Source organism: Macaca fascicularis, chromosome 10 (assembly GCF_037993035.2).
Source record: "Macaca fascicularis isolate 582-1 chromosome 10, T2T-MFA8v1.1".
NCBI classification, from domain to species: Eukaryota; Metazoa; Chordata; class Mammalia; order Primates; family Cercopithecidae; genus Macaca; species Macaca fascicularis.
Genome location: NC_088384.1, coordinates 76316057 through 76388145, shown reverse-complemented (window position 1 = coordinate 76388145; position 72089 = coordinate 76316057). Strand labels below are relative to the sequence as shown.

At 39.1% G+C, this 72089-nt stretch overlaps 1 long non-coding RNA gene across 1 annotated transcript; it reads left to right on the top strand.

Moving 5' to 3' along the window:
• The first annotated feature begins 33608 nt into the window (after window positions 1-33608).
• On the top strand, window positions 33609-62974 carry LOC102130967 (uncharacterized). Its single transcript, XR_001494049.4, has 3 exons — window positions 33609-33774; window positions 61797-61922; window positions 62829-62974. It is a non-coding gene; the product is annotated as an uncharacterized lncRNA (long non-coding RNA).
• The last annotated feature ends 9115 nt before the right edge of the window (window positions 62975-72089 follow it).

Below are 72089 nucleotides of genomic sequence, written 5' to 3'. Positions count from 1 at the left end.
GACTTCCCAGCTGGACTGCATAGCATGCTGCTCATGGCCTTGGGAAGCCATTTCGGGCATTTGAAGCCAATTGCTTTGCATTTCCTTCAATGCTGTTGTAAACGATTTTATTTTTGTAGCTATAACTGGTGGTGTAATGAGCATAGGCCTGAGTCATAGATGCTTGGATTTAGTATTCCTTTGGTGCATAAGGTAAGGTCTGTATCCTCTCTGACCCTGTTTCTCATCTTTAAAATTAGCATACTTGCTTTGCTTCCCTTGTAGGGTAGTTGGAGAAATCATCTATATTAATTGAATAAGAATTTATTTATTGAGTTCACCTATGTACTAGGTCTCCTATTAGAAATATAAAGACAGCATTCTTGTCTTTGACATGATTGCAACTTCTTAAAGAGAATCTATATGTGAAAGCAGCCTACACTTTGCAATGCTCTGTTGAGTTGAAAATTATTACTTAAAATACTGTAATAAAGTCAGATGGGCTTTTCCTAATGGCTACACTTGCAGTTGAGGTGGGTAGATATTAGTTTTCTACTTAGGGGATCTGAGGGACGATGCAGAATGTCAACATGTTTAACCCGAGGACCTCCAGAAGGCAGTCAACTACGCTAAGCTTGCTATTGGTAGGCAAAAGTCCTCACTAAGGAGAGGAAAAAGGAAAGAGTAAGTAAGAGGAAGAGGATTAAAAGATGTGAAAATGAAAAAGACTGGAATGAAATGTAATGAGAAGTAGTGTATAGCTACTAATGTCCACTGAAGTTACTGTTTAAGGCACCTCCTGCCAAATAATTTCGTCCCTGTAAAGGACTTTATGAAGTGTGTACAACCAGAAATTATAAAAATGTGAGTAAAAATCTGTTTTTAAAACACCTCCCAAACTTGCCTTTATTGTTCTGGAATTTGTTTCTTCTTACTTATAAATTATTGCTTACATGTATTATTTTTGTTTCGTTGTGTTTTTCTTCTGATGGAATGGTAAGCTCTCTTTTATTTTTTCGACTTGGGATGACATGTTGTACTATTTGTTAAGCGCTTCTAATGTTTTACCTGATGCTTTATTTATTTTGTCATAGTTATTTTCAAGTTTTAACTGCATCAGAATTACCTGGGCAGCTTGTTAAAACACATATGACTGAGCCCCACCTCCAGAGCTTCCGATTCTGTTTCTAGTCTGTGGGATGTGGTCCAATAACCTCCTATTTGAGCAAATGCTGATACTGCTGGTTCAGGAGGAACCACTTCTTTAACGTTTCAATAATATTGTTGAATATTTCCTCCCTTGGGCCTCTATTTTCCTGTGTTGGGTTGTCTCTCTTCTTACAGAATATAGTTATTACAGAACATTTTAATAGAATCTAATATGGTAAATCCGTGGGATTTTGTGCATTTCTTATGCAGGAAGTTTATATTCCAAAATATTTGTGGGACCCTTTCAATGAATGGTTCTGTTCTCATGTAGGCCGTGGCCTAGGTAAACAGAGAGGAAATGCTTCCATGTTCCCAACTTCTGAGTTCTAAAATAGAAACATGAGAGTGTGGCTTGGACAGGTACACTAAATTTATCACATCAGTATTGTAAAGATCTCTGGTGCTCAAGAGTAATCCCAACAGTGTGAATATGATTTCTGTTTTGGCTTATATGAGAAGCCCTGGCAAGAGAAGGAGAAGTGGATCATTGGTTGCTGGCTTTGCACTGAGTTATGCCACTCTTCAGCTTGTGACTTTTTGGCAAAACCTAGGATTTTGTTACCTCAATTGTGAAATGGGAAAAATGACCATTTCCCAGACACATGGAGTTGCTGGGAGGTTCAAGGCTGCTAAATATGTAAATTATGATGGATTCATTGGTTGCTTCTCATTAGGTTCAGGTTTGTCTTCTTTTTCTGCTGTGTTACTCTGGACTGAGATGCTGCTGTCTCCATTTTGGAGGCAGTGACAGATGCTGTGCAACGTAGAATGGAAAATCTCCTTCCCTGGGGATCTTTACAAGGTAAGGTATTATCATGTCATAGGGACATCTCCCTTTATCCTTTGAAGCTGTATTAAGGCTGTTGATTTCATCATGTTGGTTGACATGCATGACGGGTGAGCTATCAAAATCTCCATCAAGGGCAGAAGTCTTGATTTTGGTACAGAAGCAGATTTAGGTAAAAGAAGTATAATTACATTTTTTTCTATTTCTTTGTAGGATCTTTGTTAGTAGCTTACTAGATGAATTTGAAGTTAGCAAAGGAGAATTATAGCAGATTATACTGAATCAGATGCATTCTGGTAGTAATACACAATTTAAAAAATATAAAATTTGTATTAAAATGTAACTCAGAGAAAAGACACACACAACCTAAGTATATAGCTTGATGAATTTTCAAAACTCAATGCACTCATGCAACCAACACTCAGACCAAGAAACAATATCATCACCGGGACCCCACCCCTCAGTATGCTGTCCTCCAGTCACTACTACCCCTTTCCCCCATAGGTAACCACTGTTCTGACTTCTAGTACCATAAACTAATTTTGCCTATGTTTTTTAATCTGACATAAATTAAATGGCATAGAATGTTATCTTCAGTGTCTGGCTACATGCATTTAGCATGTTTGTAAAGTACATTCATGTCATTTTGTATTGGTTGCAATCCATTCATTGTAATAGCTTGATAGTAATTCATTGTATCAATAAACCACATTTATTTACCCATTAGAGTGTCATGGCCATTTTTGTTATACTTAGTTTTGGTTATTAGAAATAGTGCTGCTGTGAGCATTTCTGCACAAGTCTGTGGTGAATATATCCATACATTTTGTTGGAGTGTAACTGCTGCGTTTTAAGTTGTACATACATTTTTATCTTTACTGGATGCTGCCAAACGGCTTTCCAAAGTGGTCGTACCATTTACGTGCCAAGCAGCTGTAAATCAGAGTTTCAGTTTCCTCCACATTCTTGTCCAAACTTAATATTGACTGGGGTTTTATTGTAGCCATTTTGGTGGGTAAGGCAAACCAAAAATACCATTAAAATCAGCACAGAAGTCCCCTTGCCCCAGTACTGATGTTTCATTTTATATTAAGGAAACTGTTCTCTTATGGGAGTAATCACCACAGGATGGATAGTTTAGTCCATATCTATAAATGACTTAAAACAATTTAAAATGACTCACAGGGCAGCTGCATCAGGGTAAAGATTAAACATTTCACTACAGGAAGCAGTCTAGGTTTGTCATTGCTCCATATCATAAAGTTCTTTTTCAGGGCAGACTCAACCTGGAAATTCTTCTTCATCCACTGAGTTCAGAGAGTATCACTCTCTTCAACTGCCATAATGAAGAATGTGCACATGCATTTGAGAGAGAGAAAGATCCAGAGACTACAGAGGTCACAAAACAGAGTCTGTAACCTTGTAGTATCTGACATTTCCTCATACTTAGTGCTAGTAGATCAAAATTTACTGTGAGTACTGAAAAAGCAAAATCCCCAAATTACGGCATTGATTGTTTACAAGGAGCAGTAGCAAGAACCCTGGATGCTCAATCAGTGGTGTGTGTGTGTTTGTGTGAGTATATGTATATACATAAAGAATTTACTTTGAGAATTAAAAGTAGCTATTTCTCTGTAATTAGTATTAAGAACTGGATACAAGAAATTGATCACTCTAGTGGGACAGGTGTGGGAGAAACAGAACGAACAAATTAAAAAATAATGAAGAAAATGGTATTCAGGTTGTCCCAGGACAAGGATATTTGTCTTAGGTATGACTGACGAAAGCGTTCAAGAATTCTCCACTGACATAAGTTACAATTAATGCTATTTTTATCATGTTATATTACAATAAGTTTCCAATTTCCAGAATCCTCATGTGTCTTTTGGGTACTAAAGGAAAAACAACTGAATTTCACTGTCACTGTATCAGCTGTCTATTGCTACAACTATGCTGTGCAACATTCACAAAACCTCAGTCACATACAGAAATGAGCATTTACAGTTAGGTTATGAGTTTGTGGGGTTCGGCTGATCTCTGCTGGACTTGGCAGATTTTGGCTGGACTTACGTGTCTGTGGTCATATTTGGCTTAGGTAAGTCACTCTGATGCTCTTGGCTGGATTGCTCATATATCTGGAGGTTGGCTCATCTAGGATGGCCATAGCTGACATAATTGGGAGCAACTTGGCGCCACCCTAAAACTCAGTGGCATACAACAATAAGCATTTATTTACTTCATAAAGCTGTGGGTCAGCTGGGTGGTTCTTCTGATCTTGGCTGGTGTATTAATCATCTATTGCTGCATAGCAAATTACACAAACTTAGTGCCTTAAAACAATACACATTTATATCTCACACTTTCTGTGAGTTAGGAATCTGGGTAACAGCTGGGTTTTGTGCTTCTGTGTCTTAGCAGGCTCCAATCAGTACTGACTAAGCTGTGCTTTTACCTGGAGTTTCAACTGGGGAAAGGTCTGCTTCAAACTCACTCTGGTTGTTGGCAGAATTCAGTTTCCTACAGCTGTAGACCTGAGGCTCTAAGTTCCTAAAACCTTCCACATTGTTTTTCCTTCTGCCACATGGGCCTCTCCACATTTCATATGTGGCTTCTTCTTTCTTTGAGGCTAGCTGGAGCATAAGAACCACTCTAGTGAGATGGTCTTGTATAAATAATCTAACCACTTGAGTGACATCCTGTCACCTTTGCCATATTCTGGTGATTAGAAACAAGTCACAGGTCTCACCAACATTCAAGAGGAGAAAATTGCACAAACTGATGAACACCAGGAAGTAGGAATCACTGGGAGTCACCTTTGGGTCTATCTGCTTCAGCTGGGCTTGCTTACACGTCTTGAGATCAGTGAACTGACTGCATGTGTAGGAAAGCATGTTCACATGCAAACATAGAGATGGCAAGAGTGAGAGGAGAAAGGGAGAGGTGATTTTTCAGCTCTCTGCTTGCATCCCATCTGATAACATCCCATTTGCCAAACTACCTCACATGGTTCAGAGACAGAGTGGGCAAACACTGCAAGGTTACACAGTAAAGATTGTGGATAGAGGAAAGGTGAGGAATTCAGGCCATGAACACTTCAACTGCCTAATCCAAAAATTCAGCCTACCTAAATCTCATCCCCCTCTTCCTCTGGCAAGCATTTCTGGAAGAACCAAGGGTTCCATTTGGTGTCTCACACGTGCTCACAATCCTGGGTGTTTCCCCTGCTGTGGCATCCCTTCCAGGCTCTCTGCTGCCTGCAAACTCTCATATAGATAGGAACTTTCCTGAGCTCCCTCTGCTACCTTTCCTGAAAACATTAATGTCTGGCAGATGTGCTTTTGCCAGGACTTTAGAAGCTAAATACCCTTTCTGTTTCCTACTGGAAGAGGGGAGAATATTGATCTTACTCCCACTGTGTCCTACTCCTCATCTCATAGAATAATGTATGAATCATTATCTGCTCATCAACTCCTCTCTTTTCATGGGTGAGGCCAAACTCATAGTATCCTCCCCACTCACCCACCGTGTATTCCAATACCTATAGAACTAACCAAACCTGCGTTCTCTCCTGATTTAAAGAATGCTCCAGCACTTACTACAGGTCAGTGCATCTCAGTGCCAAATGCACATTAGAGTCACCCAGGGAGCTTTAAAAAATTCCTATGCCTGAGATGAATCCAAGAACAATCTCTGGGAATCAATTCCAGATACTGACATTTTAAAAACTTCCCCAGACAGTTCTGATGCACAGCCAAGATTGAGAACTCCTGTGATACACAGACATGTAGACCAGGGTGTCTTAAGTAACAATTGCACTTAGGATTTTGGAACTTAAAGCGGGTAGAAAAATTCATTTGTATTTGACTATAGTAAAAGCATTGTCCTCTTCAAGAAATTTTTCAGTGAGAAGCCTTTAGATATAGATGAGGCACATTTGCTTTGAGATATCTTCTTATCCAACACCATGGCACCACACAGAGAGAACTCAAATCCTATAGGGACTTATTCACTTGCCCAAGATCATACAACTAATTAAGGCACAACTAGGACTGGGTTCCAAATCTGTCATCATTTTCCATCTTTAACATCAATCTATTTTCAAATCATGGATTCAAAATAAAAATTTTGGTCATAAAAAGTTAAGTTCTATAATTTTCCCAATATACATGAAACAGCAGTTCTTGTTGTTGACCAAGCTTAGAAGCAGGTCCTTCAGAAATTAATGGAAAATTCCAGAAAAACAAATGGAATGAAGTTTTCTGAGGTCAAACTCCAAAAAGGCTATCTAGTGCCCTTGGCCCCAAAGCTTTCTGATCATTCTGACAACTAAGCATTAAGTTTTTAAAAATAATTTTTTTAAATAGACTTTTTAAAAAAGTTTTAGAATTACAGGAAAATTTAAAATATAGTACAAAGAGTTCCCATATACCTCTTCACCCAGTTTCCTCCTCTATTGCGATATTACATTAGTGTGGTATATTTGTTACAATTAGTGAACTATATTGATACATTCTTATTAATTAAAATGCATAGCTTCTTCATATTGCCTTAGGTTTTACGTGATGTTATTTTCCTCTTTTTGAAAAAAATAATTTCAACTCTTATTTTGGATTCAGGAGTACATGTACAGGTTTGTTACCTGGATATATTGTGTGATGCTGAGATTTGGGATACGATTGATTTTTACCCAGGCACTCAGCGTGATACTCAGGAGTTAGTTTTTCAACCCTTTCTTCCTGCCTGCCTCCCTTCTTTAGTAGTCCCTAGTGTCTACTGTTGCCATCTTTATGTCCACGAGTACGCCATATTTAACTCCCCCTTATAAGTGAGAATATATGGTATTTGGTTTTCTGTTTCTGTGTTTATTTGCTTAGGATAATAGCCTCCAGCTGCATACATATTGCTGCAAAGGACATGATTTTCTTTTTTATGGCTGTGTAGTATTCCATGGTGTACATGTACCACATTTTCATTAACCAGTGCACTCTTGATGGGTCCCTGGATTGATTCCATGTCTTTGCTATTGTGAATAGTGCTAAGCATCAGGTTTTGAAGGGTATACTGGAATGTCTCTGTGTACTATTTATTATTGAAAAAGTTGGCTGTTTTAATTCTCATTTAGATACACAGCAGTCTGGGGGACATAAAGAAATACATAGTATTATTCGAAGTCTTCATGTGTATTTAATGTCTTTAAAGAAAGCTTCTTTAAAGTTGTTAATTCTTGAGGAAAGGAAAAATTCAGGTATGTACAAAATACATGTAGCTCCTTGTGCTATGTTACATGTGGGAAAGTAAATTTTAAAACTGTGGATCACAAGCTGTAATTAGCAATCTAGAGTGATGTACTAGCCGCATCTTTTATTTTTGGGGTTCTGATGCTTTGACATTTGGGGCCTTGCTGATCCTGGGGTCATTACCCTTCCAAGGGTTTGTCAATTCCAAGGGACAGTGAACAACTTACCTGTTGCACGCCTTTCAAATGCAAACCAATTAATTCAGAGCCCCCATCCCGCCTACTTCCTTTGTCTGGTTCTCACGCTCCAGGCCACTATCCCAGGGTCAGGGTCCAAACAATTAGGGATAACTCTTCTACCCTAAATTCTGCGGGAATTATTCAATCCTAAGCCTGCGTACCCTTCCTGGCAGTTCCTTCCCATGGGAACCACAGAGAAGGCTCTCGTCCACATTTCTCCCATTTCCCTCTGCCTTCTGAGTCACTCAGATCTTTCCCATGTGGCCCTGCCCATGGTGTGGAGTGGCCCCTTCTCTTGGAAACTGTGCAGAATATACTGTCTTTTCAGTGGCAGTGGTCTCCTGATCTGTTGGCCCCACCTTACCAAAACAACAATAAAACCTGTATTAAAACAAGTGAGATATAAGAGTTTGCATTTCTAACATGTTCCTAGGTGATGCTGATGCTGCTCATCTTGGGGACACACTTTGAGTACCACTTTCCTAAAACACTTGAAAACAGCCGTGTCCATGTCTGTTAGTGGGGAAGGAGGATGAGGGACAGAATCTGATGGAGGTGTCCTCTGGGAACCTACAGAAAATAGAGATTTTTGTCAAAGCTCTTTCATCCACTTAATCGTTACACTGTTGTGCTTATTAAATAATGTTACCACCTGTTTGAGTCCTCCTCTGAAAGCCTTGTTATTCTTCCATCCTCATACTAGAGTCTTTGTTGAATTACTTGTGAGAGAATTCAACAATACAGAAAGGTGGTTAAGAATATTGGTTTTAAGTTTGGCGGTGGTTCTGTCAATGAGTTGCATGACCTTGGGAAATTGTCAATGAGTTGCATGACCTTGGGAAATTCATCTCATATCTCTAGGCCTCAGTTTCCTCTTTTGTAACTTGGCAATAACAGGAATACCTATCTTAATCTATTTATGCTGCTCTAACCAAAATATCTTAAATGGGGTGGTTTACAAACACAAATTTATTTCTCACAGTTTTGGAGGCTGGGAAGTCCAAGATCAAGGTGCCAGCAGATTCTGTGTGTGGCAAGGGTCCACTTTCTCATAGCCAGCACCTGCTTGCTGTGTCTTCACATGGTGGAAGGGATGAGTTAGTTCTCTCAGGTTTCTTTTATAACGCCACTGATCTCATTCATGAGGACTCAGCCCTCATGACCTCATCACCTCCCAAAGGTTCTACCTTGGGAGCTGGAATTTCAGCATATGAATTTTGAGGAGGATGCAAAACATTCAGTCCATTGCACTACCTCATAGGGTTAATGTTAGGATTAATTGAGCTAAATGCCAAGAAAATACTTAGGAAGGCCCATGGCACATAATTCGATTTTGAAATGTTAGCTATTGTTATTGAAGTTATTTTGGGTATAAAATGCAGGATTACAATCAATTTCATTGTCTTGCCATTTATATGATATAATTTTATGCCTGGAGTTTTTAATTGAGAACAATGGTATACAATTAAAAGAATCTAAAAATAAGATCCAACTACATTTGTTATTCTACAAAACAGAAAACCAGAATCCATGGATGAAAGTCTCTGACATTGTTCTCTAAGTGATGAAACTGCAAGACCCTGGGATATGATCTTATTTCAGGATTTTATGTCAGAAGAAAGTTGTTGTTTTCCAGGATACGCCTCAGTTTCAGTCCTGCTGTTGGCAAGCCCGATGATGCAATGTTGCATGGTGTTATTTCTCCCAGGGTGGCTACATGATCAGAGTATGGCTGCACAAAAATGGCTCATCCAGCTCAATGTGTCTTTTGTGTACCTCACTTTTGAGGCATACCGATTTCCATGTTGGACAAGTTTTACTTGTACGCACTTGGAGGTAGTCCATCAGAAGGAAGGAAAAATCACTATTTCTTCTTTTGTGCCCATCACCGACATCAGTGACAGATATGCTTGGTTACAGTATCCTATTTATTTGTGAGGACCAAAGCAGTAGGAAAAAGGTATTTAAATTTCCAGATACCCAGCTTTGTCAAGATTAAATTTAGTCAATTTTGCATTTACGTTGCATTTTTCACAATAAAATATAAGGGACATCTGATTTTCTCATGAGCTAAAAGAATTGACACTATTTAGCTCTGGGGAGAAAGATAATACATTTCAGTGGTAAAGAAAGGAAGCTGAAGAGCGTCCGAATAAAGGGGATTGAGTGTGCTGAACAAGCCATGATAGGATAACTGAGAATGGTGTCAAGGGATTTTTACACTGAATGGGGGTTAGGGATGTGAGTATAACCAATGTCTCTCAAGGTTGAAGGCAGTGTTTTAAAAACTGTGGCTGATAACACTAATATGGGTAACAACTAGTGTTTTTTAGAAAAACAAATAGGATAGAACAAGAAATATCAGAGTGCATTACAATTTGTAAAGTGTGTGTGTGTGTGTGTAATCTGTAAAATAAAATCCATTTTTTTCAGTGGGTCATGGCTAAAAAAGAGTTTGAAAAGTATAGCCTTAGTTATTTCTTGAAATGATTTATTTGGGATGCTGACCCAGAGCAGAGCTAAATAACATTGACTCCCAGTTGTGAGATGCCTTTTTGATCCTTTTCCACCTCTTTCCTTTCTTCTGGTTAGACAGACAATCTCCATTTGCTGCTAATGCGTCTCCATTGCCTCCCTAACTCCTGTGAGTCTCCGTTTTAAAGGGAGAGAGCAGGCCTCAGCCTTGGAGTCTAGGGCAGGAAGAGTTTCTGATTATTTTCTGTTATGTTCTATTGGAGCTTCTCATATACTTCAGTTTCCAAATTTCGATTTCCACTTTGACCTACGAAGATTTATTGTTCTCTTTTTTGTTGACTTGATTTAAGCAAAAAGAAATTGATGTGAAGGAATATTAAAGAGTACAGCTATGGCAAACAATCCTGGAGGTGGTCTGGAACTGGCAGGGGAGGGGAGGCTGTTGGGGCAGGAGTGGGCTCAAGTGTCTTTGGGTGCATCACCTTCCTATAATTCTGGGCAGTCTGATGGCCTTGCCCTTGACAAGCACAACTGGAAGCCTCTTCTTGGAGTAGATCAGACTGATTGCCAAGGGCCTTTTCAGACTTCCCAGGTGTCGCAGGTGACAACTGCATTTTCTCTACAAAAATTAAGAAGACACAGGTGAATATATCCCAGGAAGTCCCCAGTGCTGGCCTCTTAATGCTGATATCCAGCTAATGCACTGACATTTTTTACCAGAGACAATGATTGGGCCTTGGAACTATTCATTTTTTCTTAGATTGGCCACACCATGCTGATTATATATATATATATGTTTTCTTACGGTTAAGTATTGCTTCAGCAGGAATAGACCACCAACTGGATGGGAAAATCAAATGGGGTAATAATACAGATCCTGCTGGGGATAGATAACTGAGCTCACATGCCCAGGTTCAGTGGCCACCCTGAGATCTGGCTACACGGCCTTGCCAGGTCTCTACGGAAAGTTATTTAGGGCCTTTGTGTGCAGGGGAACCTGAGAAAACTGAGTGCAGTCTGAAGCCTGAAGTGTGACAGGCCCTGCTCTCCTTTGTCTGATGGAAGACCCTAAAAATAATACAGAGGCAACAAGTGTTAACTCAGGCATTAGTTGTCTTTCCTGGAACAGATAACATCCCTTTTAACGCCAAGAGTAAGTAGCCCAGAAGGGTAAATTGAGCGTTGCTTTTCTCCTGTCTGAGACTTTTCTGTGTCAAGCCAGGACTAATTTTCTCTTTCCTCCAATTGACTTGGCATAATCATTGCTGTGATTCCCTCCCTTGACCTCCAGAGTGAGACCAGGAGAGGTGCCAACATGCCCATCTGTGTGCTTAATGAACTTGCTACTTCATGACTGGAGCCACAGTGGCTACTCGGTCCCTTCCCCTGTGGTCATGGGTAGAGTAGGAGCTGTGTTGGTCTCTTGTGTTTGAAGACTTAGCTTCCACCCCAAGCTGTGGTGTTTTCTTTCCCCAACATCCCTCCTTGAGCAACATAATTTGGGATGCAATGCTTTGATCCTGATGGAAGACAACTTTGTGAAAGCAGGTTGCAGATTTTGAGGGAAAGGCTCAAATTGCCCTGTGCATGGCTTTGCATGCACTTGCTTGCCAATTTGAGTAGGGAGGAAGTGCAGCCAGAATGAATTGCCTGGGCGATTTATGCCTTTGGCAAGTTGTTCAAGGGCTTGAGAGAAAGAGGAGAGGGGACCAAAGGCTCCCATTACAACTTAAAAATAGCCAGCCTTGGGCTCCTCCTCTTCCTGCTCCAGCCTCCTCTGCTCACAGGGAGAGCTTTGAAAGTGATTCCCCTCCCCCTGCCCCGTCTCCCCTCTCACCTCCCTCCCTTCTTCCACTCCATCCATGACGCCAGTTCATTTGAATGGCAAGATTTTTCTGAGCTGGGATAAGCGAGATACAGGAAATCACTATTGAAAGACTCCTTTATTCTTGGTGTCATCATCACCTTAGTATGAGGGACAACCAGAGGGCCCAGTGACGAAAGAGGAGGCCTGGACCAGCGAGGATGTCCAAGGACCCAGAGGTAATAGAGATGAAACTGATTATCCACGGAGGTCAGCGGTCACAGCCGAGGTGATGAACCTCACTTTCCAGGGCCACATCAATGGGACTTCACATCAACCCGGAAACTTCAGAGAGTTTTAGGCCCTTTGTCATGTTGCTAATGACAGTCTTGATGGGTGGGTGTGTGTGGGGTGTGAAAACTACAGCACTCTTCCCCATTCTCCCCATAAATTCTTGATGCTTTGTTCACCTATGTAAACCAGAATTACCTGATGACCAAATAAGATTTTTTAGACTGAATATTAAGCAAGATCTCCCCTAATTTTGAGTTGATTGCACTCTGCGATTGCTGAGCTCAAACCTGAAGTGATTCTCTTTATACCAAGGCTTGTTCAAGATTTGACTTCCAAAATGGGTAGGGAAGGCTCCTTTCCTACCTACTGGGCTGCTCCAAATGTTTATATTGCTGTGGATGGAGTAATTGTCCTTTTCTGTTACTGAAACATCTATTCCACATATATTTAGATGAGTGGTTCTTAAGGTGTGCTATCCAGACCAGCAACATCAGTATCAGTGTTCACCTGGAAACCCATTTGAAATACAATGTCTAAGGTTCCAACCCACAACTTTTATTTATTCATTTATTTTTTGAGATGGAGTCACTCTGTCACCCAGGCTAGAGTGCAGTGGCTCTATCTCAGCTTACTGCAACCTCCACCTCCTGGGTTCAAGCGATTCTCATGCCTCAGCCTCCCAAATAGCTGGGATTACAGAAGTGCGCCACCACACGTGGCTAATTTTTGTATTTTTAGTAGAGATGGGGTTTCGTCACGTTGACCAGGCTGGTCTCTAACTCCTGACCTCAGGTGATCTGCCCACCTTAGCCTCCCAAAGCACTGGGATTACAGGCGTGAGCCACCACATCTGGCTCAACCCACAACTTTTGAATCAGAAACTCTGGAGGGGGGCACCAGGAATCTGTATTTTTATTTTTAAATTTTTTTTATGGAATCTGTATTTTAACAAATCCTCCAGGTGATTCTGATGCAGGCTCAAGACTGAGAACTTCTGACTTAGATAACTCAGAAAACAGACTGTGTTTCCTTATTGTAGACTTGACGGTAAAACTATAGAGACTCAAGAAATAGCTTCTATCAGGCGGCAGAAAATACTTATTCTGGAGCTTGAAACTTTTATGAAATGTCGCTAATACAGAACTGAGATGGACTTGAATACAATTATGACCAACCACATGGAACTGTGCTCATTGTCACAGGGTTACTTTAGAATGAATGCATGTGTGTATACTGCATCTTACTACCTTCAGTAACATTCATTTACAAATTGGAGAAACATTTCTAACTAGGTAAAAGAACTGGTCTCAGGAGATTAGAAAGTAGCAATTTAGAATTTAGCAATTAAGAAAAATTTCTTAAGAACCTTCTAAGAAGAAAAGTGATCATTTTCTGGGACCAGAAAATACTTGCTGTAAGTCACATTATAGACGGCATCATTTTGTGTTTTTATGTTCTGCAATACATGACAGTTAAGGTACTAGAGCACACTGAGATGGGAAAAATTCTCTTTCCGCCTTGCAAGGTTTCTCATAACCTTGAAATAACAAGCATTTTTCCCCCTTGCTCGGGCACCATTCCCCAGTGTTGCATGGCTGCTCTTAGAAAGAAATAGGGTGGATCTGAATGAAAAAAGACGGACCAGATTCTAAGTGAAGAGGTAAATTTAAGAGACATGTATTTTTGGAAATATGAGATCTAGGGCACTTATGAATTGTTTTACATAAATCTTTTTGTAACATAATCAATGTTTTGTGTGTTTTCTTAAAAAATTTGCCTAATGAACTCTCCCCAGGGGACAGTCCCAGTGTCTCTGAACAGCGATGGTAGTCCTGCATGCTTGGTCAAGTGTGGCTTATTAACCTCAAATTTCAAACCCAGAGCCAGAAGTGGCAAACTATGGAAGGCACCACGTGACAGAAAGCAAGACCCCAGAATAAAATGGGCCATAGCTTTGTATACCAAATGCTGCTCCCACGTGGGGCATCTTTGTGAAAGTAGTCATGTATTTCCAGAGCCAACATCTGCTAACATTTTCAGAGACTAATAGAAAATGATTTGGTTGGTCTTGGAAATCTCATTCTTCCCTCCCATCTCTCCTATCTCAAACAGTTTAATATCACTAGAAGTACATGTTTTCATGTGGTTTTCAATCACTGGGAAGGAAATAAAAATTATTTTTGAACTTTTTGGAAACATAAATAATGACCATTTATATCCATTATTCTCAGTGTTAGAAAGGCACAAAATATTTTAGTTGGCAATATATTTTTTTTTCTTAATAGAATTATGCTGAGGCTAGGATCTCTTTTGAAACCTGTTTATTTTCCATATTATTTATTTTGCCAGCCAAACTTTCTTAAGAGCAAAGGTCGTTACACTTGGGTTTCCTGTGTTGAGAATTCAATAGGGCTGAATAAATTTGCTGTCTCCTGATTTGCCAGTTCATATCTAGAACTTGACCTTTTTTATCTTCCATGTTACTGAAGCAGATTTACTAATATAATCTGGAATTTGTACTTTCAGGCCTGAAAGAAATCTTAGCTCTAACGTTGTAGAAACTTGTGATTTTACAGCTGTGGAAACTAAAGTGTAAAGATGTTCACGGAAGTCAGACAGCGACTCATGGGAAAAATTACAGAAGCAGACATGGGACCCCAAATCTCTATCTTGTGCTATTCCCATTACAACCAATGCTGTAATCAGCATTTGACAATCTAGTAGCAAATAAAGTAATGTGCCATTTCCACTTTCTGGTTCATTTATTGAAGTTTTTCTGCCTACGACTATCAATGCATAAATCATGGAAGGGAGTCCTTAAGACTCCAAAATCCAAGAACACAAGTTCATCATTTTTTGAATTTGTGGATTATTTATTTGACAGTGGCTGGCCTTGAGAAAAATCCTTAGCTGAAAAGGCATTTTTACATTCCTGAGAAAATAACTTTTCCTTTGGTCTAGCATTATTTATCTTTCCTTTTTTATAATAAATTTTATTGTGTTTATTTTGAAACCTACTTTTACAAGGAGAGAGAATATTCTTTTAATCCCCCACAATCCACTTCAGATTCAACAATTACTGAGGGCTTGCAACGCTTGCTTAATCTATTCCTTTTCCTCTCTATTTTTTTCTGAATTATTTAAAAGCAAATTCCAAGTAATATTTTTTATTTCACCCCTACATTCCACATTACACATCTCTAAAGGGTTATGGACATTTTGCTGCATAAACCTAATGCTATTATCACACCTAAAAATTACAATTACAAGGTCATCCAACATCCACTCGGTCTTACGGTGTCCCCTCATTGCTTCAACAAACATTTTTAGAGTTGCCTTTTCTCCATTGTTAATATGCATGGCTATAGGTTCAGGGTTGTGTCAAACAGTGCAAACTTAAAAAGGAAAGAAAGAAAGAAGATGAAGAAGTACACTTATTTAGCGAGAAGGGTTTTCCCAAATTCTCACAGCTCTAATCTGGATACCATTCAGTGTGACAGGCTTCTCACTGGGTTCCCACAGCTGGTTAGTGTTTTGAATTCCAGCCCCATGAACTCATCTCAGGCTACATGGGCTAATGCTCAGCGGCCAACCTAGAGCTCATATCTCTGATGACAGAGGACTGGAGCCAGCATGGGCACTGTCTGCCTCTTTCTAAACGCACTGTCATCTGTGTTATTCTTCCATCTTTGCTAAGAGTGAGTGACTCTAATGCCTCTTGGATGCATTTAAGCCATTACGGAAGCAAAATTAACGCCATTCAAGCATATTTTGTTGAAAGACCAATAAAATAACCTGCCGTATTGTGGCTGAGCCCCAGAATCCTCAGTCACACCTCTTTGAATTCACATTTCTGTCTCGAAGTTGAGCTTTAAGAAACACATATGAAGATAAAATGGAGAGAGAAAGTACAAATACATGTTCCATAATTAGATATGTAGTTAGTATAGGTTCTGAATTTTGATTATGACTTGCCTACCTAGCTCTTAACAGACACAGTTTCTTAGAGCAAAGGCAATCTTCTGCTTGTGGTAATGGAAACATTTGTTCTATAAGAACAAATTTGCTCTATGACTAAATCAGAGCTCCTCTATTGGAAAACATTATAGGCCCCTTGTGAGATGCCTGAGGGATAGTATTTTAGGGGCCCCACTTGACCTTGCCAAACATTTATAAGGCTAGATAGCACTTATTGAAAGATGCCTGAAATTTGAATTTAAAAAATTCCTAATGTAAATATTTTCTCTTCTCTACATTTGCATTTATTTATAACAATGTGAGTGAGACTAGGTTCTGAGAAGGGGTGGGAGAAGAAAGTATGTATGCTGAACATTTTTTTTTTTTTGAGACAGGGTCTTAATCTGGTTGTCCAAGCTGGAGTGCAGTGGTGCAATCTTGCCTCACTACAGCCTTGACCTCCCAGTCTCAGGTGGTCCTACCACCTCAGCCTCCTGAGTAGCAGGGATTACAGGCACATGCCACCATGCCCAGCTAACTTTTTGTGTTTTTAGTAGAGATGGGGTTTTCTATTTTGCCCAGGCTGGTCTTGAACTACTGGACTCAAGCAACCCACCCGCCTCGGCCTCTCAGAGTGCTGGGATTACAGGCATGAGCCACCGTGCCCGGCCTACGCTGAACGTTTTGGACATGGGAGGTGCATATATTGGAAGAGTAGGTATAAAACACTTGGTGCCTATTCTACTAGAGCTTTATATGAGGAGTATGGGCCGTAAATGTACAAACAAACTCGTGAGAAATATTATCGCTCATCTTGGAAAGCTGCTGTAAGAACAATCCTAGACAGTATCTATTGGCAGATATTTAAAGGGTGTCTGTGGTGGAAGCTATTTTACAAATGGTTTGACATCTGAACAAAAAACTGAACAAGCTAAAGAGCAAAGCATGAGTAGGTTCCAGGAAAAGTCCTCAAGGAGGGCATAAACTGGGCCTAGCAGAGTTAGGTACTGGAGCTTGTATGTTGCAGCCAGGTCATGAAGGCCTTGTAGATCATAGCACAGAGCTTGATCTCAGGCCTGGATAGCATGCGTACAGCAGGTATATAAACATTTCAACATAGTAGGAATTCTCAGACTTTAGTGGGTACTGGAATCACTTGGAGAACTTGTTACAGCTCAGATTGCTGGCCCTACCCCAAAGGTTTCTAACCTAGTGAGCCAGGGTAGGGCCTCAGATTGTACCTTTCTAACATGTTCCAAGGAGGATGCCCATGCTGCTAGCCCAGGGAACTGTACTTTGAGAACTATCGCTCTAAGGAGCAGCTGGAGGTGGGTGTGGCCTTTGTCCATCCTTTGCCATTACCCCAAAGAAGAGAATTCCAGGTAGAGCAGTTTCAATGGCAGGTGTTCCAATGTGATTGCCACTTACCTATCTTTCCTAAGATGTCTTGCTTTTCTTTTTCCTTTCTTTAGAATGAACCTGAAACCTCTGTTTGACATATACTCCCCAAAAAGTAGAAAGAGAAATTCTAAAGGCTATCAAATCACCTCACAATGTCAACCTCCCTTCAGGTTCACAGACGCCCTATCCTTATGGGGGCCGTAGGCAATGGCAGCTGCAGAACAGGCTGCAAACAAGGGCTGCTCTCAACATTTTTAGCTGGAAGACGGCCTGTTTTTCCCTGCAGCCCCATCCTCCTCTTCATCTGGGGCTTTCTGAAAATGCACTTTATCTTCCCAGACATTTATACAAGAGTAAAATGAGTTAACAGAGGCCAGTAGCATCGCTGAGCTCCAACCAGGAAGTGTTCAGACGTTAGGAAACACGGGTGAGCAAATGTTTACTGACCATGTAATTAATATGATACCTTGCCCTGTCTATTGGTCCTTAGTACCACATTTCCTGTTCAAGGCAGTGGAAAGTGAAAATATTAGTTGCTGTTTGACCAAAGGAACAAGTGTCTTCCAAACGAGCACATGATCTATTAGCAGTCCTGCCGGTTCTTCCCATGGGAACAGGCATTTTACTTTGTTTTACAGCTAATTTCTTTCTTACAGCAGGTTCCCAGACACATCAAATGCCTTGCATTTGAGGCTAAAGTCAAGATTTATAGTCCAGGCCCATGTAATTCAACGTCAAACAATTCTGATAACATAAGGGCTGGAAGTCAACCATTTTCTCATGAGTCCTTATAAAAAAAAGTCATTTTAGCCAAATTGAGTTTGAAGGGTGGGTGTGTCTCTGTGAGCTAATGGATGCTACCTACCCACGTACTCCTGCAAAGAAGCTGGCTACTTTCTTTTGCTACTGTAGAAATGAAATATGAAAATGGACTAAGTGATTCCTGACTGATATTATTTTTGGCTAACCCAGTGGTGGATTTTGTTGCTTTTTTCTCTGTGGACTTCATAGGGAGAAAAGAAGCCCAAACACTTTCTCCTTTGATGGCACATTGTATCTTCCCTTTCCATCCTCTATTTCTTTTCCCTGACCTTTTATTGGCTCATCATCTCTCTGTGACTCACACATCACGAGGCTTCATTTTCCTACAGAAAAACCACCACTTGTGCCAAGAGTAGGTTGGAAAGGAGGGCGTTTCCTTTGGGTTTTTTCTGTAGGTTCATGGGTTTGCAGACTCTTGGAGATTAAAGATCTTGGGGATCACTTAAAACAATACTGTATTTTACAGCTGAAGAGGAATGTGGTTGAAGTGGTTCCCCCTTAGAATGACACAGCCAGCTAAAAGAAAGAATGAGGATCTGGTGATCTCTCGCTCCACATATGATATCCTGTGTTTTTAACCAGTTGTGGTTCAGGGAGACAGAGGCAAAGTCTTGCTTCCTAACCTAGATACTTTCTAGGTTGTGATATAATTAGCTACTTCTTGACATAGGAAGCTTATTCTTCACATCCTTCAACAGAGATGATTTTCTACCAAGAATTACTCAAAACTCTTGGGGAGAGAGTTGATGGAGCTCATAATCTGTAGAGGAAAAAAGAACCTGCCTTGGGGAATTTTGAAGATGAGTAGAAAGCAAAGGAGGAGCTCAGAATTGCTTTAGGACACCATGGAAGTGGCGGAGGTGGGGTCCTTCACCTTCCACATAGGTGTTTGTTCTCTTCTCAAAATGCCCAGATGTGGGGATTAAACAGGAAGCAAACTTGACAAACTATAAGAAATCCTAAGACATGGATTTAATTCTTACAGATTTAGATTTTTTCCCCTTTGGCATAAAACAAGCCAAAATGCAATAAATATGTACATGCTGTGAAGAAATTTGGATCCTAGAGGTCTTGCAGTTTAGAGTAGAACAAAGGGAAAGCAGAACTCAGGCCCTGGGGAAGCCATGTGGCCAATCATCCCATTGTGACGGACACAGTGGTGGCCTTGACACTAATGATGATGAAAATAGAGCTTGGAGTAGGGGAGGGGAGGTCAGTTGCCTCTCAGTCATGTGGACCTCGCCTGAAGTAGTAGCCATAGATGTCAGTGGCAAGACAGAAGATTCAGTCTCTAAAAAAAACAATGTGAGCATCTTTTCCACATTGTTTGTGTTGGCATAAAGCAGTACTGCTCCAAGTGTGGTCCAAGCACCAGCGGCATCAGTATTGCTTGGAGACTTGTTAGGAATGTAGATTCTCAGGACTAACTTCAGACCTACTGAATCAGAATCTCCTGGGGCTGGAGCCCAGAAATCTGTCTAAAGAAGCTCTCATTATTTCTTGCTTATCCTAAAGTTTGAGAATCATTGGCAAAAAGATCTTGTATTATGGATGCATGAACGCAAGCTCGTAAAGTGGGTGTGCATTTGTTGAAACTATATAGGAGGTCTTGTTGCTTGAGTGTTAAATTCTGTTATTTTTTTCCTTAGATACTTGGCTATGAAGATAGCTGAAATAATGGAGGGGGAATTTACTTTTCTCCTTTGTTCAGTTGGGAATTGATTGTAGGAATTGTCAGTTAATTCTAGGTAATTGGATTAAGTCCAGAAGTCATATGTATGTTTCTCAGCATAAAAGACTGACTGTTGAGGTTTTACACCATCTCTGGACTTAGAAAGTACAATGAGAGAGAGGAAGTTTAAATGTTTCCCCATTTTGTAGATGACTTGTGGCCTCCTATAGAGAAAAGAGCACCTGCTTTTTCCGCTCCTGAATCAGCTCCTGATTTTAAAACTTGTCTCTGACACATAAAAATTGCATTTTCCTGGATAAGCCATGTATCCTCTTTCAGATTCCATGTCTTCATGTCTTCATCTATAAAAGTGGGAGAATAATGGCAAATGCTATGTGAGGATTAATAACATCAGGTGAGATGGTGTAAACAAAATATCTAAAACCAAGCTCAGCCTGCGGTAATTCTCATATAATGAGGTATTATGATTATGGTGATGATTGCTATGATGAAAATGATATTGATTCTGTTACACAATCCTGATTAAGGTCAGAAGGTACCAGTCTTTCCCTTGATCATGTCTTTTAGAGGTATTAAGGTAAATGGGATTGAAGTATAACAAATTCAGCAAAGGATACAGATCCTAAGTGTGCAGCACCATGACTTTCACAAAGTGAGAGCAAACTTGTGGTTAAGAAACAGAATGTGGCCAGCTCCAAAGTTCGCAAGCTCAGATTACCAGAGCCGCTATTCTGACTCCTAGCACTTAAGACTAGTTACAAATCGTAATGTATGTGCTCTTTTGTGTCTGGCTTCTTTTGCTGTGTGTGTGTGTATGCGTGTGCATGCATGCGTGCACATATGTAATTCATCCATTTTGTAGCATTTTAATGTAGATTAGTCATTCTCATTGCTGGATGGTCCATTTTATTACAGGAATACACCACAGATTGTTTATTCCATTCCACAATGTTTTATCCATTGTAGGTGTTTGGGTTGTTCCCAGGTCTGGCTATTATGATTAATGCTCCATGGACATTTTTGAATATGTCTTTGGTGAGCAAGTGTGCATATATCTGCTAGTTATGTATCTAAGAGTAAAATGGTTGGGTCACAGGATAGGCACGTGCTCAGTTTTAATCAATACTGCCAGTTTTCCAGGGTGGTTGCACAGATTTACAGTCTCATCAGCAGAGGATGAAGCCTCTATTTGCTTTTATTTCTAACCAATACTTGGCATAGTCTGCTTGTTCTGGTGGCATACGTGGGATTTCATTGGAGTTTGAATTCGCATTTTCATGATGAACAGTAAAGCTGAGCACCTTTTGACTTTGCCATTTAATTTATCTTCTTTTAAGAAGTGCACATTCCTATTTTTTGTCCATTTTTTAAAAACTGTGTTATCTTTTTCTTAGTGATTTGTAAGCATTTTTTAATGTATACTGAAAATCCATCTTTTGCCAAATATATTAATTTTAAATTCCTTCTCCGACTCCATGACTTTTTTTCATCTTGGTAAAATTGTCATGGCTTTTCTTAGAGTTACCAGAAAAGTACAGGACTATCCATTACATTTGAATTTTAGCTAAACAAAAAATGGTTTTTAGTATGATTATACCTAAAATATTGTATGAGACATCTTTTGGCAAAAATCATTTATTTTATGTGAAGTTCAAATGTAACTGGGAGTTCTGTATTTTTATTTGCCAAATCTGGTAAACTTATCTATAAGGTTTTTATCCCCCCTCTTTGAGGACACAAACCTTTTCAAGAGTGGCAACACCAAGCCCTGAGGGAGAATGGGGACACTTACTTAACCAATTAGAACCTCTAAGTTTTGAAGCCCCATCTAACATACACTAAAGGATTTTGAATCTTGCTCTAATAATGTCTTAAACTATATCTTCTAATTAAACTATTTCCAAAGAGTTATTACTGGACAAATAGTCTTACAGGTGTGACTTTCTTCAATTTTGACTTTTTAATTTTTTTTATTCTGAACCATGAGTTTCAGTGTTCAGTGGACAGTGTAGGTTGAAATGGAAAGTGATTTAGTGCCTCAGCTGTCACTTCTGTTTGTTTCCCTCAGACTTCTAAACTGTTTCCTCAAAGTCAAGTTTTAAATTTCTTCTTCTTTCAACTCACTAATTTGTTTCCACTGAGGGAGTGAGTATCTTGAAAGTACAGTTAAAAACAGCTGTTGCTGTGGCTGCTGTCCATGATGTAGATGTAGATGATATAGATGTAGAAGACAAGGATGATGTAGATGTAGATGATATAGATGTAGAAGACAAGGATGATGTAGATGTAGATGATGTAGGCGATGTAGATGTAGAAGATATAGATGTCGTAGATATAGATAATGTAAATGTAGACAATGTAGATGATGTAGATATAGATAATATAGATGATGTAGATATAGATAATGTAGATGTAGATAATGTAGATGTAGATAATATAGATGTAGATGATGTAGGTGTAGATGCTATTGATGATGTAGATATAGATAATGTAGATGATGTAGATATAGATTATATAGATGATGCAGATATAGATAATGTAGATAATGTAGCAGTAGATAATATAGATGTAGATGATGTAGATATAGATGATGTAGATATAGATAATGTAGATGATGTAGGTATAGATTATATAGATGATACAGATATAGATGATGTAGATGTAGATAATGTAGAAAATATAGATGTTGTAGATGTAGATGATGATGATACAGAGGATTTAGATGATCAGTAGTGATGATTCTGAGGAAGATAATACCTGTCTGAAGTGTGAAGGACTAAGGAGGCTAAAATAGGGGACTTAAGAAAGAGGAAAGAAATAGAAGATGGTTCCATTCAATAAACATTATTTGAGCAAAGTATTTCAATTCTCTGCCAAGATTAAAAATAATCAGAGAATAAAATAAAATGTAAGTTTAAAGTGAGGAAATAAAACAGAATAGTCAGAAACTGAAAAGAATTTCACAGGTCAAATGGCAAAGGTGAAAATATCAAAGTCATGTAACAGGAGGAAAAAAGATGCAAATCCAGCTGAAAGCAGTATCAGTCATCAGAAAATGCTTTGGGAAAAACAAAAAAACAAAAAAAACTGAACTGAACCTGGAGTTCTGTCTCAATTTCTGTATAACTGTTAAGACACTGGCTCTTTAGTTAGCACCTATACCTATTCATTTTTCCCAGGTCTCATTTTCCCAAATGTGAAAGGAAGGTATTGGTCCTCACAATTCAAAGTGTCGTTCCTGGAAAAGTAGCATTGGCAGTATCAAGGAGCTTGTTAGAAGCGCAGAATCCAGGGCCTCTTTCCAGATCTGTGGAATCAGAATCTCTAGGGACAGGGCCTAGAAGTCTGTATTTTAACAAGCCCTCCAGGTGATTATGCAGCGTTCAGATGTTGGGGAAGAATTGGCCTACTCTAGTGCTTTTCAAACGTTAACGTGCATCCGAATCAGTGGGACGTTTTTACACTGAGGTGCAAAAGACAAAAGTATTTTTGTATCTATTCTATTTGAGTTTGTGTTTATGATTTTAAGACAAGGCTATTCTAGAACAAATCTATATAGAAATTGGCTTTCTGATTATTGTCTCCCCTATGGCAGAATGAGTGTAGTATTTTTTTTCCCCAAATCACGAAGTTTGTGTTAGTACATTTGCCAGATACAACCACTCTGAAGGGGTTGTTAACAGATACACACACACACACGCACACACACACACACACACAGAGACATACACAGAGACACACACACAGAGTTTCTGAGTGAAAGCAAGGAAGAACAGATTTCTGAGCCAGTAGAGGCCACAAATGTCTTGGCCCAAGTGTAGCTCCCAGGCCTGAGGAATCCCAGACGATACCACAGTTAAATAAGGCAAACCCCAGGCCCTTAGAGTTCAGGCTACGGGAAGTGGCAAGAAGCTCCTGGCAGGCAACCCCCAGGCCTGAAGGTTGACTTGCGAATTTAAGTGCACAAACTGTCCAGAAAATTGTCAGGGTAGGGGAAGGCTGCTCTCTTTTCTGCTTGTGTTTATGTATTAAAATTAGGGGATGTGTTGTACAGGGCAAAATAAAAGGGTTAGCTCGATGTTGGGTGAGAAAGATCTGTGTTCCAGGCCTTGTAATGGAGGGAGAGACATGAATGGAGAAAAGAAAATGGAGCGGAAGTTCATTTTGTCAATATTAATGATTATGATGAGGATATGTGTATTTCAAGCACTTTAAGTGACAGTCACTCTTTCAAAACATCATGTATATTACTTAGTCCTTATGGTAGTCCTTATAGTAGACTTGAGAGCTGGGCTTTATTATTAAATCAATTTTAGAAGACCACAAGTGAGTTAAGTAATTTACACAAAGTCATACACTGATGAAATGCTGAAAGCATGTAACAAGCCAGGGACTCTAACCCTAAAGCCAGCATACTCTATATGTCTTGATGCCTATTGGATCAAATATGGGCTGGAGTTTTTGTAACTTAGTGTGGGGTAGTAGAAAGAGTCTGAAAATTTGAAATAGAAATATTCTCTCCTAACTTTACCACTGATTAGATGGATGTGGTAGGTTGAATGTAAAAATGGCACCAAATCTTACAATTTTTGTAACCCATTCCTTATAATGTGACCTTGCAGCAACTCTCAGAAAGAAGAGTCTATGTCCCTGTCCCCAGAATCTGGCTTGACTTTGCGACTTGCTTTCACCGATCAAATGCAGAATAAGTGAAGTCTGGTCCTCAGGGGGTTTTGTACGCCTCTGCTGACTCTCCTGGGGTGCTAATAACGTCATGAATCCTAGTTAAGACTAACTTACATGGCCTAGTCACCTCCATTGTCCAAGCCAATAGGTACCCAGCCATCACACCTAGAGTGAGGCCATTCCAGTCTCCTGCTGATCTGCCATGGATGAGCATGGCCAAGATCAAGTGAGCTTGACTCAGATGAGCAAGACTGCCTGGATAACATACAATCTTGTAAGTAATAATTTTGGTTGTCGTTTTAGGGGAATAAGTTTGGGGTACTTTGTTATATAGCAAGGGATAGCTGATACATTGCATGATTCAAGGAAAAACCAGTTAAACTTTACAGGATTCTGATAGAACAGCACAGGTGAGACCACCCTCCGAATATTTCATAATTCCTCTGTTCTTGTCTTGGTAGAGTGTGATACCCTATTCAGCTTTATCAAGAACTTAGAGCCCACTTTCTTATTATTATTATGGATGTTTGTTCGGTGAATACAAGAATTAATTGTCAGGGCCCAGCATAACCTGGGACCCATCATGTGAACATGTTGGCAGCCCGCCATGATGGATCTTGTCCCTGCCACTTACCTTGGCCTCCCATTCATGGTGGGGCTTCCTTCCACCTCTCCTGCCTTGTAAAGAGTATTCAGTAACACAGCCATGTCTGCATGTGGTTTCCCTCTGTGAAGCTTTAATTAGTGGTGTCTTGAATCTTGATTGCTTCAGGAGTGGTCAATGAGTTTGACTTTCCAAAATAGATACCCAGAGAGTGTGAAACATGCTTACTCATTAGATTCAAGAAAAGCAAAGAAGTCTTTATGTAAACAGCCTGGAAGATAGTGCATTTTTGGAAACTCACTATCACTTTTTTAGGCAGGTAAATGATTGGATGATAATACATAGGGTGCTTTCTACTGAGGGTAAACTTTCTCTAGCCATTACTAATGTTAATTTAAATTCTGGGTGTTAACTATGAGGTAGGTTCCTTTAATTGCTGTGTGAGAGGCTACGGTTTGCTCTGTCTCCTAGAAAGGGAAGAAAAAGGATCCCGGTTGTGTTGGTAACTGCCTCACTGAAGCTCTTTGAGTGTGCCACATGTGTGTGGTTTAGCTGGCGACCGTGGTGTCTGTATGTATGTGGTCATAGATTTGTTATAACCTCTTGTCTGCCAAGGCAAGACCACCAGTTCCATTTTAATTCTAAGTTAACCTCAGGCTGGAGCCAATCCATGCTGCTTGAACATAAACGCTGACACTCGATCCACTCATCCTCTTGGCCTCACAATTTGTTGTTTTTCTTTTACTTTCTTTTTTTTTTTTTTCCAAGGGAGTTTGAACATTTGTTAGCAATCCAAAACCAACACTTCGTGTACAGGACATAGTGATTACATAATTCTTTATAGGTTCTTATACTTTCACTGTATTGAAAATCTTGCTGCTCTGTTATAAAACATCTCAAATTAAGGAGCAATTTGTAAATGACATACTTGGAGCTGGGACATTAAGTTTTACTGCAGTAATCGTTTTGATTCTTTTGAGAGATACGGAATCAATACTTTAAGTAGAATGCTCTCTTTTTAAAGAATGGTTTGAGGCAGGCTGCCGTTCACTGTGTTTTTGAAATGGGTGAAACAGACCTCCATGTCCACATCCTGGCAGTGCAAATGTAGGTGACAAGATGGTATTAAGTGAGAAAAATTGAATTAACTTTTCTTTAAAAATTTAATTTTTGATAAAAGGAAAAGAGAAAATTAGTCTGTTAAGCTTTCCAAACCTGGTAGCTAATTGGTTTCATGCCCATGGATACGAGAGGATTGTCATCCTTAATTTCTAAATCTGAATTTAAATCTCCTAATTCTTAGGCAGCCCAAACATTTGTGAACTTAACAAGAATTGGGAAATTTTTACCCTAACAATGGTTTGTGGCAAGCTCACATGGTGGCCTATGTCCATTGGTTCAATTACAAAAGTTACTTGATTTAAAGCTATTTCTATATTTGGAGTTGTAGTTGTTCTCCAAGACTGCCTGCCCTCTTTCCAGAAATTTTGTTCAGTGACTTGTTTGCAGAAGTAACCAGTTAGACACTTTGTGAAATTGCCAAGGGTGTCTCTCTTAGTTACTAACCAAGTTTCACAAACACTATATTGTCATGAGTTAAAAATAATTTCTTTTGAGCTGATTGAAGAAGAATGCTAACTGCTGAAAATATTGAGAGTGTTATGGGTGACACTAAGATAAATGCTGATGTTTTCAGCCAATCACGTCCAAATCCTTACTTGTTGAGATCTAAATCTAGTCCCTGCAGGAATCCTCTGAAACGGGAGACAGGTGAGATGTCAAAGGCATAATGGAAGAAATACTAGCATTGAACTCATCAGATGATCTGGGTAAGAGCTCCAATTCCATCAACATGCTTCCAGCATTCCAGCAGTTGGGAATATTATTTAACTCTGTCTAAGCCTCAGTTTCCTCATCTGTAAAATAGGGATAATAAATATCCATTTGATTAATGGACTGTGGTAAGGATTATATGGATAATCTATGCCCAGTGTTTCACGTGGCACCCTTGCTTGCCTCTCTCCCTCCTGTTTTCACATCCTCTGTTGCAGAATACAGTCCACACTTCCCAACATGGCATGCTGGGCCTTCCATGGTCTGCCCTTAGCCTACTTTCCAGCTAGGTCTCTTACCAAGCTCCCTACTGCACAGGCTCTAATCCCTGGCAATGCTGTACACCACCATGTCTCACGTTCCCTTTGCTAGAAATGCCCCATCCATTTCCATTCACAAGGCAATTTCCACTATTCCTTCAAGAATCACCTCAAGCATCACTTTCTCTTAGAAGCTTTTTCTCTGCTGATGCATCTCTCCTCCACCTCCTCCAGCCTTTATACTGCAAGCCAAATGTCCCTGTTTTTGCCTTAACACTCATCTACTGCATAGGAACCTACTACTACTGCTACTAGCATTATTCCTCTGACTAATTCACCTCCACATCTTTCTACTTTGCTCACTTCTTGTGATTCCCAGGCTCATTAGTTTCTTTCATTCAATCAGAATAAAAAAAAATTATGTTTGTTTACATTCAGGTTGGGCCAAGAAGACATATGCACATAGAAATCTTTGAACTTTGCTGATAAGAGGAAGCCTAGAATTCCAAGCCAACTCCTTCATTGAATAGATGAGGAAAATAAAGCCAAGAGAAAATGACAGGCTTGACAATGTCAACATAACCAAACCCAGATTGTCTGACTTCCAGCTCAGTGTCCTTCCAGAAGAGCAGGAGACATTGTGAGGAACACACATTGTGTCACAGGACTCAATGTCAGAAATCAGCACCCATTTTCCTTCTGTGGTTAACAGTTCTTTGGTTTTCTTTCGGGAAGTCATGCTTGCTCAACAATAAGTCCTCCTGGTCCCCCAGAGGGTTACTTCCCCAGCCTTAAGGGTAGACTCACAACCCGGGCTAGCTGAATTAGCATGTCTGATACCCTCGACTACAGCCAATGAGTTTGTCAAAGGCCTGAAATCCAGCTTGGCTCAGTGAGACTCAATTCCAGAACTTTTGCTTGAATTGTGGTGAAGACTCTGTGTGATCATTAGCCATAAAGATGGTGTGAACTTTGATCTGTTGGGGGTCACCATGTGGAGGTGCTTAGTTGAGAGTGAAGTTAGCACAAGGAGAGGAGAGCCCAAGAGAGAAGGAAATGGAGGGAGAGAGGGAGGAAAAGAATGAGGGCAGGGGAGGATGAGAGAGAGCATGAAATCCAGATTTGAGTCACTGGATCCAGCTGTACTTGAAGCATGCAGGAAGCCCTGGAATTTTTAGACACATGAGCCAGTAATTCTCTGCTTAAATCAATTTGATTGGGTTTTTTATTACTTGTGACTGAAAGAATTCTGAATTATACATGATCTAACTCTCTTCCTTGTTGCACACTTCCAGAGAATGTCTTAATACCTCAATTCTAGAATTTTCAAGCTCAGCTACTCAAAAGTCACTACCTCTCTGAGCCCTAGTTTCTTCAGATTTTAATTGAAAACAACTACTTTGTTTTTGGAAATTTAAAATAAGATACGCTTGGTTAAGTGCCAGCACAGACTAGGTGGTCAATTAGAGGTATTTATTATGATGATTATGAATTTGATGTATTATACTTTGAGATTCGGATGCCATTGTGATTCTCTCTGTGTGTGGGAGTTGTTTTTAATTTAACATGTAGGATTAAAATTTTAAAGTCATTTTTCAGGGGTGTTATCAAGATGTATCCATTAGAAGCATTAAACATTAATATATTTATGTAGTGCTGCCTACCTGTCAAGCACTCTTTTAAGCATTTTGTAAATATTAACTTATTTAATCCTTATAACGAATTGAGGAGGTAAGTTCTGGTACTGTTTCCATTTTATAGGTGGAGAAATGGAGGCACTCATGGATCAAGCATATTCCCATGGCCACATAGTTAATGTAGCACTCAGAAGACTGGGCATCTTTTTCAATGCCACATAGCAGCACAGCTGGGAGTTGAACCAGGCAGTCTGGTGCTACAGGCCATACATTTTGACATGTGTTTTGTTGCCTCTTGACAAAGTCCATGGACTGTGACCCTGGGACCAACAGCATCAGCGTCAACTGGGAACTTCTTAGAAATTCAAATTCTTGGGGCTACTCCCCAAATTACTGAGTCAGAAGCTCTGGGGATGGGGCCCAGCAAGCTATGTGTTAACAGACTTTTTAGATCAGGGGTCCCCCTCAACCCCCAGGCCAAGAACCAGTACCAGTCTGTGGCCTGTTAGGAACCAGGCGGCACAGCAGGAGGTGAGGGCAGGTGAGCATTACTGCCTGAGCTGTGCCTCCTGTCAGATCAGTGGTGGCATGCCATTAGATTCTCACGGGAGCAAGAACCATATTGTGAACTGCACACACAGGGGATCTAGGTTGTGTGCTCCTTGTGAGCATCTAATGCCTGATGATCTGAGCTGCAACAATTTCATCCTGAAACCATCTCCCCCTTCCCCTAACCTCGTCCATGAAAAAATTGTCTTCTGTGAAACTGGTCCCTGGTGCCAAAAAGGTTGGGGGTGGCTGTTTCAGATTATTCTTACTCAGGATAAAGTTTGAAAACACCTGCCCTAGCTCCTTAAATTTAAGCTATAATTCATAAATTGGGTTCTTAAGGTGCATTAGAATAATGCAGTGAACAGGTGATTTTTGGATGACTCCTCTGTGCTAGCTACCATTGTGCTTGTAGGTGTTATCATGCAGAACAAAAGGTAAAGTATTCCTTGGGAAATAAACAGCCAAATAAAGACATAAATAAACACAAGATCCCAGCTATCACATTTGATAATTTCCAGAAAGAAAAGAAGTGTGATACCAGAGCACATGACAAGAAGTGGGTAAGAGGTGGGGGTGGTGTCGTCAGTCTTTCATAAGTGAGTGATGACGTATAAGAAAAAGTTGATGGTTCTGGACTTTGGCTGCACATTGCAGTCTCCTGGGGAGGCCTAAAAACCTTTAGGCTACATCCCAGACCAATCAAACCAGAGAGTTGGGGTTGGGGCCCAGGAAACAGTATTTTATTTTTTAATTTTTATTTTTTTGAGATGGAGTCTCACTCTGTCACCAGGCTGGAGTGCAGTGCTGCAATCTCGGCTCACTGTAACCTCTGCCTCCCAGGTTCAAGCAATTATCTTGCCTCAGCCTCCCCAGTAGCTGGGACTACAGGTGCCTGCCACCATGCCCAGCTAATTTTTGTGTTTTTAGTATAGACAGAGTTTCACCATGTTGGCCAGGGTGGTCTCAATCTCCTGACCTCGTGATCCGCCCTCCTCGGCTTCCCAAAGTGCTGAGATTATAGGCGTGAGCCGCCACGCCTGGTCAATTGATTTTTAAGTCACCTCAGGTGATATCAGTTTGCAGCCCAGATTTAAGACTCCCTGAACTTAAGGCTATAGAGGAGATATGTAGGCCTGATGGAAGAGTGCCATGCAAGAAGTTAGTGTCAGAACAAAATGTTTGATAGCACAAAAAAGACCAAGAAGACATAAGATTTGGGTATGTATAATGCCCTTGTGTAATATAATGTATTTACTATATGAATGAACAAAACAGATTAGCTTTTAATACATGCTATTAAAAGATAAGCTACTAATACATGCATTTAGAGAAGAAGACATGTTAGGAAGATACTGGTGGAAAATAGGATATGAAGAGAGGTGAGTTCCTTCCTGTAGAGGAGTTTTCCACTTATGTAAAAAAACTAATCAACATTTATGGAGTGACTACTAAGTGCTCTCTAGCAGATGCTGTGAAGACAATCCTTTTGCTCTCTTAGTAGTCTCAGGTCTGCTGAGGTAATGCTTCTAGGAGAAATGGTTTTGATTTCAATGTAAAATTGTAACTTGGTTATGGTTATATGCCCACCTGGTCCTGCTGATATCTTATTTTTAATACTATTTAAGTAACTATATAATTAGTGGAAAAAATAATATTGTCTGAGACTAAAATGTGAAATATTGATTGCATTTTTGGTCCCTATTGATAACCGTCTCTGTATCTACACTCTTGGTAATTGAGACTTTATGGCTGCTCGTTTGAAGAGATAGAATCTAATTCCCTAGTCTTGACTCTGGACTGGTCTTTTGATTCTCTTTAACCACAGAATGTGGGAGAAGTGATGATGTGCCTGTTCTAAGTCTAGGCCTCAAGAAGTCTTGCAAGATTCTGTTCCCTCTTGGTTAGCCCACTGGAGGATGAGAGACCCATGGCCCAATCACCTCCATTGCCTCAGCCAATAGCTAGTCAACTTCCAGACTCACCATTGCCTAGACTACCACAGGGACGACAGACACATAATAGTGCCCAGCCAAGACGAGAAGAAACATCCAGCTGAGTCCAGCCTAAATAGCTGATCTACAGAATTGTAAGCTAGATAAATAGTTGTTTAAAGACACTGCATTTTGGGATGGTTTGGGACATACCGCTAACTAACAGGTAAAATAAGATTTAAGAAACTTTAAAATAATTTAGAGTAAAACTTTAATACATGTTATGGGATGAGTCAGGAGACTCCTTCTGAACAATTAGCCTTGTGAGGACAATGCTAACTAAAAATACAGTTTCTGAACACAAATTATACTTTATTGCAACAGGTAGCCTCTGCTATTTTATTGTAGTATAATTAGTGTAATATTGAATTAACCTGGTTCAAACCAAGACAGAGAGGTTTCTAAGTGCCAATAAGTTGTCTAGGTAGAAATTTAAAGGAACATGTTGAGTTTATTATTGTGTGGCATGTTATTTATCAGCAGGAGTGATTTTTGACAAAGAGGCCCCAACATAAATTTTCATTCTGTTAAAAAATAATCACAAAGTCCCGCTCCCAATCCAAGGCCACAAATAATTTAATTAAAACCTATAAAACAGGACACACAAAAAAGTCGCTCTGTTTCCTTCACTCCACAACCTTGTATGTGTGGCTTACAATGCATTTACTTTATTATTAGTCTCGATAAATGCTGGGGGAGGAAGCCAGGGGTAAACCACCTAATCCTTTCCTGAAATGTCTCCAACATGACTTTGAGTGTGTGGGATCTTTTTTCAGGCCCCCATGCCTGAGTGCCTTTTGCTGATGGCCCTTCCCCATGAGTGAGGAAGCTGGGTTACTAGTTGAACACTAGGTAAAAGAGAGCATGAGAATCATGCTTGCAGCTGCTGCAGTTAGCTGTGGGGCTGGTGGAGATCACTGCTCCATGATTCTATGTTCTGAGTTCTGCCATTTAAATGATATCTGTATATGTTTTCTATCTTTGAAGATACTTGGATTTTTACACATCAGAATCCCAAGGCTGAGACATAAAAAATTTTAAAATTAAACTCTGTTTGATTTTTAAAACTAGTTATTTGCTCAGTTCATGAAATATCCATTTTCAGTCAATGAAGAGGTCTATGCATCTGGGAATCGCATTGGTTTTCTGTCTGGGGATATAGTGGTTCTCCCCCTGTCCACTTCTGCCAGCATCGTTCTCTGTTTTCCCCACAATGTAGGCTGAGAGGAACACCTGTCCTGCACTCTGGGGTCCAGGAAAATCATTGATAGACTCATGGGAAAGACCATGTCCTATGGCAGAATGGAGGCTAATTTGGAGGTTAGGAAACCTTGCTCTAATTCTTGCTCTGCCACCTTTTACTGAATGATCTTGGATAGCTCACGAATTAGCCCCTGTTTCACCTATAGAAGGAGAATGTTGGAGTTGACAACTTTTTATGTTTCTTTATAGCTACTTATTATGCAATAATTGGGCAGCATTGGAAGACATGGCCACTGTATCTACAATTTTCACTTATTTTATTTCAAGAGCTAAAATAGGCTAAAGAACCTTAGGATTGCCTCCTACCCTGGCTTGATTAGCCACCTTTAAGGCTTTGAACTCAAAAAGTCCTTAATGCCTTGGGGTTCATATCCAGGTGGTATTTGCAAATGAATATCAATCCTGAAATAATTTAGAGGTATTTCCATTTAACATGTTTAAAGTGAAAATTTTTATGCTTAAAATGGTATGCTTCAGTTATTTGGAGTTTTTTATTAGAGAGGCTTGAAATAATTCATGTGATTCACTAGTCCTTGAACTTCTTATCAAAGGATAGTAGGCCTTTTAGCAACTCCATTAGGCTATCTCTACAGAAACACATCCCCATGTGAAGGTTTAGTCAAGGGTTGTATTGTTATCCAGAGCATGCTGCCCTTTAAAGAGAAGAAAGCTTTCCTTTTTGGGAAAAGATGTCTCTGATCAATTTTGGCTAAGGCTTAAGCAATGATTTACGGGCTTCAGTTGACCCACTTGTTATTTATCTAGGCAAAATGAGTTTTCTATTGATTGGATGTCTCCCTTGATTACATTTAATCTTTGGAGTGGGATCTCAGGATGGAAGAAAGAGACATTCATGATAAATGTAGCTTTTTTTTTTTTCCCCAGGAAAGCTTGGGAGGAAGACATACTCTACCATACAGTCCTTTCCTCTTTTCGTGGATGGCAAAATGATACATCACTTCCCGAAGCTTGTGTTAGAAGATGCCCCTTCACTGGTGTGAGATGCTTAAAAGGACAATGATTTGTGCAGGGAACTAACCCCTTGTGCTACGTATCCTTTTGCTCTATTTTACTGATATGACAATTGGAGCAGGATAGTTTATGTGGCAAATTTTCCTAGCATTTATATGCACTGCTTACTACATTCACATTTTAGTTTACAAATCTTGACAAAGACAACCGAATAGGAGTTTTACATGAATGTGCTTATTTTGTATTGAAGTATGACACATATGCAGAGAAGTGACATTGTCGTAAGCAAATGGCTTGATGGCTTTTACAAACTGAACATATATGTAACAAACATTGAGATCTAGAAACAGCTCTTTTTCAGCCCCTTCTTCCTGAAACTCTCCTCTTCTTCCGCCTTGACCAAGTATAATCTCTCTCCTGACTTCTAGCAGAATAGGTCAGTTTTGCTTAATTTTATTTTTATACGAGGTGAATCTCTAGTGTCTGGCTTCTTTTTCTGAAAGCTGTGTTTATGGGATTCATCAATATCATTGTATGTGGTTATAGATTCCCATTGCTGTGTAGTAGTTCAATGGCATGAATATACACTAATCATTTATCCATTCCACTGTTGATGTGCAATTGGACAATTTCCAATTTAGAGCTATTATGAATAATGCTGCTAGAGCCATTCTAATGCATATCTTCCAATGAACACATATACACAGTTCTCTTGGGAATATGCCTAAGTGTGGAATTGCTGGGTCATAGATGTACATTTTTAAAAGTCACAGTATTAGAGTCGAGTATGCAGACTTGACTGAATTCTAAAACCAAAAGCTAATTTTTTGAAGTGTGAAGTTATCTTTGGGGAAGGTGAATAATGTGAAGAAACATAACATTTTTATTTATGGAAATAAATTTCATGTCCTCTGAGCTAACATCGCCCGTTCTTACGTCTGAATGGCAGGATGTTGAGTGTGCTGATGTGGTCATTTTCTGTGGGGCTGCTCCCAGCTTAGCATTCTTGCCACATAAACTCTTCTAGCCCAAACCTTGAAATGCTGCAGGAAGTGGCATCAGCCCTTTTGTGTTCTTTTCCTGCACCAGGTTGCTCATCTCTCCCTGTGCCCATTTGAGGTAATATACTGACAGTTGTCAAGATGAGTCATGGCTCTTTCTCAGACACACAAGTTTGTGACTAATTGACAAATCCTCTGGACACAGGCTGAGCCACCAAGAGCCACCCTAGTCCCAGCAAGTTCAGGCCTGGGCTGCAACCTCTGACAGCCAGAGGGGAAAGCAAACATTGGCAGAACAGTTCTGTTTATTTGCTTCTCTGATTTTGAAGACATGTAGCTTTCTCTCACTCCTCTCCATTTTCTCTAAAAAAATTTATTAATCTTAGCTTATTTATGGCCTTTAGCATTTGTCTGCCTGTTCATGCATGTGCTCAGAATCTGAGGAGTATGTGTGCGAATAGAGGCCTCAGGGGAGATGTGGGCTCAAGCCGAGTCCAAGTGGCCTTTGAGTGTTGCCGTCTTCCTGGCCACCTTTCACTCCCTATGACTCCTCTGACTCCTTTGCACAGATGTCATTGCATTAATATAAAGGAGGACTTGAAAACACTAAAGAGAAATAAGACGTGAACAAGAAGGATAAGATGAGTCTTTAAGTGGTAGGTGTTGATTATCTGCATAGATGTTTCAGGTCTCTTGAGATTTTTTTGGAAACCATTTTCCCAATTGTCCCAAGTTAGTTTTCAGGCATTACTCTAGAGGTGTGTGTGTATGTGTGTTAGTAAAATGTCAGCACTAGGTTTTGCAGTCACATATGTGCTGCTAGTTCTGTAGTATCTCCATGGAACTAGCCTAGCAATTACAAAAACGTCCGATATTGGTTGACTACAAATAGGTATTGCCTTGTGTATGAGTGGGGTGACATTTTGAATCCCTGGAATTGTCCTCTTCACTTTGCAACATCCGCTCACTCAGAAAAATCCTTGCATCGCTTGCCTGAAGGGTGGAAGAGGTGGGAGTCTAAATTAGTTTCAAGGGACTGGACAATTTCATTCTCACCTACTGAAAGCACCATGTTTGTTGAAGAGAAACTTTCAGAGTAGGCTCAATTAAGCCCAGACAGTTTGATTTAACTTGTTTTTAATTGTAGTGGGTTATTTTTTCTGGCATGGAGCCACTCAGAATTTCATCTGTGAGTTCCCCAGATAATCTCCATCTACTTTCACAATTTTCTCAGCAATATTCAGAATTCCACGGCAGTGGGACCTTCTCCCTTCCCCTGTTTTGGTATTCTTTACATCATTCAAGGGTGTGGAGATTAGAAGGCATCCTCTTGGTGGATTGTGGTTGGGAGGAGGGTGGTTTCTGCAGGAATACTCTTCACAAATCTGCAGTCTGTCTTCAGAGGCTAAACTTGTTTATTGTAGAACTGGAAGTCTCCAACGATGGCAGGCCCCCTTCCTATATTCAGCAATTCCTTTTGTGTCTCCAAATCAGGGAGTTATTGCCTAATCTTTATTACAAAGAAGAGCCTATTACCATCTCTGATGGCAAAAGAGGAGAAATGGAGGAGTTAGTGTTAGGGAAACCAGTGCCCATTAACCTACCACAGTGGTTTGCAAAGTGTGGTTCCTGGACCAGCAACATAAGCATCACTTGAGGACCTCTTAGAGAAGCACACCTACTGAACCACAAATTCTGGGGCTGGGCTTTTAACAGGTTTTAATAAGCCTTCCAGGTAATTCTCAAACAGGCTACAGTTTGGGATCAACTTCTCTCAAATCAAAGATTGCTTTTGCCAGTCTCAAATAGTAAGACTGTAAATTTTGGAAGAAGTATCTCTGGGTTTTTCTTCTTTTTTTTCATCATTTTCTTCTCTTTTTCAGTGGTGGTAACTTGTACTGAAGTAAGACAACAGGTATAAAATAAACCCATGTAAAATATTAGCTGCAACTTCCTTAAGCCTGGGCTCTCTTTTTCCCAGCAGAAGACTGATAAAAGAGCTACTGTTAAATATATTGAATGTTTATCCCCTCACCTTGTATATATTTGAGAAATGATTAAGTCTCTAATCTTAAGTTTCTAAACTGAATGCCTTCTAGACCAGGCTCTCTCTCTCTCTCTTGATTTCTCTGAATAAAGTTACTAGCTGCCATTTTTGATGTATTCTTTTGCCTGGTGGCTTCAAAATAGTATTTTGTTTTTCTTTCCTTTCCTCCTGTTTTTTGCTGGAAATTTCTCCCAAGGCATTCTTCATTATGGACCTCTGCTGAGTATATATGATAACACAAAATTCTGGTTATGGCTGGAAAGCATAGAATTCAGAAGAAGGCTTTCTTACCACTACTATACCAACAAGTCGAGATAGGTATTCCACAGTTTGTCCATTGCAGGGTAAATAGAGAATGGAATGGCTCACTTCCTGAAACCTCAGTTGATGTCTAACTTAGTGCGGGAAGGAGAAGTCATGGAGCAACAAATCACCCATTGTTCATTTCCATGCTAAATTTCTGGAAAGCTTTGATGACTACACATTTAATTATGAGATTTAAAAGTCACCTCATTAAAATATAATTTATACACAATAAAATATTAGATGTTAAATGTAGAGTTTGAGGAGTTTGATGGTTGTATACAACTGTCTCACCAATTAAAATATATAACATTAATTACTATTATTATTATTTAGATACAGGTTCTCACTCTGTCACCCAGACTGGAGTACAGTGGTGTGACCACAGCTCCTTGTAACTTCAAACTCCTAGGCTCAATCCCACCTCAGCCTCCCAAAGTACTGAGATTACAGGTGTGAGCCACCATGCCCTATATCATAATATATGATATTTTTATCAGCCAGAAACTTCCCGGATGTCCCTTTGTAGCCAGCCCCCTATCCCTGCCCTATGCAGCCAGTGATTTGATTTCTATCGCTGTAGATTAACCCTCCTTGTCCTGGAACTTCATACAAGTGGAATCATACAGTATATACTTTTATGTTTATGTTGACTTCCTTCACTCAACATAGTGTAAATATCCAAACTTACGCCCCAGGCTAACATTTTCTTTTCTTTTTTAATTAACTTTGAAGTTCCAAGGTACATGTGCAGGTTTACTATGTAGGTAAACTTGTGTCATGGGGGTTTGTCGTACAGATTATTTTGTCACCCCACGGACTAAGCCTAGTACCCACTGGAAACCATAGGACCTTTGAAATTCCTTCAGGACAAAGAGGCAATTCACCTGCTGTGTTGCATATATCAGTATTTTGCTCTTTACATTACTCTGTAGTATTCTATTATGTGAATATATCCAATTTTCTTTGACAGATATTTGGGTTGTTTTCAGTTTTTTGGCTTTTATAAATTAGGCTTCTATGAACATTTATGTATAAATCTCTTTATGGACGTATGTTTTAATTTCTTTTGAGCAAATGCCTGAGGGTGAAATTGCTTAGCTATGTTTAACTTTGTAGGCAACTGCCAGTTGTTTTCCAGAGTTGTTGTTCACCGAAAATCTATGAGGGTTTTAGTTGTTCCACCTGTTTGCCAGCACACACAGACTGTAAGTCTTTAATTTTAACCACTTAAGTAAGTTTAGGTGTCATCTCATTGAGAGATGGTTAATATAAAAAAACCTCCTATCTTCTTGTGGGTTTCCTTGCTGGTAATTCTAAAAAGGGGGCCAATCAGCTTAGAATGTAATGTAGAGATGTATAAAATCTTCCGGTATGAAATTGACAGAGATCACTAGGTCATGCGCACAGCTCATTAACTATTGGCCTGTGATCACACTGGGAACTTGAGGACATTGCTTCTGCTTTCCCTCTTTTTTGGAAATTTAATCTGCCTGAACATTTTCTTTTTCAATATTCAAATTTCTTTAAAGAAGGTAACCATTAAAGGAAGGCATTGTGTTAGTTTCTTATGGCTGCTGTAACAAATTACCACATACACATGACTTAAAACAACAGAAATTCCATTTTTAATTTAATTTTCTTTTTAAAAATTATTTATTTATTTTTTTAAACTTTTAGGTTTGGGAGTGCACATGCAGGTTTGTTACATAGGTAAACTTGTGTCATGGGTGTTTGTTGTATATATTAGCTTGTCACTCAGGTACTAAACCTGATACCCATTAGTTATTTTTCCTGATCCTTTCCCTCTTCTCACCCTCCATCCTCAAGCAGGCCCCAGTATCTATTGTTCCCCACTTTGCATTTATGTGTTCTCATCATTTAGCTCCCACTTATAAGTGAGAACGTGCATATTTGGTTTTCTTTTCCTGCATTAGTTTGCTAAGGATGATGGCTTCTAACTCCATTCATGTTCCTGCAAAGGACATGATTTTATTCTTTTTTATGACTGCATTGTGTTCCATGGTAAAACAACAGAAATGTATTCTGCCACAATTCTGGAGGCCAGAAGTCCAAAATCAGCTTCTTGGGGTTAAAGTCAAGGTATGTACAGGGCTGTGTTCACTCCGGAGACTCTAGGAGAGAAGCCATTCCCTGCCTTTTCCAACTTCTGGTGGCTGCTGGCATTTCTTGGATTGTGGCCGCATTCCACAAAGATGTGCCTCTGTCTTCACATTTTTCCCTCTTCTGTGTGTAGTATAAATTCACCTCTGCCTTTCTCTTATAAGAGCACTTGTACTCGTATTTAGGTGCTACCTGGAAAATCCAGGATAACCTCTCTGTGCCCAAATCCTTAATTTAATCACATCTGCAAAGACCCTTTTTCCAAATAAGGTAAGATTCATGGGCTCCATAGGTTAAGACCTGATATCTTGGGAGCGGGAATTTTTCAGCCTTCTACAGACATTCACCCTTAAAGATAGTTGTGTCTGAAGTCGAAGTTCTTGTTTCCTTTTGAGGAAGGATGTTTGGAAGAATAAAAAATTATGTGAATGCACAAATTCCATGAATTATTTCTGCAGGTTCCTATAATCATCTGGAATCCATCCGTAAATAGCAGAAATAAAATGCCATGAGGAGGAGAAATAGAGGACAATCCACAGGTCCACTAAACTGTATTACTTGTTCATAATGCCATCTTTCCTCTAGCCCTTATCATGGATTTCCTATAGGTAGAATGTTCTTTCCCCATGCTGAGTTTAGGTTTGGCAATATGACTTGCATTGGTCAGAAGAATGAATGTAAGCAGAAGTGATAGTATGCCAGTTAGCAGCTAGGGCCTGAAATGTCTTTGCAGGTTTCCATCAATCCTCTTGGAGCTCTGTTCTCCACCATGAACTACCAGATCTTGCCTCCAGTAGTCATTGTTCCTTCTGCCTGGATCCTGGAAACAAAACTTATACCTGACCCAAATTGGGAAGTCTAGTCTGACCCAGAGAAGCCCAACTAAGTCCTTCTGAAGCAAGCTTACCTGCAGATCGATGAGCATGAATTAAATGCCTGTTGTAAGCCACTGTGATTTTTGTTTTTTTGTTAGGTAGCATTAACACAGCAAAAGCTGACTGATACATCATATATGAATCCCTTTCTATCAACTTTTCTATTCTGGCAAGCTGTATTGAGCAGTGCAGAAGGAAACCTCAGAGTGTTCATTGCTTTCCTTTCCCTAAAATCCTAGACCACCAGTTAAGCAGTCAGCTCCTCATTTGCTTTTTCATACTGCTTTTAGAAAATTAGTCAAAAGGGTTTTCTACACTGAAGGCACTCCAGTCCTAAGGAACATGCCAAATCATGATATTCTAAGTGGTTCCCAACATCAAATGGCTTATAACTCCAAAAAGGAAAATAAACAAAACAAGCAGCCTCTTCTCTCACTTAAGAGTGAACCACAATTTCACAATATCTAGGGACAAAGGGAGGGGAGGAAGTCAGCCATCTTTTTCCTGGAATCTGGGGAAACATTTGTCTTTCCTTGTTCTATTTTTCTGCTAGATGCTGATTTCAAGCCCCTTTCGAAAGGAGGTGGAGGGCAGGTAGGAAGAATTGAGGGCTCAAATCCTGGACTTGAACTTCAGTAAGATAGGCAACTACCAAACTTCCCTCATGAATTCCATAATATTGACTGCACCTCAGTTTCATCCTTAGGCAAAATGTCATTGTCTGCAATGCAAATATTTGCAAAATCTGTGTTGGGTTGTGGTTAATTATGGTAGAAACAAACCAAAACAAAACCCACAAAAATCAAACAAACATAAAACCCCTGTACACCTCCTCTCCCAATTTCACCTGTTGATCACCATTACTTAATCAATACCAGTTTTCTGCAGGCACTCTTCTTATCAAGATCATGGGTATCAAGTTATAGCCAAACAGAAATGCTTGTTATCCCTAAAATTCCATTGTGTGAGAATTTTTCCTTAAATAAGATATTTTTTGTTCAATACTAGAAGAGCAAAGATATTGGGAATTTACCGTTGTCTTAAATGAATATCTTCCCTGAGTCCAGTATTATGGTCTCACTACCCCATAAAATTAGCAAATCATACTTGGGGAAGATATAAAGAACTGTTGATATAAAGGAAGCTCCAAAATTCAGTGGTGCTGATAGCATTATAGGTAGAAAATTGGTGAGTTGGGAGGATGACATGCCTTAGAGATGACAGTTTGTGTGTTCCCCTTTATGAGGTGGGTGGGGAAATAGGGTGTCTATTATGTCAAACTACCCTCACCTGCAACAGCGAAGGTCTGAACTTTGTTCAGCTGGATATATTTAACGTCATTAAAATGTAACAGATATGAAAGTGGTTCTGTCTCATCCATTTAAAGTTTCCAACATAAATTACTACTTTACATGGTACACTTAAAGCCAGGTCTGTTTTGTGTCAATGCTAAATGAAAATGGAAAAATAAAGCCAGAGAAGAGGCTAAAGTTCATTGATGCAGTAAAAAGTGAAAAGGAAAGCAAAACGACGTTCCATTTTCTGAAAGGCTACCAGCCCTGCCTTTGATGTTGAGATTGTTCAATTACCACAGAATGTGAAAGATGTTCTGTAATCATTAAATTGTCATTTCCCCCCATCCTGAATATTGTAGTGCATTTCCTGTCTGAGTGAAGCAAGATAAATTAGGTTCAGGCATTTCCCTGGAAAGGGCACTTTTCATTCCATGTGATGCTGACCTTTTTTCCTTTCTAATGAATACAGCCTTAAAGTCCTTTTTACCAACTGATGTGTCCCTGTCTCAGAATGGTATACTCTTTTTTTTTTTTTTGAGATGGAGTCTCACTCTGTCACCCAGGCTGGAGTGCAGTGGTGCGATCTCGGCTCACTGCAAGCTCTACCTTCCAGGTTCACGCCATTCTCCTGCCTCAGCCTCCCAAGTAGCTGGGACCACAGGTGCCCACCACCAGGTCTGGCTAAATTTTTGTATTTTTAGTAGAGATGGGGTTTAACTGCAGAGATGGGGTTTAACCGTGTTAGCCAGGGTGGTCTTAATCTCCTGACCTTGTGATCCACCTGCCTCAGCCTCCCAAAGTGCTGGGATTACAGGCATGAGCCACCACCCCCAGCCAGTATGCCCCCCCTTTTTTTTTTTTTTTGAGACGGAGTCTTGCTCTATGCCCCAGGCTGGAGTGCAGTGGCGCGATCTCGGCTCACTGCAAGCTCCGCCCCCCCGGGTTCACGCCATTCTCCTGCCTCAGCCTCCCGAGTAGCTGGGACTACAGGCGCCCACCACCTCGCCCGGCTAATTTTCTTGTATTTTTAGTAGAGACGGGGTTTCACCGTGTTAGCCAGGATGGTCTCGATCTCCTGACCTCGTGATCCACCCGTCTCGGCCTCCCAAAGTGCTGGGATTACAGGCTTGAGCCACCGCGCCCGGCCCAGTATGCCCATTTTTATGCCTTGTTAGTTTTAATCCCTTCTAAGACATCATCTTCTCTTTAGTATTTAGGTATAGTTAGATGCTATTTCATGCTGCATTTAAAGTGATGGAGACTCTTCAGCAGCATAAGCTTGTTTCAGATGAGAGGAACTAATCCAAAAATTTCAGTTATTTTAAAGCACCCACTTTATTGGACGTATGATCTATAGACAGCAGAAAGAAAAGTGGACTTGGTAATGGTTATTCGTTGGCCCTCAGATTCTTCCTCTTACCTGTTAAACACATATGCCAAGAACAAGTCCCACGACTATTAGCCTTGCTCCAAACATTCCTGTGCACATGTGTTCAACACAGGCAGATGAGGCTCAGCGAGGTAGCCCAGTCTGGAGGACCCAGTTCTGCAGTGTGAGGCCCACATGCTAATTCTGTTCCATCTGGTTTCGTCCATCTCTCAAAGTGTATATTACTTGATTACAAACAGTCACAGTCAAAATGTTTGTAATTATTTCCCACCGAGGTGGTGAATGTCTTGACTGACTGGATTTTCTGGCTAGATTTCTCCCTTCTCTGTGGATGGTCCCCCACGCCCATAGGCAGGTTAAGTTCCACTCAAGAGCCAGAACTAGTCTTGTTCTTAGGGGTTTAGGACCGTGGAAGAAGTGGTGCTAACGCAACCATATTGCTCATTTCTAGAAAGTGAGCTTCTCTATTGTTTTTGAGGCCCAGACTAAATCTTTGTTCCATTTTCCATGGGTTTCTCTCTCAGGCCCACTTATACTCGAGTCCTTGTCTTCACAAATGCTTAGAACCAGTGTTTAATATGCCAGGCTGCTATCCCAGAGCCACAGTCAGGGCCTGATTCTGCACTCTTGGGCTTCACAATTGCCCAAGAGTGCTACTATTATTATTATTCACAATAATTAATAATAATAATAGCAGCCACCTATTAATGGATGAATGCTTATTTCAGGTACCTAATACTAAGCACTTTTAATGTCACAATTCTTTCCAAAGTTGAGACAAACATTTTCATATTAAAGGTTCTGTAGTTGTTTTAATATGCATTAGAAATGTTTTTATTTTAAAAAGTTATAAATTTATTTTAATTAGACTAGAAAAAATGATATGCTTTAAGCCCATGATTTCATGGATATTACTGTTTGTAAGGCAAGGATAAAGGAGAAGAGAGAGTGAATTTAAGGTTGACACATGATTGTTTTTCTCTTGAAAATCTTGCTGTGGCAGACAGGCCCACGGCTTTCCTGAGGGTACCTCTCCTTTCTCCCCAGTTTTCAGTGGTTGATAATTTCTGAGTTTCCTCAATATCTTCTGTTGGCTTCTCCACCACCTGTTGACAAAAGTTCTGTAAGAAATTCCCTTGTTGTAAATATATAAAGTGATTTCTGTTTTCTTGCTTAGACTCTGCCTGACACAAGCTGGTATGTTGACCATATCTTTATGAAAGGGTAACAAAACTGAGTTTTGATGAAGCTTAGCAACTTGCTCAGGATCTTACAACAAACAAGTGATGGAACTAGAATTAAAATCTAGTTCTTTTTGACTCAAGAGCCTATCTTCTTCATTCCCGCTCTTCTGCATACCTTAATTGACTTCACAGACTTGCCTGATACTAGTCGTTTGCATAAATGGCCAATATGACCTAAAATGTACCTCTCCCTGAACAATATTTCTTCACCAGCACGCAGAGCAGCTCCCCAGGAACCTGGTCTCTGCTCAGCATGCCACACCTGGATCAACTAACCATTTCATCTGGGTGGTGGTTAGGCAATTGTTCAATTATTCAGAAGATTGCTACAATTCTAGATCTGGAGGGACCCTGTAATGATCTTGACTGCATCTTGCAGAATACCAGCAGAAAAGAGATGGCAGAGTCAAATCAGGAGAATTCAAGAAGCAGGTGGCAGATTGTATTTAGCAAAGACAGCCACACTATGTCTATATCAACATCCTATGCTCCCATTATGATGTGGTTTGCATTTCCCCATCAAGAGGTAGGTTCTGTATTCTCTCCCATGAACCTGGGTGAATTAACTGCCTTGATGAATAGAATGCAGAAGTTAAGCTCCATCAATTCAGAGGTGATGCCATAAAAGGCAGTGTGACATTTCTCTCTCTCTCTCTCTCGATGTTCTCTCTCTCTCTCTCCCTCTCTCTCCCCCTCTGTCTCTCTCTTTTGGTATACATGATTGCTCTGGGGAAAGCCAGATACCACACTCAAAAAACCCCACAGAGAGATTCCTATGGAGAGAAACTGAAGCCACAATGAATAGCCAGCTCCTACTTGCCCGTGTGAGTGAGTGAACTGCCATGGAAGTGCATTCTACATCCAAATGACTGAAGCCCCAGCCAACATATACCTGCAACCACATGAGAGACCCTAACCAAAAATTTCCCAGCCAAGTATTTCCTAAATTCTTGATCATCAGGAACAGAGAGAATTAACACATAATTATTATTTTAAGCCACTATATTTCAGGATGAGTTATTATGCTGTGATAGATAACTAAACAAAAGGTTTAATAAAGGGATTATATAAAGGGCTGACAATACCGACAAGGGGTGGTACAGTATCCTGGAGCTTCTAGTAACCAGGCTGCTATCACTCCTAGACCTTAGAAGCACAAGGCTGTGGAGACAGGTTCACCTGAGAGAAGCAGTGACCTCTGGTCAAGGGTTGCAGCCAGCCCAAGGTGGTCCCCCAGGGAAACAACTGGAAGAATAAATGCCTCAACCTCACTACCCTCTTCTTTCAGGTCTCTGGTTGAGGGACTCCACCTTGGCCATTGGCCAGATCCAACTATCAGAGGATGATTGGACTTTAATAAGTAGAGACACTGGGAGAGTTGATATGTTTAGCAGGAAATATATGCAAGGAAGAAGCAGGCTTTCAACAAGATATGCCTTCCAATAACTCTCATTTTATCTCTAGCTTCAGTCTCACTAGACAACCCAGTGCTGTCATTCTCCTATAATCCTACCTGCACTGGCCAGCCAGGGCGCTGCCAGTAGTCACATTCAACATCTCTTTTCTGTGAACTGTCAACAAAGAGAACTATATTAGAGAACTCTAATCCATTAAAAGATGCCAGAGAGGACTTTATTAGCCAAGATGTAAAACATCCAATGAACTAGAGGATGAATTTCAGTTTATCTGTCTTCTGGTTCTATATTGACAAATCCTTCCTGTGACCTTTCATCCTTCTTCTCTAGCTACTTTTCTCATTCACTCCTTCTTCTACCAATAATCTGTATTGGTCATCCCCATTTTCTCACCATACCCTCACTCTTTAAATGCCTAGTGAACATAATGTTCCAGCAAGTCAAACTTCATGAATCACTGCACTTTTAATCCCCTGATGTATCTAAATCTATCTGAATTCCTCTCCATCTTCTTTTCACTCACTGTCTAGATAATAAATGAGAGCCATCAGTAAATTTACCAACTTGGTTCTATGTTCTTTTAAAAACATGATTAGAACGTAAGGCTTTGATTCTGAGTAAGTTGATATGGAATCTCATTAGGAGACATAATACTAAATAATGCATGGGGTTGGGCAAGCTTTTGATCTCGTAGAAACCCTCTTTCTCCTTAAATGACATTCATGATCTTTTATTCATTATTTAGTATCCCAAAGGAAATACAAAATTTAATCAATGACCAAATATCTCCCCTATTTTAAGGGTTCTTTTACTCTCCTCAGAATACATCTTATTTAGAAAAAATCTTATACATTATTAATAATGTTGGCCAAAGAGAAGCCTGTTTATATATTTGCAACAGATGTCACAGACGTTAATAGACATTCATTTGCATTTATGATACAAGAAGAAGGCTGTGGCTCAAAGATATAGGTACGTAGAATTTTAACTATGGGTATGCAACTAATCAGTGGCAGAGATGTAATGACTTTCTTGCCTCACCAGGATTTCCAGTTCAATGTTATTTCACATTAGACTGGTTTTTTTTTTTTTAATTCTAAAAATTGTGCGGTTTTCTAGACCAATAAAACAAACAACTGTTTTGATAAACTTAAAAATGCTTCAAAGAGAAATTGTTTTTCTATAGAGGACACAGCATTTGGCACACAGTAGGTATTCACTAGTTATTTGAAGAATGAATCAAATGACAGGAACCTTCCAGATAAATTCAATCAGTTCTGCTTCCTTTTTCTTCAAGTCTTCATTGTGCAATGTTATCCTCAATTCAACCCTAAATCTATTTTCCCAGAAGTAGTGAGTGGTTTTCTACAAGTATGCTATTTCTGGGATCTTGTTTGGCTCCAGTATCTTTTTTTTTTTTTTTTTTTTAAAGAGTCTTGACTTTCCAGATTTGAGGAGCAGCTGCTTTTTTGAATGATATACAGGACTACACATGCTTTTTCTGCCTGTTTCTTTCCTCTGAACCCCGGAGGGATTGACATCAAGGATTGTGATTAATGATATTTGAGTATTTTCCCTTGCCCTTCTCCACACTTTTGTACTATGCGCATCTTTCTTTAGAAACATTCATCTGCATCTATGTCTTGGTTTCTCATGTGTTTTTCTTTGCTATGGGAATCTCCTTAGAAAGCCCCCCTTTCTACTCCTTTGTCCTATTTCCTGTTATTTCATCACTGAATATGATTCCCTTCTCTTCCACCCATTTCAATACATTGATCATTATTTTTTTCTTCCTATGTAAGAAAATGAAATTTGTTGATAGTCCACTATAAGTCAAGCGGACTATCTTGTGCTGTAGGCTTTTCCATATATTATCTCTATTAATTCATATAGTCTTCTGAGTTCAGCAATATTATTTCTGTTTTTCACAGGGGAAATTAGAGATGCACTATTGTCAAGTAATGCCCAGATCTACACATTGTAGCAGGCTTATCTAAGTCTTGGTTTCCTCCCATATCTATGTCTAGTGATATTGAAGGTGTGCAATGTCTTGTTTGCCACTTTGAAACTGACAGTACCATCACTGTTTTCATTCATCTAATTGGGAAGTATGTCAGTTAGAAAGTGGAGCTAGAAATGCTGAAGGGAGAAGGAGAATAGGAAAAAGAACAGAAGGTCAAATTTTTAATCGTTCCTTTAACCTCAGCAGGGCCCTCATAACAATTCTCCATAGTTAGAGTGTCTCTCAATTTCCAGTGAGTAAATTCAAAGACTTTACTACTTACTCTCTTCTTTACCCAACCCACCCCTTCTCACTCCCAGTAGGTGACCTCACCTCATATTCTCTTACCAAAATAGAGTGATATTAGGCATCTTCCCAACTCTTAGCAAAAGATTAGTGTATATTTCCCCTTCCTTGGACAAATAAGGCTCTTTGTTTATCTGGCTGTATGATCATTTCTTTTCCTTCCCAGAAAAACTACTTGCTAAAGAGCCCCAATTCCTTCTTCCTCATCTTGTGGGCACTTCTCACCACTGCCTATCCCAAGGTCTGTCTTGACTCTGCCTCTCCGCTGCTGCTAAATCTATCATAATAAAGGTTATCCCCAGTTTCTGTATGGCCCCCTTCATCTTTCTGTAGCACTTGACATTATTGAACATTCCATCTTCGTAACTCTTTAATTTCTAGGTCTCCCTGGCATTTGCAACACCTCGTTCTTCTCTCAGATTTTAGTATGGGCTTATTATCTGCACTAGACCCTTATTAGTTGATACTCTCAAAAGTTCTGGTCTTCATCCTCTTTCCCTAGTAGAACTCACTGTCATGGATCAACCACCACCTCAAAATAATAACTGACCCCTCTTTTGTACTTTGGGTTTATATATGGTAATAATTATTTGATATTTCCTCTTGAACACTCAACACATCCTTCAATAATCTGTCTTCCCCAAACCATTACAGACCTTCATTTCTTTTGGTAATCTCTTCCTCAGTTAATGGTATCACTGTTTATCCAGTTACAGAAACCAAATACCAAGGTTCTACTTGTAAATCTTTCTCCTTCTTATCATATCGATCCCATCACATCTTGTCAAATCAGTCTCCTAGTCCTCACTAGTCTGTCTTCAAATACTACTTGAACCTGCCCCGTCTACTCCATTCCACACCATTTCTCACCAGTAGCGTAACAAAAGCCATCAAGCTGATCTTTCTGCCTCCATTTCCCCTTTCTGTTATATCACTTCTTGCCAGAGTAAAGTATCTAAAAAGTAAAAAGTGGGCATGTCTCCCACTTATCATTGTTCAGTGGCTTCACCTCATAGACATCTAAAATTGCAGATGCATAGCACACTCTAAAAGGGTTCCCCTGGCCTGGCCCTGACCGCCTTTCCAGCAGCATTAACCATATGCTCTCCAAAGCCTCCTCACTCCTTCCTTTCTCACCCTTGAAGCCCTTGTGCAAACTCTTCTTTTGGTAGGAAAGCCTTTTTTTCTTTTTCTTTTTCTTTTTTCTCTCCCTTCACTTGCCTAAGTCATCTCTATTTTTGAAGAGTCAACTCAGGAGTAATTTCCTCCATGAAGTCCCTCCCATATCCCCAGTCAAGGCTGGGAGTGTCTATCAGTATACCTGGCCCAAGGAGGAACTCAATAAATGTGTGCTGAACACTTCTCAAGCTTCTGACCACACCACACTTCTTTATTCTTACTTTAATCTCCTAATGATACAGGAGATAGAAATAAATTAGGAAGCTAGTGAGGGTAAGAGAGTTCTTGGTAAGATTTCCCTCTTAACAAAAAGCAGCCCCCAAATTATTTCTTTTCTAACAAAGAGCTGCCTGTAAAATCGAGCTACAGATATAGATAAGCAAGCTGGAACCTTGCACAGGTGAATACCGGCAGCTGTGCCAGTAACTACCTGGGGACTAGGCAGGTTCAACATAGAGGCTCCATTTTTCCTTTTCTTTGTCAACCACATGTAGAGTAAAGGAACAGGCAATGTGGTGCCAGCCAGGTAGAGAACCCATCTACATTATAAAATATTAGGGTGGGGCTGCCAGCTTCTTCAGGCGCTGTGTAAATGGCACACCTGGTTCAAACAATCTTTGGGCCCTGTGTAAATCAGACACTGCCTCCTCAAGCTCATCTATAAAACCCCATGCATTTCACCACGAGATCAGAAGATCCACTCGGGAGTCCCTCTTTCTCTGCAGGTGAGAGAGCTATTCCTTTTTCTCTTTCTTTTGCCTATGAAACCTCTGCTCTTAAAGTCACTTCTTGTGTGCCCACATCCTCGATTTCCCTGGCATGGGACGACAAACTTCAGGTATTTACCCCAAACAACGATGCTGGTATACTAATTTAAAGAGAATATGAAAAATTTAAGATAAGAATTTCTTCATCTCCCCTGACATCAATCCATTCTTTCTTCATCTGCCTACATCATCTCCTTCTTCCCTTCTGTTATACTAGAATTACCTCAAAGAGAAACTAAATAAGATGAACAATAGTAGCAGCTGCATTAATAACCACATAAATATCAAACATTAAAAGGAGAGGGAGAGATAGGAGGCATTGTTAATGACCTGAAGTATCCTGTTTAAATTAGAGAGTTAATTGATGGCATAAAGAAATAGAATAAGCATAATTTTTAGATAGTTATGTGGGGGATCTTTAGAAGAATCAGAATTTAAAATGAAGATATACCCTTGGGGAATGGTAGGTGAGATATGAACGGGAGATTGGATAATTTCTCTAATGGTATATTTATTCTCATTATAAGCATTACTTTGCTGCCAAGACTGTGTAATCTAAGATAGACACTTCAAAAAAGAGTAATAATAGTTATCTGTAAGGGATGTTATAATTCAATGAGTTAATAAATATCTCAAGGTGTTTTCTAATTTTTAGAGTGCAGTTCAACTTTTATTAAGTGAGAGTTTTTAATACTCTCATGTAAAATAATAATGTGAATTGCTTTCCTGGACACTAACTACTTCGGAATCAATTTCTCTTTCTAATGTTTGTCAGCATGTGAATGGCCGGGACAAATTGGTTTTGCTTAATCCATACAACATGTCATCAACAAAGTAAAATCGACTAAAAGTAATGTCATCAATTACATTCACCATTGGTGCAGAAAAGATAGTTTATTTAAAAGTTATTTGGTAGACTTTTTACAAGGTTTCTACTCTTTATAAGAGACTGTGGAGGTCTGAGGAATGCTTCAAGAAAAGAGAGAACTTTGGCCCTGAAGGGGCTCAATACATTGACAATTGACTGTCTCTGTGTAAAACGTTTGAAATGAATCCAGAGATGTGACTGCAAAATTTGGTACCCAAATATTTATTAATTAAATATTGCCTTCATATCGAGTCAGGAGATACTGATGTTACAGTATAGAATGTTATGAGATTTTTCTTTAAATTTAATTTTAATTGATTTTTATACGCATGACTTGATGTCTCCAAAAAAGAAAAGGAAATGTATTAAGTCCCCAGAACATTTTAGTTCATTATTGCATAAACGTTTCTCTTTTTTCCAAGAATAGTCGGAGTCTATAAGTGTTTCTCAAGAAACCTCAGGTAAATTGGTGTTGATTGTAAATTGTCTTCATTTCTCTTCGTTTCTCTCGACCACAGAGAAATATTTTGTGATAGTTTTAATAAACCATTTCCTTATTTGGTAATGGTTTCAGTCTCATCCTAGAAGTAAAATTACGTGTCTTTTTAAGCATGTCTCTTATGATCTGATGGTCTACTCTTATTTTGTGGGGCTCTGACATTCATATCTGTTACACATGGCCCTTTAACAATGATCCTCTCTTTCTTTTTCTAGAAGTATGACAAATTCTGCACCAGTAATACTGTTTCATCATCTAATAAAATAAACAAGTTATAGGAATGTACTCTGGCTTTTTGCTTCTTAATTACTCTAATTTGGGCCCCAGCTGGGGCCCATCTCTGACAATCTTCACTCCATCAGATAAAGGGGAATTGTTTAAAACTGTGCTGCGTTTGTTATAAGCAATGGACGAACTTCTAAAAGGTTTATCTCCAAGTTGATATCTGATAAAAGCAAAATATTAAGGCTGAATCAAAATGAAAAATGTTTTGAGACTTCTCCCTGTTCAAATGGTCTTAATTCATTATCATGGTAAAGCTGAACACATCTTTTATTTAATAGCTTCATTTAGTTGTTATGGAAATTTTGTAAACGCATTTTTCCAGATATCTCTTATATTGAAGATGTACTGAGTGCCTAAAATCAGGAATTGTTGAAACAATTCAGGAGATAGGGTTAAAAAGTTCATTTCAGTGAAATAGTGAAATAAAGGGTGGTGAAGATAGAAAGAAAGATACAGATGAAGAAGAGGAGAAAAGAATGAGTACAAGATAAGTATGAAGCATAAGTAAGAGTATACCCATGGGTTTTGTGCACAAGGTTCTTCTTATTTCTCCCCATGTGATTATACCCAAGTATTCTGCTGAAAAATGCAGTTTAGAGAGGAGATGGAGGTTACAAGGACTCACTTAGGAGGCACACAGACACACACACACACATACACACACACACACACCCACAAACAGAAAGCAAAGCCTGCTCATTAGAGAAAATGTAGACAAGTTTGAAAAATAGAAAGAAGAAAAATAACTAGAGAGAAACAAAATCTGCCTGGCCTCAACAGAAATACTGTTTTCTTTCTTTTCTTTTCTTTTCTTTTTTTTGTCTATGAATGTTAACTGTTTTATTTTTTTGAACTTTGAATTCTATTGTATTTATTATTTTAAAATTTTAAAAATAACTTTAAAACTATTGATTAAAACAATTGTTAGTTTACTTGATGATATTATAGACACAGAAAAGTACATAAATTTTTAAGTGTAGAGCCTGATAAATTTCCATAAATTGAACGCTCAGTCACGACAGCAACTATTTTGTAACCATTTACGTTTTGAAAATAATTAGATGCCACTTGTTCCAGGACCTTGCCTTAGTCTTCCAGCAGAGATATTTCTTCCTCTCTTGTGACAAAATTAGCCAGGCTCCTTAATGGAATCTGAGGATAGGGAGGTGTTCAGTCACCGAAGCAGTATGGTAACCAGCCCGATACAGGTATGCATGGCAGTGAACGAGAGTGTTGAGGAAAATAATCATAAACATTTAAAGACACCTCTGGGGGATGAGAGCACCAGGTGCAGCTGAAAGAGGTGAACACTGGTAGCTTCACAAGGGCAGTGGCAATGACAGCCCCAGCACTGGCAGCCCAGTAGGAGCTTTGAGCAATAGCCCAGAGCAGAAGCAATAGCCTGAGAGTTGGATGTAGGAATGTGCACAGAGGCCTGACTATGAGGGGCATCCCAAAAAGAGGGGAAATGGGTGACCAGAGCAGAACAAACTGGCAGCAACCTCGGCAGGGGCAGGAGTGGAAATGTGACAAGCCTGAGAATGGGCTGAGAGACAAGAGAGAACCGCAGTAGGATGGAGGGTAGGGGAAGATACATTTAGGGAAATCAAAAGAGGGTTCAACAGCAGCAAGAACATGGATATCACCGCAGTAGGATGGAGGGTAGGGGAAGATACATTTAGGGAAATCAAAAGAGGGTTCAACAGCAGCAAGAACATGGATATCAACTACTTGGAGGAGAATAAGAGGTGATAAAAAGATAATGCAAATTAACTAAATCCTCCTTCTTTATATCTGAGCATTATATGTGGTATGTAAAGGTAATGCATAAAGAAATAGAAAAGATTTAGAATGCAGTTAGAAATATAGAGTAGAAATAGGAATAAAGAAGAGAAATAGATGATAGGCTAGAAATAGAAATATAGATTAGAAAGTCGACATAAAAAGAAATGAAAGAATAGGAAAAACATTGAGTAGGAATAGAAATATAGAATAAAAATAGAAATAAATAGAAGAAAAAAACCCCAGAAAATTACGTACTAATATCTCTGAGGAACATAGATGCAAAAATCCTCAACAAAATATTAGCAAGTTGAATCTAATGGCACATCAAAAAGAAAATTCACCATGATCAAGCGGACTTCATCCCAGGGATGCAAGGATGATTCAACATGCATAAGTCAATAAATGTGATTTGGCCAGGCGTGGTGGCTCACGCCTGTAATCCCGGCACTTTGGGAGGCCAAGGTGGGTGGATCACGAGGTCAGGAGATCAAGACCATCCTGGCTAACACGGTGAAACCCTGTCTCTACTAAAAAAATACAAAAAATTAGCTGGGCATGGTGGTGGGTGCCTGTAGTCCTAGTTACTCGGGAGGCTGAGGCAGGAGAATGGTGTGAACCCAGGATAGGGAGCTTGCAGTGAGCCAAGATCATACCACTGCACTCCAGCCTGGGCGACAGAATGAGACTCTGTCAAAAAAAAAAAAAAAAAAAAATGATTCACCACATAAACAGAATTAAAAACAAAAACCATATGGTAATCTCAATAGATGCAGAAAAAATGTTTGATAAAATCCACAATCATTTTGTGATTAAAAAAAAATCCTCAACAAACTAGGCATAGAAGGAACATACCTCAAAATAATAAAAGCCATATATGGCAAACCCACAGCCAGTATCATACTGATGCGGAAAAGTTGACTGCATTCCTGCTAAGAACTGGAACACGACAAGTACGCTCACTTTCAACACTTCTATTCAACATAGTACTGTAAGTCCTTGCCAGAGCAATCAAGAAAAAGAAAGAAAGAAGGGGCATCCAGACTGGGAGAGAGGAAGTCAAGCTATCCCTGTTTGCTGATGATTCGATCTTATACCTAGAAAACCCTGACGTCTCCTCTAAAAGATGACACGATTTAATAAATGAATTGAGTAAAGTCTCAGGTTACAAAATCAATGTACACAAATCAGTAGCACTGCTGTACACCAATAATGACCAAGCTGAGAATCAAATTAAGAACTCAATCCCATTTACAAAATGGGAGTTTTTGCAATCCCATTTGCAAAAAATAGCATACATAGGAATAAACTTAACCAAAAAGAAGAAAGATCTCTAAAAGGAGAATTATAAACCACTGATAAAATAAATTATACCTGACATAATTGAAAAAGCATCCCATGTTCATGAATTAGAAGACTCGATATTGTGGAAAATGACCGTATTGTTCAGAGCATGCTACAGAGTCAATGCAATTTTTATTAAAATACCAATGTCATTTTTTTCCCACAGAATTAGAATAAACAATCCTAAAATTCATACAGAATCAATAAAATAGCCTTGATAACTAAGACAATCTTAAGCAAACAAAACAAAATGAAACAGAAAATTCTGGAGGTGTTGCCTTACCCAACATTAAATTAAACAAGGCTGTAGTAACCAAAACAGCATAGTACTGGTATAAAAGTAATTCATAGACCAATAGAACAGAAGAGAGAATCTAGAAATAAAGCCAAATACTTACAACTAACTAATTTTCAGCAAAGCAGATGAAAACATACACTGGCAGAAACGACATCCTATTCATCAAATGATGCTGGGAAAATTGGATAGCTGCATGTAGAAGAATGAAGCTTGATCCCTATCCCTCACCGCATACAAATATTAACTGAAGATGAATTAAGACCTGAAACAATAAAAATTCTAGAAGCAAACCTAGACATAGGGAAATAATTTGTGACTAAGACCCAAAAGCAAATGCAACAAAACTAAAAATAAATAAATGAGACCTAATTAAAGAATTTCTGCACAGCAAAAAAATATATATTTTATATATATAATAGAGCGAACAACCTACAGAAAGGGAGAAAATAATTTGTAAGCTATTCATCCAACAAAGGACTGATATTTAGAATCTACAAAGAACTCAAATCAGCAAGAAAAAAAACAAGTAATTTCATTAAAAAGTTGGCAAATGACATGAACAGACATTTCTCAAAAAAAGGTGTAAAAATGGCCAACAAACATATGAAAGATTGTTTAACATCTCTAATCAACATGAAAATGCAGTTTAAAACCATAATGAGATACTAACTTATCCAAGCTAGAATGGCCATTATTAAAAAGTGAAAAAACAATAGATGTTGAGATGGATATGGTGAAAACGAAAAGCTTATGCATTGCTGGTGCAACTTCCATGGAAAACAGTATGGAGATTTCTCAGAGAATGAAAAGTGGATCTACCATTCAATTTAGTACCCACTACCAAAAGGAAAAAAGTCAGTATATCAAAAGGACACCCATGTTTATTGCAGCACAATTTACAATTGCAAAGATATGAAATAAACCTGAGTGCCCATCAACTCATGAGTGGATAAAAAAATATGGTGTATATACACCATGGAATACTACTCAGGCATAGAAAAATGAAATAGTGTCTTTTGCAGCAACATGAATGGAACTGGAATCCAATTATTCTAAGTGAAGTAACTAAAATCAGAAATGGAAAACCAAATATTACATTTTCTAATTTATAAGTGAGAACTAAGCTATGGGCATGCACAGGCATACAGAGTGGTATAATGGACATTGGAGACTCAGAAGGTAGGAGGATGGATGGAGGACGAGGTATGAAAAATTACCATTTGGGTACAATGTACACCAGTCAGGTGATGGGTGCACTAAAACCCCAGACTTCACCACTGTACAATTCATCCATGTAAACAAAAACAACTTGCACTCCTAAAGCTACTGAAATTAAAAAAAAAAAAGGTAACATAGATGTGAAATAGAAACAATTAAATGTAAATATAATTATCTTGACTTACGTGGGGAATATTTAGAAGAATAACAAGTAATAGAAAGTACCATTTTTGGTCACTTATACATCTTTTCTTTCATGATGAATAATACGTAATTTCAGTTCTGATAACCTCTTTAATTAGAAGGCTGATTTAAAACCAATTTTAAAGTAGTTTCCTTGAAAAAGCTTATGTTTATCATAAATCTATAATTTTATTATAGTAGCCAAATAATATGTTCTGCATGAATTTTAACTTTTAGGAGTTTACTAATTTTTATTTGAAATATACAAACACCATTTTTTAATCTCAGTCTTGAGTCGTGCCTTAGCTAGATATAGAAATCTTACTGAAAATGATTTTTCCTGAATAATTTAATGACAATGCTCCATTATTTTCTAAGCAGCTATTTGAGCTGTTAAGAAGTTGAAATTAGTGTCTTTGTCATTCTTTTAAAGTTCCTTTGGGAACTTTAAGATTACTCTTTTTTTTTTTTTTTTTTTTTTTTTTCAATTTCATCAAACTATGTCCATATATGGATTTATTTCATTTTATTAATCCTGTTCAACACTTATTATGCTATTGTTTGTTTTTGAGACAAGGTCTCCCTCTGTCACCCAGGCTGGAATGCAGTGGGCACAATCTCGGCTCACTGCAACCTCCACCTTCCAGGTTCGAGTGATTCTCCCACCTCAGCCTCCTGAGTAGCTGGGACTACAGGCATGTGCCACCATGCCCGACTAAGTTTTGTATTTTTTTGTAGAGACAGGGTTTCACCATGTTGACCAGGTTGGTCTTGAACTCCTGACCTCAAGTGATCCGCCTGCCTCGTCCTCCAAAAGTGCTGGGATTACAGGCATGAGCCACCACACCTGGACTATTATGCTATGTTAATGTGAGGTTTCATGTAATTCTTCAGTCTGGAAATTTCTCACTGATTACCTGTTTGAATATTGACTCTGCTTTTTCCTCTCTAGGCTCCTTCTGGAACTCCTATTAGATACTGATGAAGCTACTCAATCTATCTCCTATGTATCTTTATTATTATTATTATTGAAATATAATTAACATAACATAAAACACATCCTACTGAAGTGTTTTTCTACAGTGGTTTAATTCAATTGTTTTTAGTATATTCCCAAGGTTGTCCAACCACCATCATTGTCTAATTCCAGAACATTTTCATCACCTGGAAGAAAACCCATTAGCCATATCATCTCACTCCCCACTTCCCGAACCCCTGGAAACCATTAATTTACTTTCTACATCTATGAATTTGTCTATTACAGACAATTCATATACGTGAAATCATACAATATGTGACATTTTGTGTATAGCATCTTTTACTTAGCATCATGTTTTCAAGGTCCATCCGTGTTGTAGCATAAATCAATAATTCATTACTTTTTATGGTTGAATAATATTCTATTGTATGGATATACCACACTTGTTTATTTGTTCATCAGTTGATGAACATTTGAGTTGTTTACACTTTTTGGCTGTTATAAATAATGCTTCCATGAACATTCACTTATAATTTTTGGGTGAACATATGATTTCAATTCTCTTGAGTACATACTTAGGAGTAGAATTGTTGGATTGTATGGAAAACTTATGTTTAACTCATTTTATTTTACTTATTTTTATTTATTTATTTATTTATTTATTTATTTATTTACTTTTGAGACAGAGTCTCACTTTGTCACCCAGGCTGGAGTGCAGTGTCATGATCTCAGCTCACTGCAACCTCTGCCTCCCTGGTTCAAACTATTCTCCTGCCTCAGACTCCTGAGTAGCTGGGACTACTGGTGTGTGCTACCACACCCGACTAATTTTTGTATTTTTAGTAGAGACAGGGTTTCACCATGTTGGCCAGGTGGGTCTCAAACTCCTGACCTCAGGTGATTCACCTGCCTCAGCCTCCCAAAATGCTGGGATTATTTACTTGAACCAGTGCACCTGGCTAAAAATTTATGTTTAACTTTTTAAGATTTTTCCAAAGTGGCCTATTTTACATTCCCACCAACAATGGATAAGGATTTCAATTTTTCTACAGCCTAGATAATTCTGGTTATTTTCTGTATCTTTCATTATAGCTATCCTAGTAGGTATAAACATGTATCATATTGTGGTTTTGATTTGCATTCCCCTAATGACTAATGATTTTGAGAATTTTTTCATGTGCTTATTTTATATATTCATTGGAGAAATACCTATTCAAGTCTTTTGCCCATTTAAAATAGGGTTGTCTTTTATTGTTGATTTGAAATAATAACTAAACCGTACTTTACGCTGGATATTTTTATCTGGACACCGGACTTTTATCAGATATAAAATTTGAAACATTTTCTGCCGTTCTGTGAGTTTTCTTTTCACTTTGTAAATGATGTCTTTTGAAGCACAAATGTTTTTAATTTTGATGAAGTCCAATTTATTTATTTTGCTTTGGTTGCTTATGCTTTTGGTGTCATATCCAAGAAATCATTGTCTAATGCAAGGTCATAAAGACTTGCACAAATGTTTCCTTCTGAGAGTGTTATAGTTTTAGATCTTACATTTAGATTTTTGATCTAAAAAATTTTGATTTTGATTTTTGTTTTGAATAAATTTTTGTATATGGTATGTGGCAGGAGTCCAATTTCATTATTGTTGAGGTGGGTATCTAGTAGCCTCACCACCATTTGTTTGGAAAAGACTACTCCTTTCCCCTATTGAATTGTCTTGGCACCTTTACTGAAAATCAGTTGACCATATATATGTATGTGGGGTGGTGGCTGTTTTTCTCAGTCAATGTTTCTTCTCCAGTGGCCTTGAATATAACCCCGACTCATACAGTGGCCCCAGCTCTTGTCTCTGGTTGTGCAAAGGGCCACATTTTCCTGCAGGAGCTGAATTTAGGCTACCAGCACCTCTGTCCGGCCCAAAGCTCAAAAGGCGACACTACCACCTCTTACTTTGTTCTTTCTGCTTTCACTTACTTTCTGTTTTAATATTAACACCTACTTTGTTAGGTGATTTTTCTTTTAAGTAATTAAAATATTATCTATCTATCTTCTACCCAATATTTTTGTGTATGTATGGGGGGTGGGGTTTTTGCGTGCTTCCTTTTATGTTTTGACAAGAAATAAATAATACTTATATTGAATTCTTAGGTTCTGTGTCAGGTATCTAACATTATGCAATGCTATGAAACGACCACAAATTCTCAGCTGCATGTAACAATAAGCACCTAGTACTCACAGTCCAGGGATGGTTGGTTGGAAATTTCTACTGCTTTGGCTAGTATCATTTGATGGTCTGGCAGTTGGGTGGCTGTTGGCTGATCTAAACTGGCCTCAGCTGGGATAACAAGGACATACAACTTCCAGTGAGGTAGATTAGGCATTTCCTCATGGGATTGCAGAGACCAAGAAAAGGCAGAAGCATATTTCAGTTCTCTGATACTCTTGCTAATATTGCTTTGGTTAAAATAAGTTGTATGTCTCTGCTCAGAGTCAAGGAGTCAGAAGGTTATGCTGCCCATGTTGAGACAGCACTGAAAAGTGACATGGAAAAGAGCAAGGATATGTGTAGGTGTGTGAAGAATTGGAGCTGTATTTTGCAACCATTTGACTGCAAGGGTTTAAAAAATATGTATACCATTACTCCATAAGATCAAAAGACAAAGAGAGAGAGAAACATGAGGAGGATAGAAGTAACTGGTGAGAAATGAAGAAAATTAGGATTACATGATATTAATAATGGTTGAAGCCACTTAATGGGCACATTGAAATTTCAGTATCCTGTACTCTATACTTTCATGTGTTTGAAAATTTTTCACTATATAACAATAAAATGGTATATAGTCTATGTTTATTGGCTATAAAAGTGTTTATTCAGATATATTATGTCAAAGCTGCTATTTATTCAAATCTGTTATATTTCTAGTTATGTTTTTCTATTGTTTTTTTTTTTAATTTTAATTTTTTAGGTAATTGTACTAAACTCTTCCACAATAATTGTGATCTCATCTTGGGATTTACCAAAAAACATTTATAGCATGCCTGAGAAGTCCAGAGGTAATATATATCTCCTCTTTGTTCCAAACTTCTTGTAACAGGGTGTGTGTTGAATCAGTCTGTCTTGAAATTTGTTGGTGTTTTTAAAAACTGAATACTATTGGTCATTTTTGTTTGGAGATATCTAAGGCAACAAGTTTGTCTAAGTACCCTAAGCCAGCTGGGCATTGGGGGTCAGTGATAGGACTAGGAAAGAGATACTCATGTCCATTTCAAAGATTTTTGCCCTATTGAAGAGGCTTCTGTTAGCTTCTGTGACCTCTGTTGAGTTGATGCTGGTGTTAGCCACTGGGCTGTCTTGCTGATAAATTGGCTAAACCATTAGACATATTCCCAGAAGGGAGTACATGGTGAATGGCTCACATGGGCCCCAGGGAAGGTGGCAGCACCTCTGAAGGTCCTTTGCGCTAAGGGAGCAGAAAAGGACCTCGCTCCTGTGCTGGGTAAACATATTTGTCATTGTTTTCATTATTTCCCTATGTATAGTTTTTAATTTTTTAATACAAAGTCATTTATTTATAATAGTATGTATGCACTGGCAACCAATAATTTTCCCTTGGACACAGTCCTGGGGCAAGGATCCAATGTGATAACATATCAAGTTAACAGAATATTTTCAAAATATTCAAATTTGGTCTCATAAATTACTGAAAATATTCATATTCAGTACCATTGTTGTTTGAATTAGACATAGAAATAGGTGACAGTGGCCTTTTCCTATGCCCTGAAACCTTGTTTTGCCTTATTGCCACCTTTTGATACAACGCCGAACAGGTTGACCTCTGAATCTTGAAGAGCCCTTTGTTTTTCCCTCCTGATATCATGTTGGAATTTGGAAGAACAGTGGGCCTTTTGGTTCACTGCATTCCACTGGGACCCTTCCAACTCCAGCTCATTAGAAACACCCCCGAGCCTGAGGACTAACTATGATGTCATATGTCATAGCAATGAAGTAATTATGGCAGGCCAAGGCAAAGAACAATTTTATTTTTGCTGCTTTGAGAATTTTCTCATATTGCTTCAAATGTAACTCCCACCTTTCAAGTAAAAATTATTATAAGTAGATTACCAGGGTCAAAAGAACAAGTGGAAACTTGTTGTATGGGGTCAACCTGGAAACTGTTGAGATATTTGTATAAATATTCCCCTTATCTTGCTTTGGCTCAATTTTTTTTTTTTGTGCCTTTCAGGTGTGCCTAATATTATACTCTGTCTTCTGGAAGGCTTTGAGGGAGAAGGCTGCAAGGAGTCCTGTGGGAGACCCTAGGGTCTTATTAGTTGAAGGAGACAAATCATCATACCTTTAATACTGGCTACAATTGGCCCCTTTCATGAGTAGTCTTGGGGAGAAAATTGCTAACCTGGAATAGACATACTTCTGCAAGTTTATATCAAACACATTTTTTTCCATTAAATAATATTTTCCTGTATTCCAATTTTGAGGAAAGTAAGTTAATTTAATTTAATTTTTCTTTTTCCTCTGATATACTTTTTAATGAATAGATTGAAAATTAATGTGTGCCATTTTATAAACACCATTCACTTTAGATACAATGCTTTGAAAATTAATGAGTGCCATTTTATACACACACTACTCACTTTAGACACAATGCTTTATATATCTTAACTCGTCTCTCAAACAGTGATCTTGGTTGGCATTTTTCAAACTGTAATGAAGACACTTTTTATAGCCCTGTTCAGAATACAGAAGGAGACCTACTCTTCTCTGATCACAATATAAATGCTACCGACAGAGGACATGTGGAAAGGTAAAGAAAGTTCCAACATTCAGTAGGGAGAATATTGACACAAGCCTTCCCTCTTTATGTCCTTTTTAACTCTCCTTTCAGATTAGGTTTGTGAGGAGATGATTTATAAAAGGTAATTTGTTGCTCTTTTTTCCCACAGAAAACATATACGGTTTTCATCTTAGTCTCTGCAGGGTATGTGACCCACAATATATTCAGAAACCTCCAAAAACTGTACTGCTATTTACTATTATAAATGCATAAAAATAAAAAAACTATACATAGAAAATTAATAAAAGATATGAATCCTTTCTTTCATATCTTTAAACATGACAGCACATAAGTATACAATGGAAGTGACATTTTCATTCTCAGTCACCTAGTTTTATATTTCAGAATAAATTTTGACTTCCTCCTCCTTTTTCCTTTCTTTCCTTCTTTTTTTCCTTTTTTTCTTTTTCTTTTTTTCTTTTTTTTTTTTTGACTGAGTCTTGCTCTGTTGCCCAGGCTGGAGTGCAGTCCATGATCTCTGTTCACTGCAACCTCTGCCTCCCAGGTTCAAGCAATTCTCCTGTCTCAGCCTCCCAAGCAGATGGGATTACAGGTACCTGCCACCACGCCCAGCTAATTTTTGTATTTTTAGTAGAGATTGGGTTTCACCATATTGGTCAGGCTAGTTTCGAACTCCTGACCTCAGGTGATCTGCCCGCCTCAGCCTCCCAAAGTGCTGGGATTACAGGCGTGAGCCACCGCGGCCGGCTCTTTCTCCTTTTTCTTATACTCATACTCAAGCAACTGTTATTTCCTCTTCCTAGAGGTAGTGTATTAATCTGATTTTGCTACAATAATACAGTGTCACAGGCAACCCTAGATTCTCAGTGGCTTCCATGAACAAACATCACTAACATATGTATTTCTTGCTTATAGATCTGACATGGATTAAATATAAACAAAAATGAAGCAAGAAACAAAACTGGTCTTTCAATGAAAAGCTGAAGATGCTGAAGAAGAAATGCAAAATAATTTCACAAGAAAACCAAAATCAGACCAGGATCACTTGGTATCCTATCCTGGTAAAATATATCTTCTTGGAGTTGCCCTGACAATGCTCCTCAAAAATCACTTTCTTCATCTTCTTGCGGGTTAAATACTAGGATTAAATCCTGAAATAAACATTACATCTAAAATAAAACACAGCTCTTCACCATAGTTGACCTCTTTAACACCTTAGTGTCTACTCAATCTGTTGTTCCTTTTCACTTCACTAATGTATTTGTCACAACCAAAATTTTGGATTGTTCTTGAGCTCCTACACGATTTTCTTTCCTTTAACTCAACAATATCTAGAACTACCTGTACTGTCTTTCACACATAATTTCCTTCCCTGACCTGTTTTCAGAACAATCAATAGTCACTTTTTCTTCCTGTGCCTAGTTCAGTTCAAAACAGGGTACTTTTCCTTTTTTTTTTTTTTAAATTCTCATTTACCACTCATTTTAGTCTCTTTCCTAGACTAATGACATTTTTCCTAATTGCTCTCTTTGTTTGTAGTCTGTCCTAACATTTACTCTGTTACATCCATGATGCAAAAGTTCCCACAGGAGTCAAATTTCTTGATTTTTATTTCAAAGTTCTTAAAACTATGGCTCCACCTGAAGTTCAGAGACGTTTAATAACTGATTGGGCACAAAATTATAAATGATCTCTGTCACACACTGGGTCACAATCTAAATGGGGAACTAAACACATTTTTAAAAATTCCAAGAGAATGCAGAATGCTTGTTATGTTCTGGAGAATGTAATGGCTAAGACATGAATAGGCATCTTTTTTTAAATTTAATGTTTATATTTTTATTTTTATAGTTAAGAATTTTTTAATATGTTCAAAAATGTGACTAGCCTATCAAAGTTATGGTTGTTTAGAGAGCATGGTATAGAGAAAAGCTTAAGTAAGAAGTAATATGGAATCTCTCTTCTCCCTTCCCCCTCCAGCGGAAAAAAAAAAAAAAAGAAGTAATGAGAATCAATAAAAAAATGTTAAATTAATACAGGTTGACTATCTGAAATCTTTGGGACTAGAAATGTTCCAGATTTTGAATTTTTTCAAATTTTGTAGTATTTGCAAATACATAATGAGATATGTTGGGGATGAGATTCAAGTCTAAATACAACATTTGTTTATGTTTCATATACAACTTATTCCCAGTGCCTGAAGGAAATTTTATACAATATTTTAAATACATTTGTGCATCAAACAAAGTTTTGGCTGTGACCCATCACATGAGGTCAGTGTGGAATTTTGCACTTGAGGCTAGTGTGGAATTTTCCACTTATGGTGGCATGTTGGTGCTCAAAAAGTTACAGACTTTGAAGCATTTTGAATTTTGAATTTTTGGATGAGGGATGCTCAACCTGTAATAATAGGGTAAACAAATATGAAAAAAATTGAGAAGGTTATGGGGAAAAAGGTTGAAATTTGGCAATTAGTTTAATAATGGCTGTGTAGGAGAAGGAATGGAAAAACAGAAGATGTCTGTTTAGTGTTGCTATAATGAAATACCTGAGTTCGGGTAATTTATAAAGAAAAAAGGTTTATTTAGCTCACAGTTCTGCAGGTTGGGAAGTATGAAAAGCATGGTGGTGGCATCTGCTTGGCTTCCGATGAGAGTCTTGCTTGGCAACACACACAGGTCAAAACATGGCAGAGAAGGCCAAAGGGGGAAAAACATGTGTGAAGAGGCAAAACCCATGGGGCCTTCTAACTTTATAACCACCCATTCTTGCAGAAACATTCTTGAGAGAGTTAATCCAGTCTTATAAGAGCAAAACCTCACTTATTATCATAAGAATGGTGCCAAGCCACCTATGAGGGCAAAGTCACCTTATGACCCAAACACCTCCTCTTGGGCCCCATCTCTCAATACCACCACATTGGAGATCAAATTTCAACATGAGTTTTGGTGGGAACAAACAAACCATATCGAAATCATAGCAGGAGATAAATCTCGAAAAATAAATTTGGATATACTTTGGGTTGAGGTGGGGTACTTTGAAAATCAGACTGATTTTAGTCTGTTTTCATCTCAGTGGAGAGATCTCACAAGCTCAAGACCGAAGAGAATAAATGTATCAGTTAGTTTTTTGCTGCTCAACAAATAGCCCAAAATAAATGTGTGGCTTAAAACAAGAATCAATTATCAGGCTTCTGATTCTGAGGGCTAACCATTTGGACTGGGCTCTGCTGGGTGGCTTTTCTGGTCTTCTGGTTTTGGCTCAGTTTGTTCATCTATCTGGGGTCAGCTGCTAGATTGGCTGGAGGGAGGGTGGTCTAAAATGGCATCAGCTAGCAAAACTTTTCTCTATGCTCTGTAGTTTTGTGCTTTTCAGTAGGGTAGTATGAGTTATTCACTTGGAGATTTAAGGATTTCGAAAGAGAGTGGAAGTGAGCAAGGTCTTTTAATGTCCAGAGTTAGAACCCACTCACTGACATTTTTACCACACTTATTTTTTTGGCCAAAGCAAGTCACAAGGCCAGTGAATATTCAATGGATGGCAAAAGAGACTTTCTCTCTTAATGGAGGGGCTGCAAAGTCATAATTTAAAGGATGTGGACATAAGGAACAGCAAAAGACTGTGTTCAAACACAACACACAATTAGTTTTGTGCTTTAGGATGATTCCTTTGTTACAAACCATTAAATGCTGAACAGACTATAAAATTAATTGGGATCAAGTGAGATTAAAGACTATAAGATTGATTAGAATCAAGTCACAGTTGAGACAGGATGACCATTGAAAAGGCTGATATAATAGGGCAGAGAAAAATAATGTGAGAATGAAACACAGCAGTTGGGGTATAAAGGAACTTGAGGTATTTTAAAAGGAGAACCCCAGGATGAGGCTCTGGTGGCATTTTTAAAGGGTATATGGTGTGGTGAAGGGTGAAGATAGAAGTTGTACTCCTGGGAAACCAGTGGGATGGTGGTGCCGTTAGTCAGGATGAGGGATCTAAAGAAAGCAGGCTTGGTGGGGATTGGTGGCCCGTGGAAGAGTTGTGATGTTAACTGGTCATCTATGTGGCTATGTTTTCTAGAAAGAAATTTGAAATTTAGGTGTAGAGCTCAGTCATGAAATAAAGAATAGAGCTGTAAATTTTGAAGTCATTCACATATTGGTAAGAACTTGCAGGCAAGAGAGTGCATATGGTGACATCTCTTATACCCTTAGTCAAACTGTGCTTTGTATGCAGCAGATGCAAAACCAATCATTTTCTAGCCAGTAGCAAAAACTGTGCAGTCTATTTACCATCTTCAACACCCAGGGTGAGGCTGTTTTATTTCTTGATGAACTGATAGTAATATCAGAAATTATGGTAAAAGTCAACCAGGAGCAGAGGTTAATATTGGAAAAAACACTTTTTTTTGAACATCAACTACATGTGGGTTTCTGAGCTATACAGTTTTCCTGTGATACCTCATGAATCCTAACAGTAGTCCTCTGAGTTGGGTTCCTTTACCCCACCTCACAGACTCACAGACAGAGGGCCCTAGGTTTAGAGGTTATCAGTACTTCTGAGGGTTTTCCAGGTCGACATACACATGGAACATGATCCTAGTTGTCCTGACGGAGGCTACCACTGGCCTGAGGCTGTGGGTCCCAAGACCTACCAATTTGTTCTTATGGCTGGGGGCATCAGTGTATTGGCACACCTGGAACTGATATATGGCACAGTGGGCCTCAGCTCGCCGGCTGGGAAACTGGGTTAAATAAACTGCCTAGAATAACAAATCTAATAAGTAGTAAACTTTGACAAGAATTCAATTCTGCTTGATTTCAAAGTTTAGATTATTTCCACTACTTCTTGTGGTGACTCTATCTGGGTGTTAGCATATAGACCATGGGAATGGTTTATCATTGGAAAGATATACTGTCACCATAGCTAAGATATATGATACCTTTTGTTTTGTAATTCCTAAAATTGGTTCAGTAATATGGGTGGGATAAGCAAACACTGGTGATGCTTCCCTTTCTTGTAATGTAAAAAGATATTCTAAAGTGATATTAACTAAGACAACAACATAGTAAGGAAATGAGCTATTAATTTTCAAAATCCAGTATATGGATTACAGATATATTTCAACAGTCAACATATGTATTTTGATGTTTTTTGTTTGATTTCTGAAATATGCTTTCCATTTCAAAGTGTCTATTAGTTTAACTATAATAATCAAGCTTTAACTTAAAGAAAAGAAGAGACTTAAAATAACTATTACACAACTAGAGATTTTTGATAGTTCCAAACCCCTGGGTGACAGATTTTTCTGATCTCCAAGGCCAGCTTGTATTGATAAGGCTACCTTAGACACAGTCTGAGTGTGTACTGGCACAGGAAGTGAATGGCCACCCAGGAGTCACATATTTCTATCTCTTCTCTTAACACTGGTTACATTCCATTGTGCCCTTACAGACTTGAGGAGAAGGCATACTACGTCGTTTATAAGTACTTTACTCTTCAGTAGAACATAAGAGAATGAAATTGGAAACTTTTGACATAGAGATATTGCTTTACTTTTTCTTATCTTTGTGATTTGGAGCAAGTGGTATGACTTCTCTGACTTTCATCTGTAAAATGGGAGTAAAAATATCCACCTCATAGAGTTTCTGTGAGAATTAAATAAAGGTAATGATTATACAGTATTTAACTCAGCTCTTGGCTTATAGATACACTCAAGTGGTAGCAGCAGTGATGTAGTGATGGAGGTGATAATGCCAGAGCTGGCGACAATAGTGGAGGAGGTGATAAGAGACATGAATGTGTTTCCGATGCTGGTGAATGGTTGGGTTACTAGTAGGAGTGATGATGAGGAGGTGGTACAGGAAGTAGTGGTGGAGGTAGTGGTATTGGTAGCAGAAGTGAAAGTGTTGCTGGAGTTGGTGGAGGTGATGATAGAGATAATAGGGAGGTGGTGATGATGGTGGTAGAGGTACTGGTGGTGGTAGTGAAATTGATTTTGGAGAAAATGATGGAAGTGAAAGAAGTGACTATAATGGTGGACCTCGTGGAAGTGGAGATGGTGGTAAGTGGTACTGGTTGACATAAAGGGGAGATGGAGGTGGTGATGGTGGAGGTGGTGATGACAGTGGTAGAGATGATGGTAGAAGTAAAATGGAGGTAGAGATTATGGTGGGAATAGTGGTGGAGGAGGTGCTAGAGTGACTCTTGATAATAATAGAGGTGGAAGTAAAGGTGGCGGAGGTGATGGCAGTGGTGGTGGGGGTGAAGGTAGTGGTTGGTGGTGGTTGTGGTGGTGAAGACAGAGGTGGTAGAGACAGTGGAGGTGGTGGTTGTGGACGTGGTGACAGTGAAGATGGAGGTAGTGGTGGTCGAGGAGGTGATGGAGGGGGTAGAAAAAGTGAACTTGGCAAATCAATATGACAATGTCCATAGGGAGCAGAGAAATTGGAACACATGGTAAATCTTCTACCCTAAGAATCTGAAAATGAAAGATGAAGAATGTCTGTTCTCAGGACAGATTTTATATAATCAGAGGGGCTTCAGTTGACACTGGGTTAACAGATGATATCCTTTCCCTGCACAGTCTTAAAAATTGATATAATCTGAGATTCAAATCCAAATTCCTATATGGTCCTTTTACTTCTGTGGCCTATTGCCACCCTCTCCATTCAAGTTTCCTTCCTTCAAAGACATTGTTGGTTGAATAATTTTTTGCATGTTAGTGAACTCACACTCGTAGGTCATGATGGACTCAAATCCCACTATAGACATGTGTCTGCTTCTCTGTCTCTTTGATGCATGGATTCCTGTGGTGAGATGATTGATTAACTGTGCAAATACAATCCTTTTCTGGACCTTCCATCGTCTCTCTGATGTGCCAGCTTGAGGCTGTGAAGCTGTGGAGAGTCCAATGTGTCTGTCATGAGCCTTCTCTGTATATTAGCACACGGGAAACCTTGCCTTATGACTCGAGGTCTTTGCCTCTCAGTCCTCATATTTAGTTGCTCTATTTTGTTCTTGAAACTTTTGCCTCCTTGGCTGCCTGAGGCACTGATCTCTAGGTCAGTGATAAATTCCACCCAGTTAAGCCACATGACTAATTTCCTCCACCACTTTCAAAACAGAGTTTCTGGGGCTGCGCCTCCCCACCGTGGGCTATGTTGCTGGCGTGAGAAGAGCCCACTCCTTTCTGGCATCCTACTTTCTTTACCAGTTCAGAAGGCCGTGGCCCCACAGCTTGGCACCACAGCTAGCATGAATTCCAGGGACTTGTCAGGCTTCCCATCGTTTCGTACAAGCCTGGTGTTTGTGCTTGTCTTCCCTGTTGGCAGGTCAGAGAATTTCCACCCTTTTCGATCCATCTACCATAGCCACAGAACAGACGGAGACCTGTGGTGTCTCTTTAGTATGTGGGTGATGCTGGAAAACATTCCTGGTACCAAACTGTGGTAAGTGTGCCCTGCCAGGACTTAGGACTTTTGGGAAGTGACTGTTTGTCCCAATTAAAAGTGTTTTATTGTTAACAAATGAACTTCTTGCTGAAACTCTTCTTTCAATAGCCCAACTTCGTTAAGCGAATGCTGTGTCACTCACTAATCTTCTGTCTCCGACAGTCTCCTGGCCAATGAGATTACAAGTTCAAACTATGGGAGCAAAATTCATTTTATTTATTATAATTCTGAGATGTTTTCAATAATATAGACAGCAGTGACTTTGAAAAGTGGGTGTCATGACCTTCCAGAGGCCTGGGCTAGTCAGCAGCCTGCCAATGCAAACACATGCTGTTCTCAAGCCTTCTTGAGGGCGTCCTCTGCCACGGATGGAGCCTCCTCCACCGTCATGAGGAGACAGACCAAAGCACTCTAGACCAAGGCAAGCACCTGTGTGTATTAATAGTGCCTAAGATGATTTGCCTCTTCCATGCTTTGACTATTTCTGTCCTTCCCTTGGGAATAATTTTAGCAACTAAAATGTATTGAGCATTTATCATCTGCCAGGCACTCTGCAAAATGCTTTTCCCAGATAATCACATTTAGTAGTCAAACCATGGCATGAGGTAGGTACTCATCTTATTATTCTTGTTTTATAGATGAGAAACTGAGGCACAGAGAAGTTAAGTGACTTTCCCAAGGTCACACAGCTGGCAAGAAATGAATTTGGGATTTGAATTGACTTAGCCTCTACACCAGGCCATCATCTGGGGTGGGTGATAAACCATGATAAAATGAGCAAACAATGCTAACTGCAAGTGAAGCTTTGATCATATAAATGGAAGAAGGTCTCTTGGCCTTTTAGCTAAAAACACTTTAGAGAAATGAAAAGGAGATGCCCTCTGTCTCAACTTTAAGATAGCTTGTGAAGATCGTTTTTGTCTGACATTATCACAGCTCTAGGCCTGCAGGCAGCCCCGATGACTCTCCTTTCTGCTCAAAGGCAGTGCCTTTTTGGTTGCCTGATTTTACTGTGCTCATCCTTCTCTTAAAGACGTACAGCTTGTTTCTATGAACCTTTTCTTTCTTTTTTCCTTCATGCTTTGTACGGGTAGACTTGCCCAGTTTGGAAGAGTATCGGAGAAGTCAGTTTCTTGAATCACTTTAGAGATGCCTGTTGGCTAAATCCAAGAGAAAGTAGTTATTGCTGAAATCCTGAGTTCAAGATGGCTGTATGCAAGCTGATTTGTGTGTACACACAAATGGGCGTGCATACATTAAGGAGGCAATGTCAGGAAGTTACATATTGTGTTCTCAACCAGGCGAAGGGAAGAGAAGGGAAAGTTGGTGCAAAACAGACAGGAATTTCTGCATCTAACTTTTGGCTGAATAGATTTGAAACAGAAACTTTCCATTGCTATCCAGGGAATGTATCTGAAATTGATTAGCATTTCTGGCACAACCTATGCCAAACTGAGCAACTGCATTCAGTTTGGAGATCTTTTAGATCTTGCAACAGGATACCTGGGAAACAACTGAGAGAACACTGATGCTTTTTAGAGACATTATCGGGCTCTCTCTGATGCCGAGATCACCTCTAGTATTCATGAGAAAAAGAGTGCAGCATTGTCGTTGGTCCAGATTGCCTTACAGAAGAGTATTATTCCTCCTTCCATAGGTGTCCTCAAGACACTCACACACAGAACTTCACCATTTGAACCACAGAGAAGAACTTTGAAGTTGGGTGACCTCAATAGGCTTGTGTGAACCAGGAAAAGATGGAGCTATTCTTAAGATAAGAAAAAACATCAAAAGTTTGTGAAAATCAAGATACAAAGGAGTCAACTGAGAACCAGGCTTTACAATGATTAAAAACAATAGTGTGTCTCTGTAGAAGGTGGTTAGAGAGAGTGTGCTGTTTGAAACAGCTGTTATCTCGTTTGTTTTCAAAATAGGTTAAGAGAAGGAGGGAGGGAGGAAGAGAGATAGAGAAAGAGAAAGAAAAAAGAAGGAGAAAGGAAGAGAGAAAGGAAGGAAAGAAGCAAAGAAGGAGAGAAGGAAGGAAGGAAGAAAGGAAGGAAGGAAGGAAGGAAGGAAGGAAGGAAGGAAGGAAGGAAGGAAGGAGGGGAAAGAAGGAAGGGAGGGAAGGACAACTCTCAGAATTCAGCCTGGACTGGATGTTTGTAACATGTGGCTCTGGGAGGTGGCTATAGTGTAGAAGTATCAATTTGATATAAATGAGGCGCCATTTGGATAGCTTCAGTTCTCATGATAGTGGCTGTCTTTACTTTCTTACCCTTGAAAGGCGAGGAGAGGAAGGGATTGGCTCCCATGCTGTTTCCAAAGTCTCAGAACTTTCAAGGTCATCTCTCTCATTAGGGAAATGTAAGTCTGTGATTGACAAGGACTTTAGAGTCATTTAGCTCCATCTCCTCCTTCACACAGGGACACTGGTGTTTTAAGTGAGATTTATAGAAGAGCCAAGTGGAAGCTCTAGCTGATCACCTGGCATTTCTGAACCTCTGCCACATGGATATGGAAGGCAGTTTTGCAGAGTGTTTTTTCCCCAAAGCTCATATCACACCTTCTAAATGACACCTTTGCTTATTGCCAGTCTGAGGTTGTGGCTATAATGAAATAAGAAACACTGGCTTTCTGTTTTACAATTCTCCACAGTGTCTAACATCCACTATTGCTTTTACTAGAACCTTGTGCATAGTAGATGCTCAATAAATATTGCTTG